This window comes from Leptosomus discolor, chromosome 17 (genome assembly GCF_034619465.1).
Source record: "Leptosomus discolor isolate bLepDis1 chromosome 17, bLepDis1.hap2, whole genome shotgun sequence".
NCBI classification, from domain to species: domain Eukaryota; kingdom Metazoa; phylum Chordata; class Aves; order Leptosomiformes; family Leptosomidae; genus Leptosomus; species Leptosomus discolor.
The window spans coordinates 11,870,930-11,942,489 of NC_141407.1; the positions used below are offsets into that span (position 1 = coordinate 11,870,930).

General features: G+C 44.1%; 1 protein-coding gene across 1 annotated transcript; it reads left to right on the plus strand.

Annotated features, from left to right (window-relative positions):
* The first annotated feature begins 12,314 nt into the window (after positions 1-12,314).
* Positions 12,315-20,997, plus strand: TFAP2C (transcription factor AP-2 gamma). Its single transcript, XM_086474757.1, has 7 exons — positions 12,315-12,362; positions 13,833-14,309; positions 14,637-14,688; positions 16,286-16,508; positions 17,199-17,317; positions 18,734-18,875; positions 20,712-20,997. The coding sequence occupies exons 1-7, from the start codon at positions 12,315-12,317 to the stop codon at positions 20,995-20,997; spliced, it is 1,347 nt and encodes a 448-aa protein (XP_086330883.1).
* Positions 20,998-71,560: the final 50,563 nt, after the last annotated feature.

Below are 71,560 nucleotides of genomic sequence, written 5' to 3' on the forward strand. Positions count from 1 at the left end.
CCGGGTGCAGGTAAGGCACAGGTACCTGCCCTTTCCCTGCTGCGTCGTGCGATGGAGGAGCGCTCGCCACCCCAGGAGCTGAGGGGTTTGCTGCTCTTGGCCTGCTCTTCTCTTCCTCCACGTTTTAATAACTCCTGCGTGACTGATACTGACCTCGAGGTCAGGAGCCTCCAGTTAACAGCCAGGAAATGCCCTTCCCATTGGTCATTATTGCCTAATTAACAACTCGAAACATTTCGCATCGATGTCAATGACCCCAGATGGCCATGCCAGGGGTGGGGGCTGCGGAGCACTTGGCAGCATTTGCACCTGAAAGCCCCCAGTGAGATGCAGCGGCCGGCGCCTGGCTGGGCTGGGGGCTCGGGGTGGGTGGTGCCGCCCGACTCCCTCACACCCAGAAGGACCTTGTCACCAACACAATGGCTCCAAATGGCTGGGTTTAAGGTCAGGTATTTCCAACCAATGCCACGGCGTCAGGAAGAGCTTATAAAATCTGGGAATGAGGAAAAGTGCTCAGGACGGTCTATTCCCTCCTGTTAACCGGTTCTGGCCTCAGACAATGAATCCTTGGCTTGAATCCACACCAGGCTGGGCTGAGACAAGGTGTCGTCTTGGCCTGGCAGGGGCTGTGAGAGAGCAGGAGCAATTCCCCGTCCGTCACCCACCCTCATCGGCCTCTCAGGGCAGTCTGCCACCAACCAAGTGTCCTATATATGTATAAAATTAATGAGGGACGTTCCGTATCCAAGGGGCGCTACAGTGTTTGTGGCATGTTGAAAGGTTTGTTAAAAAAGCTGAGTTTTAGAAACAGCCTCCCTCTCTACCTGACAAGGAAGGCAATGGAAGAGGGAAGGGCATTTTAACATCCTGTGTGGCTGACACGGAAAAGCAGTGCAGAAACTGTTGTGGAGTAAGAGGCCTTGAAGGCTGGAGCCAGCTGCTGGCTCCCTGCTCTCCATGGGCTACTTGAAGTCACTAATCTGGCAGAAAATTCATACAACAGAAGCGATGCATGGAGAGGGCCAACAAATGTCAGAAACTGGCTCCTGCTACTGGAAGCCCAAAAAAAAAGGAGAAAAAAGAGATGAAGGAGAAAGACACACATACACCCCGGCCCCCTTTTGGCACTGGTGAGCTGTACTGGTGCAGCTCCTGCAGCAGGGCAGCCTGAGGCCACATTCACTAGAAGCCAGCGTCCAGCATCACGCATCTGATGAGCATCAGGAGTGCAAGGCCTGCTGAGATGGAGCCTGTGACATAGCATGTACACCACCATGATGGTTTGTCCTGCTCTGGTGTGTGCTTCACCACTACCCCAGCCAATTCACCCCTTAAAAAAAATGATAAAGTTGAACCAACAGGGAGAATTTACTTCAGTGTGGACATGGAATTGCTCATCTGGCACACAGATGCCTTCAGACTGGATTTGGCATCTTCTGGCAGCACAGCCTTACACAGAGAATTAATACAGAGCAGCTAACTTTATACCCTTGTAATTTAACATCGGCTTCCATCTGCAGGCACTGAGTGTTGTGGTGAGGTATCAATAGCAGTATAAATGTGTTGCCTGTGCCTGTATAATGAACAGAGCTTACACAGCTGCTCCTGGTGAAGCTGTCGTGGAGGTACCAGAGCAGAGGAGCCTGGTCTGAGAGCTCCATAAGTGGCCTGTTCCTTTCAGGGCAGGATCATGAGATGTGTAAGTGTTCTCCCATGTTATACCACCGAACTAAAGGGGTAGAGCCAAACGTGAATACACCGAGAAAGCATTTATACTATAAATGATGCATAAAACTAATAGGGATGAAATACAGCTGAAACCTATTTTAATGTATTTTGCCATTTTAATTTGTTTTTTGGGGGGATAAGGGGGCTGCAGTTAAGATTTTCCTTTCACTAATCAGAGTCCTTTTATTTGTGTTAACAATGTACCTGCAATAAGAGAAAAAATAATAGAAATTAAAGTAGACTGTCACTGTAGTGTGGCTAAGGACAGGAAAAACAGTGAAAGTAACCAACGTTTTTCTGTTGAGAGTGGGCTTTTGAAGGGTCACAGAGCTGATCAGTGAGGAGCGTAACTCTGGCATCCTGACACCCCCTTTCCTGCTCTGTCCGTCACAGTGATACCTAAATCCTGAATAAATCCCTGGGTATTCCTGGATCATATTTGCTTTTTCTCAGACTAGTTTCCCAGCTAATGCTTTCAGAAACAGGTTTGAAATTAAAATTTCCATATTTATGTTTCTATTAACATAGATACATTAAAAAACTTAATGAGCTTATGTAACAAATTGCTGCATGACGTTGTTAACAATTCAAGAGAGGATCTGTACTTAGGTAGATAAGAATGGCATTTGCAATGGCACCAGCTCTGGTAAAATTACAAGGAGCATCAATTGCATGCTTCAGGTAGACTGTCCTGAGACTGGAGCCTAAAGGTCTCTGGCATGGTCCAGTCCTGACGGCAAGGTGTGTGCGCAGGAAGCCATGTGCCACAACCCGCTTGCAGAGCTTAAACAGGGTGATACAGCCCTCAGCCTCTGTCCAGGGACTTCCCATGTCCGAGGGACGAGATGAGATTGCGGTCTTCTGATGCAGAGCCAGCATCACCTCTTTGCCATCACAGCCTTCCTGTGTTGAGCAAGACCCTTTGGGCATGTCTGCAGAGACTGAAGCTTTCTCTGTGCCTGCTCTGAACTGGCTTGATGTGTCAGAGGGTTTGGGAGGCTGCCAGCCATTGCTCTGCTGGAGCCACTGTGCCTGCTCTGGTAGGGAATTGGTGTCTCAGGTGCTGTGAGGGCTTCTGGAGCTCCCAGATCACATCTGGCCAGCTTGGGGCAGGGGCAGGGCAAGCTGGAGGTGTTTGTACCTTGTAGATATGCTTTACATTTCCATGTTTCCTGCTTCCCACTATAAACAAGGAAATACTGAGTCCCCAAACTTCTGGGACAGGAAGACGGTGTGCTGTGTACGTGCATAGGTAGTGCAGAGCTGGTGAGGACCAGCAGAGCGTGGCAGACATTCAGCCAGTCTGAGACTGCTGAAGACGTAAATTCTCCCCTTCTTGCGTGCAGACATGGCCCTCGCTACTGATCAGGCTCGTGGGCACAACATACTCTCCAGAGAAGCTGAAGCATGGCTTTTAGGAAGGGAGGGTTCAGGACTTAAAAAAGCAAGTACCCGGACCCTTCCCCTCACCAGTTAGTGCTCACAGTTTATACAGACTAGTCAACTGACTGGGCTTTTTTGCAGCAGAAGTGTGAACACAGCCCTCCCTTCCATTCATTGCAAAGCCTCCCTGTGACTATTTACATTCCACCATTACTAAGCAGGGTCAGGTTTGGGCTCCAGAAGGCACTGTGGGCTTGATGAGGTTTGGCTGGAACAAGCCACAGGTCTAAGTGGCAACTGGTGCCTGGGGCATGGACAAGGAGCCTGGGCATGCCCAGGATGCTGGGGGTTCTGGAGGACCTTGGCCACATGGCCGTATTTCACTGGCCACCTTGGTGGCTGCAGTGGCTTTATATGCTGCCTAGGAAAGAGCAGACGATACCTGCCCCACCAGAGAACAACACCGTGACTTGGAAGCCTGGGAACAAACTTGAACTGGTGAAGAGATTTGTGGTGTTTGCAGTGATGTTGCTCTGAGCGGCTCCTGACCATGCTACAACAGATTTACAGTCTCGCTGAAACGCGAGCAAGGATTCCTTTGGCAAAACTACGCTGGGATAAGCTATGCTGACAGAAGAGCACTTTAGCTGGTGTATTCTGTGTTTACACAAGAGGAGTGCTTTATCGGGCTGGCTGTACTGGCAAATCTCCCCTCGGGCTAGTCAGCCTTCTCTGCAGCTTCCCTGTGTAGCTGTATGGGCAAAGTCTCCAAGGGGAGATGCATTTGGCACCGGGCGAGGGCACTTGGGAGAAAGCCTTGCCGCGCTTGCACAGGGCAGTTTGCCAGGCCCCCCCTGGGGCAAGATTGCCCGACAGCCTGGACCCAGGCTGGAGTTCAGGTCATTCTGGCAGCGCACCAGCACACACCCTCGGTGTGGACACGGTGCGCTCTGGGGTAACCCGTAATTTGCATGGGTGCAGCTTGACCTGGTTTGAGCCCATGTCTGCTGCTGGATTTGCATCTGTTCAGCTAAGCTGGTTTTGTTGTGCCGCTGTGATTGTTTTCAATTCTAATGCAGCCCAGCACAAGGAAGTGGTGGCCTCCTTCCTTTCCTCTCAGCATAAGGCTAGCTTTCAAAGGTGACCATCCATCTTGCACCAACATGACTCAATTGTAAAAACTGTCTTCCCTGCCCTCCAAATTCCCTTTCATTCCTCGACAGACCCTTGCCCTACAGCTCCCCAAAGCAAAACTTCACTCCCTCAAGCCCCAGAGGGAGGGAGCAGCTCTTCTCACATCCCCTCCTAGGCTGTCCGAGGCCGTGCTCCCAGGGTCATTAGTCTCAGTTCTCTGGACCACTAAGTCATCTAAACAGCATAAATTTAATCTGGATCAGGCATGGACCCACAGTTGCCTTTCTGCTGAGTTAGTCAAAGCACGTGGTTAGGGTCAGCTTTGGAGTCACTGGTTTTGTACATTTGTTTTGGTCATGGGATGACGGACCACGTCTGGCTGCAATGGTGTGGGCAAAAAGATATCTGACACAGCATAAAACTGCTGGTACTAAGTTAACGTCAGCCTCTTTTTCAATATATCTGTGATGGTAGAGTGAATTTATACCGTCTTAGTGCTTTCCAGTGACAGAGCTTTATAATAGTAGCAGTAGATTTAAAGCTGGATGAACTGTATTGCTCAGTGGTGTCTTAAATCCCACGGGACAGGAACTCTGGGCTCTCTCCTGAAACAGCTATGTCAGAGGTTGGAAATCCAGCAAATATCTTTGTTACACCACTTAAACTTCTCTGGACTGATACGTGCTGGGCACTTTCACTGCTCCAGCAGGTAGAAATGTAGCACAGGCAAAGAGAGAGTTGAGGATCAGGCACGGTGAGCCATAGCTGCCCCATCACAGCAGTGTTCCGGTGCAAAACTGTTAGTAACAGCAATGATGGGAAATCTGGGAGCGTGGGTGCCTGTGAGCAGGTAGAGGGGGAAAGGGATGACAGAGGATGAGTTGGAAACCTAAAAATGAAGATGCCTGAAAGGCTGCCTGAATTCAGATTGGAACTGAAGCACTCTGAATCCTATTACCTCCATTTTATTACTGAACAGCAAAGAGTGCAGGGGTTTTAGTACAAGAAAAATCATCTGGACATCCCAAGTCTGCATCTTTCTGCAATCGTACCTTCATGTAATTAGCTGAACATAGGTAAGAGGTTTCTAAGTAGCGTGACTTCTTACACCTCAGAGTATCTCCTTTGCGCCTTTGCATCAGCAGTGCTGCATGAAGTTTTGCGAATAACTTTGCATGGAAAAAAACAGAGCTATTAAAAAAAAAAAAAATCTGACCCTGCATATATTTGCTACAGTAGCCGTGCGACATCATCCTGGAATCTCGTCTCTGCAGATACACCTCCAAAATCAAGTCCTTGAGAATGCAGCTTGGAGCAGGTTTGGAAGAATTTGAAGGTATTTCCTGGCACCTGATATTTTATAATGCTGACAGCCCTTCACTGGTGCCTTATTAGTGTGATTATAAATGACAGAGTGCATTAGGTGTAGACTTTTGACTGATGTAATTTTTGTCAGCAGTTCATTTCCCGCCCCCCCCTCCCCACAGCTCTGCTTCATCTTGCCATGTAATCGTGTTGCAGCTCACCAATGTGCCAGCAGTGGAGAAACGTCACAAAGGAGAAAACGTGGTGCCACCAAACCCTCTGTGTTTTCCAACGCATCCCAATCAAGCAAACGCCGGTGGTAATCTATTAAAGGGGTCATGGAAGGGAAGAGTGTCCTTGCGCTCTTCTTTGCTGTGACGTGACAAAAAGGCCGAAGAGTTTGGGAGTTTTGTAGTTGCCTTTAAATTTTTGTCCCTCCAAGCTTTTCCCCCATACGTGACACATTTCAGACTTTGTCCAACTGAGCTTTGATGGAAGACTCTGGGCAAGACTGGCTATTTAGAGGCATTAGGTGTTTTCAAGAAACTGGACTATGGAAGTAAAAGAGTAACTGATTTTGTTTTCTTTACTTATTCTGATTGCCTGCAGGGAAAATCCTCAGCTTCAACTCACGTGACCCATTTCCCTGACACGGAGGTCAGTTTACTGATTTCATCACTCCTTTAAGAGGACTGAAGAGTGAAAGGTAACTAGAAATAAGGCATCTGACTGTTCTGTTAATTCCTTTCCTACTGTACAAGTACTGTCTGCATCTCTGCTGAACTCCTTTATATTGTGCTCAAAATCACCTATGAAAGTGTTTAGATTATTTATCTATTAGGATTTTATACTTGTGCATGTGTGTGTCTGTGTCTGTGTGTGTACACGGAGGAGTGGATATTTTAAAAAACACACAGCACACTCGATTGATTGAGCCTCTGAAGGTGCAGAGGCTGCAGGACCCCTCAAAGCTGGGGAAGAAAAAGACCTTTTGTACCTGGTGCCCATCTCTGTCAGTGGAGGAACCTTCCCCAAACCACCACCATTGTGCACCAGCAGCTGTTATCTCAAAACATGCTGCATAATTTAGGGTACCATGTGGGCTGCGCATACCCTGAAAGCAGAGGAAAGGATAAAGACAGCGACTCGTGGCAGATGTTTTTACAGTACAAGTAGAGCTCTGTGACAACGCCTGCTCCTTTTTCTGAAAGGGCAAAAGGAATGGGAGGCTCACATTGAAGAATTTGTATTAGCTACAGCCTCAGTTGGGCTGAGCAATGTTTTTTTAGCTCATATCTGTGTCTGTATTTGCAATACATACTTTTCTGCTGGTTTAGCCTATGGGATTCTTTCTTTTTGTGGTACTGGGGCTTTTTTTCCCTTATTGTAGTACAAGCAATTAGCTGTAGGAATGTATGATCCATGAAGGCTTTATTTTTTTAAGTATGAATTATGTATAATGTGCCAAGAGCCTGTTTATCTTTTTGCTTTCAGGAAAGAGCATAACTAAATACATGAATCCTGATTTCACATTTAGCATTGTGGTGTTTTGACTGTTTTTGGGTTTTGATCTTGTTTTTCTTGATGTGGAGTCTGCTTCCTGCACTAATGAACTGAGTTCAATTACACAGTCCAGCAAGGAGATCCTTTGGAGCAACACTCTGGCTGACAGCAGTGAAGTTCATGGCACTGCTGCTCCTAATGGACATAAAATGGAAGGAATTAGAAAAAATCAGAGCATCTCTCCAGAATGCAGTGATCACACCACTGCAGGCAGAATGCCAGAGCCCCGGGGAGGTACCTCAGGGTCACTGGACAGAGACGCAAGGGTCTTGGGGACCATGACTCCCACTTCTCCTTGATCGCACCTGATGGGAATCCAGCTCTCACCGGCACTGCGATTATTACCCTTGTTTTATGAATGAGGAGACTGAGGTAAATGCAGCTGCAGTCACATTTGTGGTCATCCCTTGCCTCAAGGACAGGGACAGGCTGGGAATTTGGGTCTTCCTTGCCCTGTCCCATGCTGTGGCTGCAGGCAGGCTCCTGTGAGCTCCCTCCTTCCCAGGTATCCGTCTCCTGTTGCAAACCATCCAGCTCAACAAAACTTCTTGTGTACAAAAGCCAGAGAAACTCCTTTGCAGGAGCCCGAGGCAGCTGCGCATCGCTGCTGAACCTCTGCCACATGCCATGCAGCATCTAACCCAGGGCCCGAAAGTGCCTGGTGTCAAAGTCTGTCACTTCTGCTCGTGAATTGCTAAACACATCCTCTCCGCTGCAGGCTCACGGCACGCTATGGCCAGGGGACTCTGCTCCTCCAGCTCCGTCGGGAAGAAGCAGGAAGAAATCATAGCTGGAATAGTTTTTATTAAGCAAATTAATAGGTTGGGAAAAAAAACAGCCGCGGTGTGGGCACGCTTTCTTCTCGCCTCCTGCAGAAGCAGGGGCTGGACGCTGAGGCAGGGAGCTGAGCATGTGATGAGTGCCCGACCGCGCATCCCCTCTCCGCTCCCCATCGCCTTCGCTTTCTCTGCTGGGGGGCAAGCTGCGGGGTGGGGGGCAAGGTCTGGGGCTGGCACACTTACAGCCCCCGATGAGCCTCCGGCTCCAGTGCAGCAGCTGAAACAGTGCTGTAATACTGGTGTGGGTGCCCAGAGCCCTGCCGGAGCCCGACGCTGCCAGCCCCCAGGGATGCGGGAGCCTCGGGGAGGGGCGGAGGCAGCCCGGACCGCCGCCGGGGCGATGCAATGGAGCCAGCGGCTCCCGAGCGGCCGCTGCCCTCCCGGTGGGGGGGGGGACGGGGGGCGAGGAAGAGGCTCCCGTCGGTCAGGGATGCTCCCGGTGCGAGCAGCCGCGGGGGAACACACCGCACACCCCTGCCTCCATCCCCCGGGGCGCCGTAAAGGGAGGAGAAACGGCGGAGCAGTGGCGAAAACCTCCTTAAAACGTCCCGGCTCTGCCGCGGCCCGGTGGGATCCCTCCAGCAGCGGGGATCGACCTTGCGGCGCGGCCACCGGGAATGAAGCCCGGCGGGGGGAACCGGGAGCGCTTCTCTGTCCCCCTGCGGGGGCTGGGGAGCCCGCGGGTCGGGGGGCTGCCGGGCCCAGGGTTTGGGAAGGGGGAGGACAGGCCGGGGCGAGGGCGCCGATGCGGTGCGCGGTCGCGCTGCTCCGCGCCCAGGTGTCCGCGGCCGCGGCAGGGAGGCAGCTGCCGGCGCCGCACGCCCCGTGGCTCCGCTGGGGAGGATCCACTGGCCAGTACGTACCTCTCTGCACTTGCCCCGGCCCCCCCTGGGGATCCCCTCTGGGCAGCCTGAGCAGGACACCCCCCGTCTCAGTCCTGCCGGGGGCGGGGGGGGCGGCTCTGCCACCCCCCCAGCTTTGGGCTGGGGTGTGTGCGGGGGTGTCCTGCCCCTCCGGGCTGCGGCAGCCCGGGCGGGGTCCGCTGCGTGGGGCGGGACACGCCGCTTTCCGCCCCTCCCCGCGGACTCGGGGTGGAAGTGACACGGAAAGTCCCCCGGCGCCGCGGGGCAGCAGCTCCCTTTGTGAAGCTCTGCAGGAGCCGAGGCGACAACCCGGACAGGTTGCTGCAGTCTCATTAGTGGTACAGATATGCGTGTGTTTAAATAATTTTTTGAGGAAGAGGGATGTAATTAGCATCCCCACGTTCCCTTTTAATTGCTGCCAAATAGGAAAGCTACTGAATGTGACAGAGGCTCAGCAGTGGGCTCTGGATCGCCTCCCGAGAGCGTCTTCACCCCCGGGGGTGCTTTATGGTCCCCCATGGGAAACTGCATCCTCGTAAAAAGAAGGGTGCGCGGAGGAAGTAAGCCCCCAACAAGCAAAAAGCCGCTTCTTGGAAATCTTAGCCCTATCAGGGGGATGTCACCAGAGTAAGGGCACTTTTTTTTTTTTTTTTTTAATAAGTAAATAAAGCTGTCACCTCTCAGGAGCCACCTCCCGGGCTGCTCCTCGGTTCCGGCACAGCTCTGCCCCTTGTCTCAAAAGGAGCGTCCCGGGAGGTGCCGTGTCCTTGCAGCAGCCCTGGCTGCCTCTGCCCGGGAGTTCCCTGGAAAGGGAGAGTTTCGCCGGGCGTGGGAGGGCACAGCCGGGCGGCGGACAGGCGCTGCCGCCCGCCTGCTTTGCCGGTGGCCCCCGGCCCGCCCGCCCGCAGCCCGCTGCTCGGCCGGTTTGCGCATAAGCGCAGAGGATTGCGGAAAGCCACGCTTCGGAGCGGGAGCAGCTCCAAAAGCGTTATCCCCCCTGCCCCCTGCCCCCTCCCCCGAAAAGGCCCGAGCCGCTGTGCTGCCCAGACGCCGGGCCGTTTATTTAATCGAAGCATCCCTGGGCAGGAGCAGCCGGGACAGGAGCCTCGCTCGGTCCCGGGGGCGGCATCACCTGCGCGGCGGCGGCGCGGGTGCGGAGGGAACCGCTGTCGGGCCGGACCTCGCCCGGGAGGCGGTGGGCAGTGCTCCCCCCTGCCCTGCTCGGCTCCCCGCGGAGCCCGGACCCCTGTGCCTGTCCCTGGCAGCTGCCGTTGCTGCGAGCAGAGATCGAGGAGCAAGTGGATGTACGAGAAAGTTTGAGACAAACTTCCCCGCATTTAGTCTCTTCTCTGCGTTCTTGGTTTGTTTTCGAGGAAGCCAAGCGCTTATTTTGGTCGCCTTGTTTAGGTAATTTCGTATAAATCCCTCATCCTCTTCCACGCCTTTATTTATAATATTAGTTAGACATACGCAACAAATAATAAGAAACTGAATCAATCTTTGTGATTTTGGCCACCAAAAGAAACAAAAGGAAGGTGTTCAGACCTTGACAATTCTCAAGAATGAGAAAATCGTCGTCGCCTCTCAGTGTGACGTTTCTGAGCAGAAAGAAAATCTGGTTTCTGAGGTTATGATAAAAATGACCAACGTTGCTACACTACAGGGTCTCTTTGGAAGGAAGAAGAGCTGATCCGAAACCTGGGAAGCTCGACGTCTCCCTTCCTCGTTTCTTTCTAAATCCATCTTGTCCCTTTAATACAAATGAACTTTAAGCTCCCCCTGTCTTTTATTATTTAGATTCCTAGTCTTAATGACGCCAGGAGCAGCGCAAGCACACTCGCTAATAATCGTCGCGAACTGCATTTCAAAGAAACATCCCTGGAAGAAAAACACCGTCGTTTAAAAAAAATAAATAGAGACTCCACCAAAAATGATAATGCGGAGTCCCTGATGATGATGGGCTCAATGCAACTGCTGCAGATCAGCACCTGCGTGCTAGATAAGGCAGATAACACCTCCAACAGTTACTTCCAGCACCCCTAGCCTCCTCGGGTTTATTTTTAGATCATTCTCTCAGTCGGATAGAGGGGGTTTTGTGGTTATGGGTTGCCTTTTTTTTTTTTTAATTATTCTTCTTGTTATTTTTCTACCCCGATCTTTAGGAAAAAAAAGCGAGGCAAGTGAGAACTGGTTTAAATCTTGAGACATGGGTCTATCTGCGGCCTTTAATAACAGCTCTCAGGCGGCTCGTCCCCGGGCACTGAGATAGCCGAGATCTCCGCAGCCAGCACTGTCCAGGGTCATCTTTTGTCCCTGCCACAATAAACAAACACTTGCTCCTCTCATGTAAATGAGCAGTGATCCGGATGCACCTTAAAAACACTGAGAGAAGTCGTTGCTTTTGAAAACGATGTTCATTTTGTCTGACACCCATAACTGCATAGATCAAATGGCTGCAGAAAGGTAGCAATTTGGCAGGGAAGTATTTTCTAAGCTTAGATGAAAGTGCGCTCACGGCGTCCGAAAATGCCTGTCTCACCTCCCACCTGCTTCCCCAGCCCCAAGTTTGCACGAAAAGACTAGACAGGCGGGATTTTCGTTAAAAAAAAAAAACAAAAAAAACCCAAAAAAACCCCAAAAAAACAATAATGATGCAAGGAACCGGTGGCATAATTCACACAGCCCCTAATCGGGGACGCTGAATCAGTGCTGCTTTACCTACCAGGGTTTCAGCACAACTGCAATAATCTTGTCGGATAATTAAGCAAATTATACCTTAAACATTGGTAGCTTACAAGTTGTTATCAGTAATTCAAACTCTTGACAATTATGCAAATTGAGCTCAGGCTGGCGCTCGGACTTTCTCGCTTTTGCAAAGAGAACTTTTTCCGAATTTATTCCGCCCAGAAGCCGCCGGACCCACCGAGCGCGGGGGCACCGGCGCTGCGCCTCCCCACGCCGATTTCAGCACGCGGGGGGGGGGACCCGACACTGCCAACCCCCCCCCCCCCCCAAAAAAAGCCAACACGTGGTGGGGCTTTTGGGGGCAGCCTCTTCGCAGGGGGAGTGGAGGGGATATCCACGCGTGACCCTTTCCCCGTGGGGCAGGACTGCCCTCCCCGCGTCCTGGACGCTGAGGAGGGGGGTCCAGCTCCGCGCTGCCTCCCCACCCCTCCGCGGGTGCGGAGCGTAGCGCGGAAGGAGTGGCTTGAGGCTGTGCGCTCCCTCCTGAGTGGCTGGCGGCCGCGGCTCCCAAGCCATCCCTGGGGAGGAGTTATGATAATCCTATTGCCATTAAGGGCGTCTGGGCAGGGAAAAAAATCCGAGTGACCATAAGCGCGGAGGTTTAGTCCGTCATCTGCCTTCATGCCTGCCAACTGAGCTCCGTCCGGGGGGCAGCTCCTCTTCCCCAGTGCCGACGTGGATTTACCGCCCGTGGGGGGGGGCTGAGCTCTCGTCTGTTTTCGGCACCACTCACCTGGTTTGGACGCTGGACGCCATGTTGTGGAAACTAGCAGATAATGTCAAGTACGAAGAGGACTGCGAGGTGAGAAGCGCGGGGAGGGGTCGGGAGTGGGGAAGGGGGGGTCCGGCGTGGGGCAGCGCGGAGCTCCGCCGCCCCCCCGAGCCGCGCTGCCCTCCCTCCCCGCTCGCTTCCACCCGCCGCCTGGCTCTCCTGCCTCCCCGCCGGGCGGGATTTAGCCCTTCCCGAAGAACCCCGGGTTGCTTTTTTTTTTTTTTTTTTTTTTCCTTTGGAGGTGCGAATTTTATTTTTTTTTCCCTCGAGTCTTTTCAACTCTTAAATAAGACGGAGTGAAAGCCGCGGCTGGGAGAAACGAGCTCGCATCCCGCGTCCGCCACCCTCCCGGTGGAGCAGCGCCTTACGGGAGCGGGGCAGGAGAAGCAAGAGCCGGGGCCGAAGGCAGAAGCGGGCAGCCCCCCGCCCGCCGGCGGAGCGCGGTGCCGGCTGCCCCAGCCTGTCGGACCGGTCCGGGCTGTGAGGCGCCGAGCGGCGCCGGCCCCGCTCCGGGTGGGAGAGGGCCGGGAGATGCGGCGGAGCCGGCCGGCCGCAGGTAGCAGCTGCTGCGGGGATGAGCCGGGCTCCCGCCCCGAATGGCCGTTCCCCCCCCCCCCCCGCCTCCGCGGGAGTGTCTCCCACCCCCCGTGCGGTGCTCCCGGGTTTTGATCTCTCCGAAAGAGGCTGTGTCCGTCCGCCCCCCCTGTTCCCCGGCTCCATTAGTCGCGGTCCGCCTGCTTGGCTCCTACAGATTAGCTGCAGTCCGCGCTTCACGCTCCATTGGGACCCCATTCACCTCTTATTAACTAGCCCTGTTATTTTAATGACCGTGAAGCCAGAAGCTGCTAAATCCCTGGATCAGCTCAATGTAGACATTTAAGCTTTGATTGCTGAGATTTGAAATCGGGGGAGAAGCAGAGATGGGACGGCTGGAGGGAGGAACGCCGTCCTTCCCTGCCGCGCCAGCAGTCGTCGGGCGACAGCGGTGCTTCCCGGAGGGTTCCCGGGGCCCCGGGGGGGTGGGAAGGATGGGGTCCCGGGGGCCTCCGGCCTCTTCTGCCCAGGGCCTTTCTCTCCAAGGGTAGGGGGTCTGCAGCCCCCTGCCTCGGAGTCTCCTCCCCCGCCGGGGCAGCGCGGCGGAAATCGGGCTGGGTCATTGAGTTGAACTTTTTTTTTTTTTCTTAATTGAATGATTCTTCCAAGGACCTACACAAGCCTGAGGGTTAGGCTGTTGTAGCGATGAGGAGAGCAGTGAGAACTGGTTTGTGGTCTCTTCCCGGGGAGCGGGGGTGCTTTCTCACGCGAAATGCCTTAAAAAGGGAAGACTCCCCGGGCAGGAGCAGGGCAGCTCTCCCTCTCCCTTCCCTCTTCCCCAGTGCCAGCCAGTGCCCGCAGCCCCGAGCGGCCGCCGCCCGGCGTGTCCCCCCGGGCTGCCGCCGCTGCCCTCCAGCCCCCCGATGACGGCCGCCTCCCTTCTCCCCCCTCCTCTGTGCTTTCCAGGACCGCCACGATGGGAGCAGCAACGGGAACCCGCGTCTCCCCCACCTCTCGGCGGTCAGCCAGCACCTGTACAGCCCGGCACCGCCGCTCTCCCACTCGGGCGCCTCCGACTTCCAGCCCCCCTACTTCCCTCCTCCGTACCAGCCGCTGCCTTACTCCCAGTCCAGCGACCCCTACTCTCACCTCGGGGACCCCTTCTCCATCAACCCCCTCCACCAGCCGCCGCCGCCACCCCCCAGCCAGCAGCAGAGCGCTTGGCCCAACCGGCAGAGCCAGGACCCGGCCGGGCTCGCCCCCCACGGCCGCCCCGGCCTCGTCCCCCACCTCTCGGCGCTGGAGAGCGGCTCGGCCGGCGGCCGCAGGGAAACGTACCGGCGTTCCGAGCTCCTCCTGCCCCACGGCCACGGGCTGGACGCCTCGGCGCTGGCCGATAACCTGGGCCTGCACGACATGGCCCACCAGATGGAGGAGGTGCAGGTAAAACCCCCGAACCCTCCGCCCCCCCCCCCCCCCCCCCCCTTCCACCCCGGGGTCGCCCCGCACATCGTGGGAGGCGGGCGGGACGGGCGCTCCGCGGCCGGCAGAGGTGCCCCAGCGCTCCGCTGTGGGGCCAGGCACCGTCCCCTTCGGCACATCCCAGCTTTACTTGCCCCATCCCCGTCCTTGGAGCGAAACCCGCCTTTTTTTCGCCTTTTGCCCTTAAGATGGGGGCGGGTGGGGAGGGGGGTGGGTTTCCCAAAAGCCCCCGTCTCCTTGCTTTTCAGCTTTTCAAGATGGGAAACTTTCTCCCCTTTCTCTTTCCAGAATGTGGAAGATCAACACTTATTAATGCATGACCAGACAGTCATTAGAAAAGGTCAGTAAAGTGGCACTGCAGTTTACTTTCCCTTGTCAATAGTTAAAGTTTAATGACGCACCGGTGAATTGACGCCTTATTATCTCTTTAAAAGACTGATCCTTTTGGATCGAGAGGGCGATGGGGCTTTTATTACGCTCTTTCCGCCGCTGGATTTTTCTAACGCCATCCGAGGGGAAAGCGGCGGCGGGGACAAACCCCCGGGGCTGCCCCGGTCCGGCGGCGGCGAGCCCGCGTGAGAGGAGCCTCCGGGGGACACTGGCCGTCCCCACACGGACGGGTCCCTGTTCTTGTGTGGCTTTAATCGAAACCAGGATCTTGGACCGAGTTTAATGCTGTCCTGGGATACGTGTATGTAAAGTGACAGGGGCTGTTTTTTTCGGTTTTGTGTTTGTTTGATTTGATTGGGTTTTTCTGTCTTTGAGTACTCGGAACAACAGTTTGGCTTTTTGTTTTGTGGTTTGGTTTTTGTTGTGTGGGGGTTTTTTTCTCTTTTTTTTTCTTTTTTTTTATTTCGTGCAACTTCTTAACAAGTTTTGAAGGAGTGAGTTCGCTGGCATAAGCCTGCTCGGCTTTATCTTAATCGAAATCGTTTTGTAGATGAGGTTTTAAGGAAGGAGAAAGACGTATTGACTCAATTTACAGTAATTTAGTTTTTTTTTTTCCCCTGCTTTTGTTTTTAAACAAATTTGTTAAAAAAAAAAAAATCAGTGGAAGTTTCCTCTGAAGACTTCAAACAAATACCTAACTGAGGAAAAGCAGAAGTGTTTGTCAGAGCGCTGATTGCTGCGTTTAGCTCATGGGAGAATAATTTCGCTGTCAGATGCACCACTGAAAAATCTTTCCCCCTCCGGGGAAGAGGGGTCGACCTCGGCTCTTTAACCCTTTCCGATCGGTGCTGTGAGCCAGCAGCACACCACTGGGGGTTAACTGGGTGGATTCGCAAGAGGATGGAAAAGCTGGATCTGTGGTTTTCTCCTCGCAAAGCCTTTGTTGTCCCTGTTCACCTAATGCTGAAGTCATTAACGAGCAACGTTTTACTTTCAGTTCTCTTCTGGGCTGCATCCCTCTCTCTGTTGTAGCGTCTGTTATGAATTTGTTAGGATTAACTTCCAAAGGTAGTTTCTTAAATCCGCGTGTGCGAGGTGGAAGATGTACCCCCAGCAGGAGCTGGGAGGCTTCCCCCTGCCCTGGCTTAGAAAGAGTTTTTGGCAGGAGCTGAAGGATGCTAATTGCGAGTCCATAGTTGTATCGGGCTTTTTATAAGCGTGGATTTGCTAACTTGCATCATGCTGCTTCAGAGATGTGGGGTCTGTGCGTTTTTAAAAGCTATTCTTAGTTGTGTTCGGCAGCTCCTTGGAATTGAGCGTGGCAAAATAGGGCTGTTCGGGAATAGTTGTGGGGAGCTTTCGGTCGCAGCCGCGCTCCGTGCTGCAGATAGATGCTGGGGATACGGGGGTCGAGGGTGTGAGCTGAGCGTTTAACACCAAACGAAATCCTGTCTCCTGGTCTCTTTTTGTAGAAAGAAAATTCACTTGCCACTTCCTACTTATTTTCCCTTTTTATGAAATACCTGCTTTCCCCCCTCCTCCCGCAGGTCCCATTTCCTTAACAAAAAACAGTGCTTTGAGTCTCCCCTGCCAAAAGGATGGACTAATTGGAGTGGTCATAAACCCCAACGAAGTATTCTGTTCGGTTCCGGGGAGACTTTCCCTCCTGAGCTCCACGTCGAAATACAAAGTGACAGTAGCAGAGGTGCAGAGAAGGCTCTCGCCCCCCGAGTGTCTCAATGCCTCTTTGCTAGGAGGAGTACTCAGAAGGTAGGCTGCGACTCCCCTCACAACCATCCCCGTCGTGTCTATTGTTTGTGAGTTTTCTCCCCCCCGCCTCCCGCCCCGTGTTTGTGTGTGTTTGAGCAGCCAGCTTGGCACAACGAGGAGCTAAGATAAGAATTAGCAGATTTCTGATTTTTAAGAAGACAAACAACACTGAATCCTAATAGGCTTTGGAAATAAAACTTCTTTGCACTTCTGCTACTTCTCGACAAGTGCTATTAACAGCTCTGACAGCAATTATTCTCTGTTTAAAGTTGGATTTTTGTCTCAAATACGGCTCATGGAGATTTCTTATTCCTATGGCAAACTGTTTCCCCATGGAATGATTTTTGGATTAAAGCTCGTGGTCTCGATTAATCATTACAAGGACACTTTACGTCCTTTTTTGCATACACTGAGTTCGGCTTGTGACCATTCTACAGCCGTTGGTTTCGATGGTGCAGTTTGAAACATTTTGATTTTGACCTCTGCTGTGTTTCATCCTGGCTGGTTTGTAGTAGAGCATTGAAAAAGTAGGTCACTTAAAAAGAGCCTGTTTTTTATCTTCCCCCTAGTAGAACCCTATTGAATGTCAGTAACTGGAATTTCTCATCTTTAAAAAGAAGTGTTCTCTGAAGATAAATAAGGCCTCTCTTTTTTTTTTTATTTTTTTTTTTAAATTTTCTCTAATTACAGAGCCAAATCTAAAAATGGTGGGAGATCATTAAGGGAAAAACTGGATAAAATTGGTTTGAATCTTCCTGCTGGTAGAAGGAAAGCTGCAAATGTGACACTATTGACATCTTTGGTGGAAGGTCAGTTTTGAATGTGTCTTAAAAATAAACTTTTCTCCCCTTGTGTACAGCTTTTATCCTCTAGGCAAAGCATGGAAAGGCTAGAAAGCCAAAGAACATAATAGTTTTTATTTATTTATAGTGAGCTTGATAGGGACATTGCAGCAACTAACAGCTGTGTTGTATTTGAGGGGTTCCTTTCGTCTTCTTTCAAATCTAGCCACTAAGCCCTTGGCCTCGGAGCCCTGCTCACATGAACCCAGCTAATACTCCTCTTCCTCACGGGCTGCATCTCAGGGATGCAGTAACTCCTCCATGCCAAGATGTTCAAAATATGTTTGTCCTGTCTCTGTTTCTTGAGGGGTGTGGGTTGTCTCGTTTTGTTACGGGTGTGTGCAGGGACAAGCAGAGAAGGCAAAAGGGGTGAAACTCATCACATTAGTGGGTTTGGTTCCTTATTGGGAAACTTTAAAAGTCTGAGGCAGCTGACTCCAATGCCTGGCCCTACCTCAGCGGTATCCTCAGAAGCTTTTCTAATAAACAAGCGTGTAAAGTGAGATTTATAGCTTTTGACTTCCTGATAGGAAACTGGAGCCCCTTTAATCGGTAACATGTTATGTGGTCCCTCTATCAGTTAAGCTGACTGGAAGGGGATGAGTGTGTGTGTGTGTGTATATATGTATGTGTATGGTGATGCTTTGTGTTTCTGTTTAAAGCAGCTCCTGGTAGAGGCACAATTTAATAGGAGTAGAAACAGCAATTGAAAAGTGAAAAATGATCCAACAGTACCTTACTGCTATTTCACTTCTACTTCAGCTCAAATAACACAGCCACTTCCATTAAAAACCTTTCTTTGGAAGTTGGATTTAAGAGCGCTTATGTGTGTGCACATGCACACATGTACGTTACAGGTAACACACTGATCATGCCAATCCATTTTTTTTAAGCCTGAACAAATTGCCTTAATGAAAAAAGTGGCCTAGTTATACACCTTGTGTTTTTATTTTCTATATGAAAATGCTTATTAGAAAGGTGAAAATACACTGAACTGGTAAACCTTATATTATGTGAGTAGAATTTGGTTGGCGGGTTTTTTAAATATCAATGGACAATTTGATCTAGACTGAATTCTAGTCTTTGCTGCACAGTTCATCTGGATAGAGACAGGAGTTTTTCTTTCTAGTATAAAGGCAAGAAAATTATTGTAGCAGTCACCATGTAGGTATTGTTGTTGGGTTTTTTTCTTGATGCAAACTCACAAAGAAACACTGATCTATTAGAAAATAGTAATCAAGGTATAGTGGTAACATAGCAGTGTCCCTTTCTAAAACAGGAATACACTTCAAAAATTCACAGCACTTTCCTTGATTTCCCTGATCTCTTTATAATAAATAGATGTTACTACATGTAATAAGCATTCCCTTCTACCCACACCAGGTGAAGCTGTACATCTTGCTCGTGACTTTGGTTATGTATGTGAGACAGAGTTTCCTTCCAAAGCAGTGGCCGAATATTTAACTAGACCGCACATGGGCCGCAATGAAATGGCCAACAGGAAGAACATGCTTCTTGCTGCAAAGTAAGTTTTGGGCTTGGATTTTTTTTTTTCTTCTCCTTTTTAAAGATCCTTTTGTCTGACCATGAATATCTGTCACTGGACAGTTTGGTATGTTTTCATGTGTAATTTTAATCAGGGAGATGAAACTTTTTTAAAATTTTATTTGGTTTTGGTTTGAATTCAACTATAGCAGCAGTTATTTTAGTCTGAACCAGTAGTGGTAACAGCCTTATACGATACCTCTAAAGCAGTTTGGACCAGTTCCGTTGTTTTAACCATAGTAAAAACTTCAGAAAAAATCCTATACTGGCACAGCTATATCTCTAAAAAAAGATGTCCCTAGGACTGACAGGGTTGAGGACCTGGAGGGCAGGTGTGGCCCAGGAATGTGAACCAGTGTCTGGACTGGGAGCAGGAGATGGTTCACCCACCTCTGTGTGGGTGCAGCCCAGAGGGGTATCTCCTAGGAGACTTACTGCTGGGGATGCTGGGTGCAAGGGAAGCTCAGCCACTATGTCTGTCCTCCTAACTGCTTTTGGCAATAGCAGCACACGTTTCCCCCACGGGACACTAGGAGTCAAGAACTGTGGATAGTCCCTTTTCACTATTACAGCTGAAGATTTTTATAGTTCAGTGAAAGCCAACCTTTGGTAGGTGTGAAAAGTCCCTGTACTTAACTAAATTCCCATTACAAACCTTGATGCACAGGAAAGGAAGGTTAAAAGAGAGAAGCTTTGTTACGGCTGTTCTGCAGACACTTGTACCTGTAAATAAACCACGTACTGAACGGGTCTGGGGTAGGAAATACCTGTGTTGAGTTATGCTTTCCTTAAACCAGTGGCTGGAGTCCTTGCTGTCACCTTACCCCTGCCCTGGCCTTCCCAGGCTGAGGTTTAACAAAGCCTTCTGTTCATGATCCATACTGGCCTGAGATGTTTTCTGGTTCGGGGTCGACGTAATTCCTTGCTTTTGAAAGCACCCTCACTCTGCAGGGGATCTGAGAAAACCCTGCTGAAACTGCTGAGAACAGTTGCCTTGACTTTGGGCTCAGATCAGGCAGGCAAAACACACCCTTGTTGCTGAATTAATCCTGAAAAAGACTTTATTTTACAAGAATGAATATCTTAGAATTTTAGACACATAGCGTCTCTCCTATAGCTCTAGAATTATGCTTTTTACTGAGCAGTACTCCTTCCGCTCCTCATTGTTGGTATTGTTATTTGTGCTAACAAGAGTCATCTTTTGGAAGACGTTTGTGATTCAGAAATTCTGATAAAGTGATATTCTGTTAAGATTGCTCAGCTCCTGTGAAATCCCATCATGGGGACAGATTTGCAAGCAACAAACAACATATGCTTGAGCATTATTAACCATTCACTTTTTGCCAGGCATATGTGTTAGTGTTTGCAGGATCAGGGCCTAGTGCTCCCTTAAAGAGGGCATATACATACAATAGCACAACTAAATTGAATCTTCTGTTCAGCTGCTTTAGTATTTCTAAGTAATTTAGCTGCAGCTGTAGAAGTTCTCATAGAAATTAGCCCTACATTTCCCCCACCCCCGCCTTAAAGTCTAGAGCAAATGATGTGCAGAGCCAGCCCAAATGTCAGAGGTGGAGAGATTTTCCAGAATGTGTATGTGGTTTTGTGACATAGATATTAACAGAAGGTTCATCAGAAAGTGGTGTTAAGAAATAGGCTTTAATTTTAGACACTGCTGCTGCTGGAGTAATGAATTTCTGAAAACTCTTAATTCCACATAACTGTCAAATATTTGATACAGACTCTTATTTTTATTTATTTGATTTTGCATAAATTCCCACCGTGGTGTAAAGTGTGATCACTTTCTGTCTTGCAGGCAGATTTGTAAGGAATTCACAGACCTCCTCACTCAGGACAGAACTCCTCTTGGAAACACGAGACCTAGTCCCATCTTGGACCCTGGCATCCAGGGCTGTTTGACTCATTTTAGCCTGATCACACATGGCTTTGGGAGTGCTGCCATCTGCGCTGCCATGACATCCGTCCAGAACTACCTAAATGAAGCATTAAAAATAGCAGACAAAACATACATGAACGCTGGCGACCAGAGCCCTGCAGAAACCAACAAAACCATTGATAAAATGGATAAGCACAGGAAGTAAAAGGAGAAAAAGGAGAGAAATCAGACTTTAAACTCGTCCTCCTAAACACAGACTGGGATTTTCTTGCCAGGGGGAACATAGAGATTTGGGTTCTTTACCCTTTTTTTTTTTTTTTTTTTTTTTTTTTTTTTTTTTAAGAAAGGAGGGGGAAAAAAGGAGGAAAAAAAAAATCACCTTATTGAGGATCTTCACTCCCTCTGGATCCATGAGACAAGTCTTTCTAAAAGCTGCAGTATCCCTTATCTGTGGAAGCAATTACCAGAAGATAAGTACTTGGTACAAGTGTATTGAAATCCTTTGCTGTAAAAGTGGTGCTATAAAGGGGTTTTGATGGAAATATACAAAGAGATATATTTAGATTTCTTTTCCACATCTAAGTATCTAGTGGTGACCAGCTTCATGTATAGTTTTTAAGATACAGGTTTTAGATGGAAACCTATTTGTTATCTGATACAATTTCAGGGTTTTATTCTCTCTAAATGCAACAGTAACAATAAAGCAGTATTAAACAATGGTATATAGATTTATGTACATTAAAATTTTTTATAAACACCTGAAAATAGTAAAATTATTCTGTGGTTTTGTTTTTTATTTTATTTTCAGATTACCATAGGAGAGTACTAAAATCCTGCTAGACTTAAAAGTTATCTGATGGCATTTGACATGCTTATTTTTATTGAAATATTCAGGCTTTTGAAAACTGCAGTAATGTTGGCTGCAGTGAATATAATCTTGATTATTTTTTTTAATAAGGAATAGTTCAAAATGAAAATGCTTTTAGAAAATTCACTTTCTGTGTCTAAGGATATTGCAGCTTTATTCACATATTTATATTGTGTTGTTTTTAAATTGGGGGGGAAACTTGAAAGAATAGGCACATAACTTTTTTTTTTTTTTTGCCTATTAAGGCCAAAAAATATTTCCAGGGAGGCTTTATGTGTATTAAGGGAAGCAGTGTGTTGAATGTAAATATTTATTTATGTGTAATTTAATCGGATTTGTAAATAATGGTGAACTTTTTAATACTTTTTTTTTTATAAATGGGTTTCAAATTTTAATTTTGGTAAGTATTTCAAAGGTAATGGGTAAGCTAAACATCTCTAGGTTTATGCACAGGTATGTTATACAGGGTATTTAAGACTTGGGGGTTTTTTTAAATATCTCGATTCTTGCCACTGAAGATTAAATCTAATCTGAGGTGTATGTTCACAAAGCAATAATTTTGTGCATCATTCACCTGGTAACTGACTAGACATGCAAAATGAGTGTGTGAGTTAGTGTGTATGTGAATAATGGAGGTTCTGAACTATCTTTACATATTTGTAAATGTTCCCGATATAATTCTGATGTATATGATAACCATATAATAAAAGTATTCTGGATAGAAGCATGGAATGTTTTGTTAACTGAAAACAGTTTTGTTTTCTTTCTATACTTTGGGAATGTGGGGTGAGTAGCACTAGAGGACATCATGTATTGAGTCATAATTGCAGCACTTTGTTCGGATTAACAGAACAGAAATATGAAGCTGTTTGCCAGTAAAACTAATGGTTTCAATTAAACACGTTATGTATATCCAAGAATCTCTTTTTTTCTTCCTAAGATGTCACTATCATGCTAGCTGCCTATTTAAATAGGCAGCTTAAACATGAACTGCAAGGCTTGTTCTAAATAAAAATCAATCCTACCAGCTTTGTCTTCTACTGAATCTGACTTTATTAGAATAATCTGTCTCTAACGACAAAGATTTGCAAAATCCTGGCACGTGAAATTTGATAGGTCTGCCATCTGGTTTCAGCCCAATTTTACTGATTTGGGGAAGCTTACAGCATTTTGCAGAAAGTCCCCAAAGTACTCTGTGTGGTAGCATGTTGAGGCAGGACCTGAGGCGTTCAGTGTCATTCAGTGTCTCAGATGCAAAATAGCCATACAAATCTTCCTAAAAAGGCACTTTTTTTTCAGTGCTATCTGGAAAAGGAACAGCATAACCCTGGGCTTTAGCCTGTCCTTGGTGTTTCAACTCCTGATCAATCCATCAGGTGTGTGGCTAGGGCAAACATGAATGGTGACACTGGGCATAACTGAGTAAAAATTTGGTTCACATTGTGGCAGCATTTCCTTCACAGATACAGAGAAGATGCAATACGTGTAGTTTCCAAATACTTTGTTTATAAATTCTTTTTGTTTTCTTTGCATTTACCCTTCAGAGGAAAAATAATCTACTGAAGGTGTGCAGGGAGAAGAAAGGAAAGGGAAGTTCGAATATCAGTGGTGAGCTGGGAGAAAGCTGTGTTTTGAGTTGCAGTCCAGTCCCTTTCTCTCCTAAAGAGGTGTGAAATTCCAGTCCTTGAATTTGTTAGACTCATTGCAGCATTTGAGAAATAAGCATTTTTGGACCATCTGTAGACACAGTGCAGGCAGGACATGTGATGACTAACACAATTTCTGAAATATACAAACAATATACTGTTCTGATAATACATTTTTATTGATTACATTTATATATACACATATACCTAGTCTGGTAAGAGCTTGTTTAGAGAATGTGATGTTAGAGTCCTGGGTTTTTCTTCTGTTTCTGCTGCTGGCCTGCTTATACAGCATATATAGTAAAATAGTTTAGTTACCAGACAGTGGAATCTTTTTATTACTGCACAAAACCAGGCTCTGAAATAATTGCCCCTTGGGATAGGAAATAAGGATGTTTCCATTTATTCCTGCGTGCACTCAAGCAAAGCCAGTGGATTGTCTAATGTACTGACTTGGGTTCTATTTATGTTTGGAACATTAGAAATGTTGAGTTTCCATTACCTTCATGCTTTTCCTCTACTGTATATTTTAGATAGTACATTATTTTGAGGCTCAACCACCTTGTAAGCTGTGCCAGTAATATAAAACATCAACAATATCTGTGCTCCATTCACTGAAGAGAACAGTTAAACTCAGACCTGAACTTCTCTGTCATCTGAAATCATTAATCTTGAGAAAAATGTGACAGGTTAATAACTTCTTGGTAAATCTAAAAAGCGCAGTTACCTGAACATGCAGGAAGGTATTTACTTTTTCCTGGTCAGCAAAGTTTCATGCTTTTTACTGCTTTTACATAGGCTATTCCCAGGTTGGCTAAAAGAAAAACAAGTTCTAATGTGAGATTCCTCTGAAGTTCTGCTTTTTCATTTCCTTTGAAAATGGAATATTCAACTGACTGTCCAATCTTGGCCCTTACCCTTCTTCCAGGAAAATAATGTGTTTGGTCTTTATAGAGGAGAAAATGACTTTAAACTATTAGGATTAAAAAGTAAAAATTCTGAAGTTTAAATCAACCATTTTAAGTATTGCCCTTCTGCAAAAATGTTATTTGATACATACCCACAAAATAGTTGAATTCATAGCCCTCAGTATAAAAATGGCTTGTGGAAAAAGAAAATATTTCAACCATCTCTCACTTGGACAGCAGCAGCAGCTGGGCATGAGGAGGTTGGGGTTTTCCCAGGCAGTGCTGGAGCTGTGGCAGACAGTGATGCTGCTTCCTTCCACCTGTGGTGGCTGAGGGCACGGCCTTTGCAACCCTATCACCTGGCAGACAACCTGATTGTCACAGATTATTGATTGCAAACCTGATGGTCATTCAAGACCCCAGCTCATGAAATCCTCTGACTTCATGGCGGTGTTGCTTTCAGTTTAAAAAGGATTTTTTTTCCTAGTGGTCACAGCTTCAGAGAGAAATAACGATGCAAAACTAGTAATATGTAAGAAAACAAGGAAAAAGAATGAACTTCTGTCTTAATTTAGTAACTAATTTCAGCTAACTTCAGTTTTGACTCGTTTTTTGCTTTACCCTTCACTTGCTTCACTGTTACTTACAAATAGTTCCTTTCACCCTCTCTCTCGACTACAGCCCTACTGCTATCTGTTCCTGGCTCCCTCAGACTTCAGCAATACGAATAAACCCAGCAATGCATCTTGAAATGGATCTAACTTGCTGTGATGGCCTGCTGTGTTTATTTATTGTAGCCCTTTCTTCTCTATTTTTTCCCGCATGTGATGTTTATGTACATCCTTGTAGTTACTTCGGCTTAATGGTATGCAGCCTTAGTCCCAGCAGTGGGCTTGGGCTGCCTTCTGGTACACAGTCTGAAATAAGAGCTTGATTCTTTTTTTTTAATTTATTTTTACAAAGAAAAAAAAAAAAACAGGGTGCTGTTAAGATTTTGTCCCCAGATCATTACTTTACTAAAAAACCATTATGAGGTTAGGGACGAAGATGCTTCCCTCTCACTAAAAGAAATCCACGAAGTCTAACGTGTTTCTGTTCGTTGATATTTGCAGGTTTTTGTATGGGGAACCTGGAGCCCGTTTTGCCAAGGACTCTGGGGTCCCACTGGGGTTGTGACCCAAGGCCTGGTGGTAAGCCACAGGAAATGCATATCAGACCATGCAAATGAGAATTTATCCCCAAACCCTGGCCACAGCCAGAGATACCGTGTCTTTGCAAAATCTGTGCGTTATCCAAACAAGTTGTGGTCTGTCATAACATTTCTATGGAGCCTGGCTATTGCTGCTGTCTCTTGCCTAACGTCACATTATCCATGTAGCCGCATGGATGGTCATCTCTGTAGAAACTAGTAATCATGGGGCCTATGCTGGAACCAAATTTTTAACAAATCATTAAATCCTGTTCTGTACCATTTGCTGCCTTCTCCCTCTTTCGTTTTCACTTTCATAGGGTTATATAAATAAGATTTCTCCCAGATTCAGATGCCATTTTGCATTCATTGGGCATTCTTGCATGTCTTACAAGGATGTTCCATCTGGTTTCCATGGGCCATTGTTGTGTAAGGGCTGGCCACAAATATTCCGTTTTTCCTCTCTTTTGCCTAACAGCCCTTTTTAACTGGTTCTTGTGAAGGCCTCATGCACAGGCTACTACTGTTCCATGACACATTCTCTGAATATTGCATTCCATCTATGGTTTTACCCATAATTTAGAATTAAAAATATGTAATCATATTTTTATGATTCATACTTGCTTTCTGTGCCATGAAACTAAAACATTCGTTTATTTAATATAGCAGCAAGTTGAGAGATCTACAATGAACATCATAACAGAAGTAATCCTTTACGTGAGATTTAGAGCTTGTATTTCCAGGTCAATCAGCATAAAACTGAGGGAAGATTATCAGTTTAAACTAAGAGGATCTGAAAGGTAGTGTTCTTCAGCTGATCACTGCAGTAAAAAAATTATTTCTGGTTAATTGAAAGAGTTTTTCAGTCACCACGGAAAGTTGTCTAAAACAATGCCAGCTCTCTTGTTATAGACAGGGATGCTAAAGCAGAGAGAAGGGAAAATGTTTCATCGCAGGCATCTGGCAGGACAGTGTCTATATGGGAGAGGAAACCACCTCTGCCATGCCCTCATCCTGTCCTTCCTTCTTTGCATCACATCAACCCCAAAGAGAAAGAAAAAAAACCCAAACCCAGACCACGAGAACAGTGCAAGTTTTGAGGCATAGTGAGTGAAATGCATTGTTTTGCCTTTATAGGGCAGTAATATGCCCTTTGTGTTGTGTCAGGCTGTTACATCTCTGCTTGTTGCTGGAAGACCACAGACCTGAAAAAGCCACAAGGGCTGAAGGAAAAGACCTGCAGCCATGAGCCCTGCTGCCAGGGCTGCAGGTGTGGGGTTGTTGTCTGCTGGAGGACAGAGGGACAGAGCTAGAGTGCAGCCCATGCCTTGGTGCAGCCCGGTGGCTGGATGATGCTGGAGCTGAGCTGGAGCAGCAGGGATGGAGGCACACGAGTTTTTGGCTGTGCAAGAGGAACAGTAATTAACCTCCAGCAGAAGGGTAGAGCAGGTCAGGTACCTGGGACCAGTAATTTTCTCCACCTCTTGCAGCAAAACTTACCTGAGCTCATTTGTCAAGCTTTGAATCCTTAAATCTATAACTCTAATTAATTAAGAATCTCTAATTACCCCCAAATGGTGCTCTATATTTAAGGCTAAGGTGTGGTGAAATCCAGAGAAAACATGAGAGAAGTTGGAGTATGTTCAGAGCTGGAGATGCCAGGAAATTGTGCGTTTTCAGAGATCAAGGTGCACCGTCGGTGCAAAGGAAGCCAAATGGCTCAATGTGTCAGTGAGACCTAGGGCAGGTCCTAAATTGCTGGAAGCCGCTGGCCGATATTTGGACACCTATCCTTGTGTGTCCTAAGAAAGCAATGACCACCAAACCTCTTAGCAGGGGGGGTTTACACTGGCGACTCAAAGCCAATTAACCCTTAGGATTTAAGCCCAAATCTGGGTATTTTCTATACCAGAAGTGTGCACTGGACGAGGCTCTTGTTCTTTACAACCTTGAACAAGAAACCCCAGTGGGGATAATATTAAAAACATCAGCACAGACGGGTTCTGGCCCTGCCCTCCTAAGAGGAAAAAGTCCTTTCACAGTTGAGGTCTTATTATATTAAGTTAAAAATTTATAGCTTTTAACTAGGCTGTAACCAGTTAACGTGACTCAGGCAAAGATGTAACATGGACGGAGGCATTACTTTGAGCTACCATTTTTGCCTCACTGCAGAGGTTACTGTTTTCCAGACCTCACACACAAATTCGTAGAAGCCCAGGCTAAAGCACGTTTAGGAATTAGGCTATGAGGTCATCTGGTTAAGTGAGGGGGATCAGCTGGGTTTTGGGCTGATGGGCTTCAGCAGTGCAGCAGACATGAACCTGAAATGTTTCTGAGCACTGTTGTGCTGAGTTTCTCTGGGACTTGCCACCACTGTTGCTTCAGCAAAGGTAAGGCTTCTCCTTTGTCTGCTGTGGGTGTCTGACAACAGTGTGTACAGTGGCTGTAGACAGGGTACATCTGCATGTGTATGAGGTCGTTGTGAAGACGTTAAAGGAGGAGAAAAATTATGCATGCTTCTATGTAAACCGTAGGGTCTTTCCTTCGGAGCCTCAAGTACTGTTTTCTAGCTCTAATAGTAGGAAATCTTTGTATTGTCTGGCAAATAAACGCCTGTGCTTAGTGGCTTTGTCTGGTGGAAGATAAAACTCGATAAGATCCTGGTAAGTCTGTTGTGAGGCACTGCTGTTAACTTCCCCGCAGAGAGCGTTTCCAGGCATTCACTCTAGAAAAACTGCTAGGCTGGAGGAAGAAATTCAAGTGACCAGTGATCTTTGTTAACGTTTGAAGTAAAAATGATCTTTGCCTGGTGTTTTTCAGGACTTGTGGGACTGTGGTGTTAAAAAAGCAACATAAGTAAGTGTGGCTAAAATCAACCTATTCCCCCCCCCCCCCCCAATATTTGCTGGCAAGGTATGGCGCAGCAAATTGCATCAGAAAGGTAAAGAGGAGGATGAGGGGTTGGGTGCTGGCTAAAAAGGTGAGAGAAACGTGCTAAATCAATTACGGGATTTCCTTCCCATTCGTTTTCCTCACGTAGCATGAGACGAGGGGGTGAGCACGATCAGCTGTTTGGATCGCTTCAAGCAGCACGGTTCGCCTGGGTCGGTCAGGGCACGGCAAACGTCGTCCCTTGCCGCTTTGGGGAAAACCTCGAGGTTTTCACCTCGGAAGCCCTTTGCCCTCCGAGCCGTGCGGGACGCAGGGCTGGTGCGGGACGCAGGGCTGGTGCGAAGCCTCCGTGCGTGGGCACCCAGGCTCGCCCTCGTCCCCCGCGCCCGCTGCTGCGGGTGGGTCGCGCTCGGGCGCCCCGTGGGTGCGGGCTGGCCCCGGCGGGGGCACCGGCTGCACCGCCGCCCGCTCCCCGCAGCACCTGGCTGGCTCCGGAGGTCTCGCAGCCAGCGCGGAGCAGGCCCCGGCCTGTTCGGGCTGGGAGATCTAACGAGATCACAGCCGGGGCCAGGGGTGATATGGCCCCGGGCCATCCTCTTACATAAATCCCGTACATTTGCATAATGTGTTTTACAAGATTAAAACTGAGGAAATTTTTTTTTTCTTTTTGCATAAAAGGGAAGAAAATAGGTGAAAGAGCTTTGCAACATGGGATATCAGAATCCTGTGGTTTCCAAAATGACAGTGTCAGTAATTGGGCTTGAAATAATTTCACAGGTGATGGGCTAATTTGGAAATTGTCACGGTATACTTGGGGGAAAACAGCAACCCAGAGGCAGGACCATAAACAGAAAGCAAATACTGGACTAGCGACGGAGAAACTCGTCCCTTTTGAAGGAGCTGTTTCTCCAAACCTGTTGGATGCCGCTGCATGTAGGAGAAAACCCTCCTTCCGCGTCAGGGCTGTGGCGTGGAGAGGGTTGCCAAAGCTTGCCAGGTCACAAAACCAAGGCGTTCTTACTTTGCTTAATTACAGTGGGTGACTCAGATGTTAATGCAGAGGTCAGCAAATGGCCTGTGATCTCCAGAAATGCACCTTGCTTGCACACTTGGCCACTGGGAGTGAGTGGATTTTGTGCAAAGGCCACCATGTGGATCAGTGTGATGGTTTGTTGCTCAGTTGTATGTGCCTCCTGCACTGGGCTTACTGCTTCTTGTAGGGGCTAATCCTGCACGAGTTCTTTACTGGAAAAACATGTGGAGGTGAGGACGAAAAACTCCAGGAAACTGCAAAGTTTGGATGTTGTCTCTGCTGTGATGCATTAAGAAATACTGGCTGGTGCTTATGAAAGCCTTATAAATATCCCAGGGTGTAGCTATGGCCATGGACCTCATTAGCTACAGCTGCTGCATCCAAGAAAAAGAGCAGAGAAATTTGTCACTTTGGGAGGGCAGAAGACAACAATTGTCCCTGCTGGCTGGATGTAAGTGTGGGCTTGGAAATTCAGTCACCTGCTCCCCCAAAATTGTGAAACTTGGAGGCACATGGGGCTCCTGGGCTGTGGTAGGGCAGGTGCCTAGCTCCCTCTCTGGGAACGGGGTGGCCAGACTGGGCAGCAGTGCTGGCTGGAAGTTATTTTCAGCTATTGCTTAAGGAACTGGCTATGATTTCAATAGCTTGTTTAACTGAACCAACCAAACTGCTTCCAGCACAGCCCTGTACTTGTAGGTGATGAAGAGACTTGAATGAGAGGCAGTGTTGGATTTCCTGAGAGGCTTTGTTTTAGCAGGGTTTGGTTTACTAATCCCTAGCTCAACCACTCCCTGCAGGACTCCCAAAGCTGTGGTCTTCAGCTTTTACCCAGGACTTGGCAATGGTGTCCACGGCTATGCCCATGTACATGGGTGTATTCATCTGTGCAGAGGGAAAGGCAGTGGCAGCTGCTTCCTCTGGATGCAGGAGATGTGAATTTGCGCCTTGTTACAGTGAGCTACATCTGAAGTATCCATGGGCAGACCAGGCATGTTTTTAGGGCCCCTAACTGTTGCTGAAATAAATAGTAATGAAATACTCAAGCACTTTGCAGATCAAGAAGACGTTTAAAAAGGCAAATAGCTGCTTGTCATAGGAGAATTGCGAGGGGTGTGAATGGGCCAGCACCGTGGTCCTGGGGTGAAAGTGTCATGGACAGGAAATCTATACTGCCAGCATGGCCAATATGAAGTGGTTGTACAAGTAACTCCACTTGTGTCAACAAAAATTTTAAAAAGTTAAAATTTTTCAATGTCTGTCCTCCTCCCCCTTCCTCTTTCACATCTCTTATGAAATAAGCCTCATAAAATTACTAGTTGGAGAGCAGGAAGTCTCCTGCCTTATACTAGGGTGCAAACTTAAAAATAGGAGAAAAAGGAAATAAACATGTTGAAAGAGAGGATTGTATGGAGTAGCTCCATGTCCGTGCTAATATGGCTCATTTAACTTGCCACACTGTATGATTTTCTGCTTCTTTCCTCCCATTCTTCCCTGGGGTTTAGATCCACGCTTTTTAAACTGTGTCCTTGTACAGATCCAGGATGGGCTGTGTGATTGTACTGCTGTTATCAGGATGACACAAGAAAAGCTGACTCTTCTCATGGTTCCTACACGCAGCTTACTAAACCCTAAATATGGCCTGGATCAGTGTGTGTTGAGGGGTGTCAACACACCTTCCACTCGGAAAGGTGGAAATAGTTATTACATGATGCGCTGCAGCTGGGATGTTGTGGAATATCCTTTCTTGGGAGTTTAATGAGCCGCATTACAATAACGAGTTGAGCAAACCAGTCTGGGCTGCTGCTGCTGCTGGGTGTGAGAGCTGATTCCTGGAGCTGGTGATTTGATGTCTGGCTGCTGAAAATCTTTTCAGTTGACTCTTGTGTCCTGTACTTATTTCTGAGTCTTGAAAGACTGTCGTATGCAGGCAGCTTTGGGACTGTCTCCCAAGTACTTCGTAGACAGTAAAAGTTGTGGTTCACAGCTTACCCAAAAGAGCAGTTTGAAAGAAAAAAGGTTCTTGTGTCTGAGGAAGCAACCTGAAAATTTACAAAGCCTGAACTGGGCAAATAATGGAAAGAACGAAACTTCTTTCTCTTTTTTTTTTTGTTTAATCACTGCTAAAAGAGTGTGTTCCCTCTGGCGTGTGTTAGCTGACCTTTACAATACAAGGGAAAGGTGTTAAAGAATGTACATCCTTCTCAAAAGTATGTACCTAAGAAAACCCCTGAGGCCCAGACTCTTTCTTCCATCAGGGTTAAAATCCAGAGCCACCAGGCAGGTAGGAAATTGCGTCCCTAGGGAGCGAAGAAGCTGAGGGTAAAATGCACAACCGCTCTTCTAGTCTGTGCCAACTGCAGCATCACTGCAGCAGGGCTGTTGCAGGACTGGCCGAGAGGAGACTTCCACAGTGGTTTTGAGCACAAGGAGCATGTGAGCATTTTTGGTGAGTCACTGCTGGGCTAAAACACTGCCTAGCTGCTGGGTTGAACCATTTTGTAAGCCTCTGTAGCACAGAGGTTATTCTTCCTGTTACTTCTCTTGGCAGCACTAACTTGTTGTGACAGTGATGTTGCTGGCTGCTGCTATTAATCCAGCCTTCTTGGAGATGCAAAAATCATGCTGTATCTGGGGCGAGATGCGCAGTCAGATTAATCCCTGCTCTGTAGTTAGCTGTTCTGAGTCATGTCAAAATACGATAGCCCTTGTGTGCAAGGGTTACAAACTGGTGAGGCATGTGACTGGGAGCCCCTTTTCCATTGCATTCCAGTGCTGGACCACATCACCTTATTATACAAGAGGGTCACTTGTCTCGGTACACCTCCGACTTTTCCATGCAGTCATGCATTTCTGATCCATGCTTCAACTTCCTGCCTCATCAATGCAGCCCTTATCCAACCCTTAGCATCTCTGCAGATTTACCCAGACAGAGTTTCTCATCCTCAGAGATGTGTGCTGAGTAAAATGCTGGCTTTCTTGGGGTGCTTTGTGTTAAGGGGTAGATGGAACCCAGCCGGAAACTCGTGCCTTGTTTTTGCTCCCCCAGTAATGGTGGAACTGGGGCACTGCGCTCTCTGAACCATGCTACTCTCTCCTCAGCTGAATTTCATTCCCTGCCTTTGTTGGGAGAAAGTGGCCATATGTGCAGCAGGCAGGTGTCCTGCCTCCTCCCCTCGAAGCACCGATGGAGTTTCTCATGTGCCACGACAGGGAGCTCATTAGCGATGGCCCCACATGAGGCGCGCGGATGAGGGGTGCGGGCTGCCTCGCACAGATTGCTCTGCATATGATTATTTCCACACGCTCCCCATCAAAATAGCTGCTCTTTCCGCATGAGCTCCTCTTCCAGCTCTCGGCACTGAGGGTGGTCAGGATGGGCACTGGGGGGACTCTCCTGTTGCAAACCTGCACACATATACAGCCACGTAGGTGCAGTCTGGCCCTCACAGAGCAGAGAGAGAGGAGGAAGTTTTGATAGGTTTCGGCTGTAATTTCCCTTCCAGTCTGAGAGATTCCCTCATTGGAGAGACCCAGGCTTCCTTTACGGCTTCTCAAAGTCTGTATTTCACTTGCTGTATGGTGTGTCTGTGCCCAGGCGCTGGTGGTGGGGCTGCAGGGACCTCTGAGGAGCAGCGAGGGGCTGACTCATGCCGGTTCTTCAACATCCCCGCTGTGGGCACAGCTGAGCCCGTCAGCAATGCTGGGGGTGCCCCTCTGAAAACAAGTGTAAGAAAGGGCAAAATGCTGCCTGGGAGTGAAGGGAAAAAGTGTGAGAAACAGCCCTGCCATCGCTGAGGAAGTCCTTGAGGTGCTGGAGCAGAGATCTCCTGTGGCCCATTGAGGACTTGGGCTGGAGCAGGGGAAAAGTGTGAGAGTGAAGGAGCTGCAGGGAGGAACCCCTGTTCCCCATACCCCCCCTGCCACTTGGAGCCGTGGGTGGGAGGTAGAGCAGTTGGAATTGAAGGAGTGAGGCTGAGCTTGGGACGAAGAGGGGAGTGAGGTGATGTTTTGTCTTTGTTTCTCACTATCCAAATCTATTTGAATTGGCAATACATTAAGTTAGTTTTCCCCAAATCAAGTCTGTTTTGCTTGTGACAGTAGTCGGTAAGGATCTCCCTTTTTTACCTTGACCCATGAGCTTTTTCATCTTATTTTCTCTCCTGTTGAGGAGGGGGGTGAGGGTGTGGCTGGGTGGGTGGCAGTCCAAGGTCAAGCCACCACACTTGCACAACACTGTTTTCAACCAGTGCTTATGCTACATCCTTGATTGTTGTTATCACAAACTCTCCTTCTTTCTCTGTTGTAAACCCAATCTGCACAGACCTCTAATTCAGCAGGAACCCATCAGATCAATTCCTTAGTCAGCTGGGAGTATTGCAGCTGAAATGGGCCAGGTTTCAGGCTCTGGATTCCTCTGGCTATGAGGGTTACAAAGGCTCATTGTAGTCTCCTACAGCCTAACTACAGATTTTCCTCAAAATTGTGAGGAATGTACTTAGAAATTTTAGCAATAGCTAAAATTCTGTGCTTAAAAATATTAACGTTATCTAGGACTTGCTTGGGTGCTTATGATGGCTCCATACGCAACTGCAAAAAAACTGTGTGCGCGATGAATGCATACTGCACTCCCAGCTCTGCATGCACAGGTCTGAATACTTGGATTCATTCTTAAGATGTGCATGAAACTCCTTCTCCTTCACTTGGTTTTACTGTAACTGACAAAGCTGCCTGACTCAAGCAGTTCTGAGAAGCATTTCAGAAATCTAATGCTTAAGATTTCACTGTGGATTTTTGGCTTCAAAGTGATTTTGTTATGTCCCCAGAGCCTGGTTAAATCCTTAGTTATAATGATTGCACACTGAAGGGTGCTGTTACATAGAAATGCTGTCCTATAATGGCTTCGTTGCTGTGGAAAATCCGATGTTATTTGGTCATTCGCTACGAGTTCCCTAAGCCATCAAGACATTTGCCTCAAGGCTACAAACACAAAGCTACAGGCAAAACCCTCTGGACATAATGAGTGGGCATTTATGCAGAACTAAAAACTGGAACAGCTGAGCAGTAGATCTATGAATAGCAAGCATGCCTCTAAGCACAAAAGACATCATTCTGGAATAAAGGGGTTTATAATGGTTCTGACATCTTGTATGTCAAGATCATGCTACGTCGTTGTAACTTTTTTTTTTATGTTTGTTTGTTTGAACCACATTCCTTAAGTAAGGTTTGAGTAATTAAAGGGTGTGAAGGAAACCCTATAGCTTTGGTAAGAAGAAAAATTGGGCAATTGACACTTTTGGCAAGATTCATCATTTTGATCGTGCTTGCTAGGGAACAAGCTTATTTCTTCTGTGCTGTCAGTATCCCCAGTTCCACCCCTCAGGATTTCTTAGGGGCTTCTCTTGTATCAGCAGCTCTAAAATGTTTGAATCTAATGTTAGCTGAGAAGTGTCTTCTGATGGAAACACGAAGGTTGGACTAACCATAAACTACAGGGTCAGGGAGTCAGGCAATACAAAGGAGGGTAATAAAATTCAGAGTGACTTGGATCAACAAGGAGCTGGAGGAGCTTAATGTTGAGAAATGTACTGCAGTGAGGTCGCAAGCCTTTACTAATCACCTATAGGCACTTCTGACTACATGGCAAGAACAAGATAGAAAGGGATGTGCAATTCTTACACCAGGAGCATAATGAAAACCCAAACAGAGTAGAAATTAGAGCTAGAGTTAGAATATAGAAATAGCTCAGAGGAAAAACGGCAGTGGAAAGGGAACGTAAGAATACACAAGGATGATAAAGTAATGTTCTGTGTGTCTGCATCCACACATATGGGATCAGTTTTTGAGACGCAGTTGATTTCCAAGATGGTGTGGGGTTTTGGGTTGGTTTGGGTTTTTTATTATTATTTATGCCAACCTGCTGTGGGACTGGGGGAGGGGCTGAGCAACTCTGTGACTGGGAAAATGTACAAGTTCAAACGCGTTTTGCAATCCTTGCAAAGTAGTTTGGGCCTTGCAAAACCATTGGTTGTAGAGGTGAGCAAAGCCCTGGTACTGTGAAGCCGCTACAGGATTAGGTGCTAATCTCTGACCTGAGAAGATGTGATGAATGTCTAAGATGCAGACTGTAATGCAGCACAGAGATACTTGAGATGGTTGTGACTAGCTTATTTGGCAGAATAACCTAGGTTTGTACTTTGGGGTATGGAAAACAAATTTCCCTTCCACCCATGCAGAGATCAACACTAGAGAGTCCAGAAAGTACCTTGGCAGAAAACTATAGCCTATGATACAGCTGTGCACCTCATTTCCTCATGTCCAAATGTCTTGCATGGCCACAAGCAAATTATTTCTCCTCTTGGCATGCACCCTTCTTATCACTGAAAACAAGCTATCATGCATATTTTTCATGCTAACCCTAAAAAGAGTTATACGCTGAACTGCAAGAAGCTCAGCTATGGAAGGATGTTGCTTAGAAAGGCAAAGGGATTAATTTCATTAGCCCTCCATCTTCTTCCTTACAGCTACTAGTGGCTATTCCTGCCTGGGAACACACTCCTCAGGCTCTGTTGGGAGAATGACAGCTCTGCCCTGCCAGTAAGTGACGGTTCTATAGCCACCCTTGAGAGCCTAACTGATAGAGCAGCATGGAAGAACAGGGATGGAACTGTTCCCTTTATAAAATGCTAAGTTAAAACTAAGGATTTCTACGTGGTCAGAGTGATATTGGCTGCAGTTGTATGAAGGCAAGACCGTGTTGGAAACGCGTCCCTGGTGTGTATTGCAGTGAATGGTCCTGCCACACCAAGTATGGCAGTCTGGTCATGGAGTCAGATTTTGCTTTGCTGTACGTGTGCCAGTTGTATTTCGGGAAAAGATTTTCATTTTTTCCCTGGAAAGCATTTTCTGCTGTTGCATGCTTTAGTAGCATCTCTTTCTCTCTGTCTCTCTCTCCATGACTGAGTGTTTGGCAGACAAGAGGTGATTTGGCAAAGAGGGATCTTGGCTGATGGGAGACTGAAATCTACTTTGGTTATGTAGATGTTCAGTCTTTTGTTTGTTTGACTGGAGATGTGTATTTTTGGCTGTTAAACATATATCCAGTTATAAAGTGAAAATAGAGTATTAAAATACCTGTATTTTTGCGTACGAGCAAGTGAATGCTAAAACATGCAATGCATAGTGATATCAAAAGTAGAAAGACTGAGACTTGTGCATGCTGGAGGTCCTTCTTCCTCCACCATCAGACTCCTAGCACGTACAAGAGAGACAGAGAGACTGGTAGTCATCTCGTGCTGTGGGTGTATGTTGTCCATCACTAGAGACCCCTCAAAAGCAACTGAAGAAAATGCATGAGTGAGAGTAAATCCCTTCAGGTTTGTGAAGGGAGAGACTGTAATCTGGTCTCTGATCCCACGTATATACCAGGTTTCTCTTGACTTCCTGAGACCTGACTGCTTTTACCCCTTCAAGACAGTTTATGTGTGAGTGCCTCTAGAAGCTGCCATCTCCATTGCTTGCAAGGGTACAGAGTCACTCCTTTCTCATGTAATGAATCTCTTCCAAGCAGTCAAAGAATTCTCCTGTTCGCAAAACATCTCCCTTATCAGCTCTCTGTGTACAAACTACGTAATAACAATGTAGCTTGAACAGCACTGCAAGCTTATTTGCTTTGTGATTTGTGGTCGGATCATTGCATTTCAGCGTTTACCGATGAAAGGAAATTACTAACAAGACACTGGTATTTACATTAATTGTGGCTTTGGGGAGATAGTCCAAAGAAAATTACGTTAAAGCCAGTCATTATGTGTCTCCTTAACAATTAGACTGAAACCCAAAGTTTATAAAACAAAAGTTGATCTCAAACAGATTTTAGCTGCTACTTGATATTTTCCCTTTCTAGAGGCTGTTGGGGGGGGGGGAGGTTTTCCTTTGTTTTTTTCTTTTTCTTTCCCCTTTCTTTCATCCACCTTCTAAAAACAGCCTAAAGAACATGGCTTGAAAGATAGTATATATGCTACTGCGAAACTCCTTATTTACACCGAGCAGGATCTCAGCTTCCAAGGAGGCCTAGTGGAGTGGGTTAGTTTTCACACATGACACATACTAAATGGCAGGGTTTCCTCAGTTAAAGCCATCAATTTTCATTGTTTTGTTTCACCTCAATGCAGTCTTGCATAGCTCTGAAGGTTAAACAGAGGTTTAAAAACTTCAAGGTACTCCAAGCAGCTTTCATGTATGTCCCACTAGATAGTCTTGTGAGTGTCCCAAGACCATACTTCTAACTATTTCTGGATACTAATTCAATGCTTTTTATAATGTTAGGTGGATGACTAAAAGTAATTTAAGGTTTCTTAGGATGACTCATTTGCCAGCATAGTAGATCCAAGAAACAAATACAGATGTGAGATTTAAATTCTCCTTTGGCATAAAGCGCTGCCAGGGCTTTTCATGCTATAAACCACAAACTATGCCCAATGGAGACTAGTAACACTATTCCTTTTTTAGCTTCAACTAATCAGGTAGCTTCTGACTTCGAGGGTGAGCAGGGATCCATGCACCTTGTTCTTTCACTAGATGTCGGTGCTGTTTGCACATCCCCACTAATGGTGGGATTTGTCTCATCAAACTCTAGATGTCCAGCCAGAGCTTTTTGAGGACGCTCCATTTCTAGTGAAGAAATACAGGCACTTCTGAAGTACGATTCATCTTACTTTCTGTCAGTGTCTTATCTTAGGGTCATGCCTAAAGTAAGGTGAAATTAACTCCTTTCCCAAAAATTCTTCAGTAAGAAGAGGGATTTTTGGATGCTGGGGGAAGCAGTCTGGGTTCCCTTTCCTTGGATGACCCTATTGCCAGACTTTACCCTTATGTCACTCCACAAGTCCTCAGCAGATCCAAGCAGAGGAATGTGTGTTCTGGCAAGGAATGTGTGTTCTGGCACACGCCTGCACGAGGCGGACACACAGACATGTTCGTGCTGACTTTGCTTTGGTGTTATTCTGCTCACCCCTCTGCTCATCACAGTCAAAGCGGACAGCACTATTTGATATGTGTCTGGCCACTAAAAGGCTGCAGACTAAAAGTGTAACTGGTTTTAATTATTAAGGCATAATTTAGGTCTTTGTGTTTATAGGATAATTGTTTCTTTTAAAATATAATTTAAACTTCGCAATACAAGAAACAGGCCTGAACCTGCAGATGGAGTGCTGGAAACTGTCTAAGAAGATTAAGGCCTTTTAATTGATTTCACTTAAACAGGTGTGACTGAATTCATCAGAAGAAGGTTAAGACTAAATGTATTCTGCTAATTATGCAAAAATTGCCACAGTGCGGCTCAGTTGAGCAATTGTCTTCCCTTTGCGAGTGGGATCACTCCGCAACTGTATGTCAAATGGGAAAATTGACATTTCCTAAGCAAACGAACCAACCTGTCACACACTGTTTTATTTAGAAAATTCTTTGCTTATAGTTATGTTGACAGTGGTGGATTTGGCAACAGGACATGGGAATGTTCCTTGTGTGCTGTACTATGACTGGCAGTGTGGGAGGACAGGTGTCAAAGCAGGGCTGTGTCATTTTCTAAACTTCAGGAATCTGCATTGATGAACATTCCTGTTTTGGAGAACTGAAGGAGTAACTCTGTTTAAAACGCTTGCTACTTGCTGTTAATGTTTGTTTATGTGACCTCTTAAACAAGAAAGAATTTGCTTAAACTTAACTCTGGGCTTTGGAGATGCATAGCATGGACAATGCAGCAGTACACAGGACACCCTTTGGTTTGGGTTTCAAAATAGTCAGTAAGTGGAGTATATAACTCCTCACGCAGCTGACAAACATGCTTGTTTGTTCTGCTTACTCTGCACTCTTTACCATCTGTCTTCCTAATCCTACAACTCAAGTGAACAAGAAGGAATTGATGATGTTGACCACAGCCATAGAAAGGACAAAAGTTCTGCTTTTGAGATGCCCATCTCAAAGACCACCTAGGTGTGACAGTAAATAGCGTGACAAGATACAAGTATCACAGCATAGCATCACGAAGGCCCCGCAATTACTCAGTGGTGCTCCTAACAATACCATTTGCTGATGAAATAGTTCTTTGAGTCTCCGAATTGAAGGATGACTAGTATTTAAGTTGTGCTTTCAGAGTCGAATTTGCACATAGATCGTGATCTAAAATCAGTTTTGTTGCTTAAATCGCTCTTTTGTAATAGCAAGGATATTGTTAGTAGTGTTGAAAAGCAGTCTAGAAAATCACATCCCACATGTATTATCATTTTTTTTAAGTTTAAGACCCAAATGCAGACTTAAAATCAGTGAGCAGTGACTGATGACTTAGTAGCACTCTGACCGTGTGTTTTACTCAAGTTAAAGTCAGCAGGTAGTAAGGAACAAAATTTTCTATATTTGAAACAAACCAACCCCCTTGATTGCATCTCTACAGAACACTTGGAAACCATCTTCTAAGTGCATTTGCACAGTTTTATGTTTATTAGTAAAGATATTCTGAAGTACAAATCTTATTCTTAGGGGATCCCAGCAGGAAAACCTTTCTGTGTCTGTGTTTTGAAAAAAGGATGCGGTGGCTGTACCTGCACCTGCTGAACATGAATTGACATTATGCTGTTACCGAAAGAAAAAGTTAAAACATTATATAAATGGACTAAACCCTGCAGAAGAGATCAGAGAGAATCTTCCACTCTTCTTGGTGCTGGTAAAGTGTTTGTAGGAAGAATATACCTGGATTTAGGCACTGCACTTTGGGAAAGATACAGACCAGATGAAGAGTGTCTAGAGAGGAAGGAAAAATAGAAGAAATTTGTGAAAAAGGGTTTTCAAAAAAAGATTGAAGTTGTGGTTGCTTTGCTTGCGGACAAGGCCAGGAAGGCATTACGAGCCTTCAAAACGAAGGAAGAGAATTTGTTCTCTGTATCCATTCATCCACAAGAAGCAATTCCTTGAATATAAAGCTAGACATCAGAGAAACATTTTTAGCAGTAAGAAGATATTTGTAATAGATTCTGAGTTTTAGCTGAGGAAAAAATTAAACATCAGTCTGGAATGAGAAAGTGAATTGCTGGAAAGTTGCTTGAGATCCCTTCCAGACCTGTTGTTCTGATTTTACGCTTACATATATTTTTTTAATAACTGCTGTAAGCACTCTTCCACCCTGAGTTACAATAAGTGATTTCAAAAGGTTGTAACTTCAGTTACTGAAAAATGATTCTTTATTCCAAGTCAGCCTGTCAGCTTAATCCTACCGTCTTGAATCGCAAGCTTTTCTTCTACAGAAGTGTCTTCCTTTAAATGAAATGTGATAAAGAAATTATTTGGCAGTTTCCTGCCAGCTTGTCCAGAAAATCACCTATTGGTGAAACAAAAACCATGTAACAGAATATACTGTCCTGAAGGAGAGAAGAAAAAAATTAAATCTTGAATTATGCTGATATAGAAAAGAATCCTATTGTCTGTCTTTCACTCAAACTTGACTTTATTTTGCAAATTGAAAACCTGTTTCTGGCTATTTCTGTTTCAAACATCACCCTCAGGCTGACTTTTGACTGTTCTTCATAGAAACTCTTTTTTTTTTTTTTTTTTTTTTTTTTTTTTTCCTGCACATCCAGGCTCCATTTGATTTCTGAAGGATATGAATGCCCCAATTCCTTTGCTTTTCTGAAAACCCAAGCTGTACATTAACCAAGGCAGCCAAGAGGTGTCTGAAAAGGTATTGGAATTGATAGGATTTAAGCATAAGCCTTAATATTTAGATAAATTAGGCACTTCATATTTATCTGCTGCCTAACATGAAACTCATTTCATCAAACCAAAATCATTTAGGCTCCCACCTCCCTGCTTTTTGTGCTGATAATTAATCAAACTCTAAAATTAGTAACTGCTACATGACAGTTCTAAGCAGGAGAGCAGCTGTATGAAGGCAGTTTGGAGTGGTAGGCACCTTTTGTCAAACTGAAGCATGCTGCTGCATGGTAGTGTATGCAAAAGGGATACATGCCTACTCATTTGAATGCAAACCGGTTGTAGGCAAAACATCTTCAGGGCATGGCTAGAAAGGGGGAAATGATTGATTGAAATAGGTTTCCAAGTGATTTATCTAATCCAAAGTTATTTTCCACATCCTCTTCAATTGATGGAAAAACAACACAATACGCTGAAACCATGCTGCTCTCCAAGGTGTGAGGTTGTACAGGAATTACTGGTACTTCTCGGTGGTTGGAAGCACTTAGCTCTTGGCCCCCTGCCTCATAATACAGCCCAGGCTGGTACAAGCAGTTCTGCAAAACACATAATTTTACTTCACTTGTTTAATGATCAGGAAACATATACTTTTAAGCTGATCTCTACTGTGCAATTACATGTGTTTTGATGGAAACACTTTTTTTTTTAATTAGTTTCATTCCTATAATGATACTAGCTAGACTGTTTTATTAGTAAGCAAAACCATTGCATTCTTTTGTCAGGCTGTTTGGCTTTCAAAATCCAATTTCGTTTCCATTAAGAAACTGATAGGAACTGATTATTTTAAAAAGAAAAAAGTTCCTCAACTTTGGAGAAATTAGATCTCTAACCAAGCTCTGTTTTCAGGTCAGTTGCAATTTTATTGATAAATATATACCAGCGTTTCTGTTTAAAACAAAAAGATGTCTGAATCCTCAGTCTGTAGCTTCCTATTTATTTTCTTGTGCTGGTGTGGTAAGAGTGAATGGAACAAAAATATCTTCATGTGTGTGGCAGGTAAGACTAGAAATAATAGGTTAAAATTGTAGGTGAGACAAGATATTCATGCTACTTAATAAAATTTGATTTATTTCAAGTAGCTTGTGAAAGAATAGGATAAATCAGGCTGGATTTTGAAACTTTAGGGTCATAAATATTATCACAGACTCTTTTGCTCTTTGTTGGAAGAAACATGAAAACTATTGAGGTTTTGGGGGGAGCTGGCGATAAAATTGCAGGAGTTTAGAGGTGGACTATATGTTAGTCGTTGCGTGGGAATGTCACTGGCTGTCTCTGGGACTGCAGATTGAGATATTATTGTGTCAATGAAACATCAGATATTCATTTTCCACATAGGAGATTCAGTAATTACTGCACTCACACAGCAGATGACAGCTGTTATCATTCTGATGAAAAGAGTCCTAAATTAAAACCCTGTTGCTTTGCATAGATCCCTGTCAGAAACAAATGTTAATTTTCTTCGTTGGTCAACCTCCTTCCTTGAGTCCTCTGACAGGTACAAATAAGGACCAGATCTTTGTTTCTCCTTTCTTTGGTGTTCCCTGGCATGCTGATAGTTTTGCAGCTGAGAGAATAAATCCATGATTAACTCTTACTATCTTTGTGCGTGTACCCGGCATTCATACTTCAGCTAATACCGGGGCATTTTGCATATGTGCAAAGACTGAAAACTACCTAGGTGTTTTTTGTTTTGTTTGCTCTGTAAAACGTGGTGCACTTCTGGGAAGAGAAAATGGTCAAGTGACCAGAATACGCTCTTAGCACAGATGTCTGCACAGACAGACAGAGCAGGGTCTGTCTGAGGAGCAGGCAACTTTGCCCCGCTTTCTGACTGCAGAGCGGAGTGGCTCACATGGATTAACTTGGCGACATCTGTTTGGGTAATACACGTTCAAGATGGGGAGGTGCTATTTGTACACCTCTGTTCTCTTTGGAAATCTCTCCCAATTATAGGAGGTTAAAGCCTTTAATATGTCATTATTTCAGGCTGGATGTCAACGGTCAAGCACCACCACACTCTTCAGATAACAAGTCAGAAAAAAAAAAAAACCAAAACTAGGAGGTCGTTGAAAAGGCATGTGTGGCACACAAAATAACTGCTGCCCATTGGCTCCTCATGCCAGGAGGGTTTTAAGATAAATGGGAAAGCCCTGACACGCGCCCATGCTGCAAAGGGACATGGGGGCTGAGTGAGCGGCAAAGATCAGGGCTTTTCTGTGCTGGTTTAAGCACCAATACGTAAACATCCCACTAGTGTCAGAGACGTCAAAATGCCACGTGACTTGTACAGTAAATACATCTAATGCTACCTAGCAGTCACTCTTGAGTTCTGCTACAGTTAATAACCCAGTGGTATGACTTGCATCAGAAGTCTGTCTCTGTTACATTTACTTGGAATGACCTCAGTTTTACAAGAATAAAAATCAGGGCTCCAAGAACACTATTCTGTGTCATTTATTTATTTGTTTTTTTTAAACACAGTTTATTGTAGTTGCCGCTGATTTTCTTCCAAAGGTGCAGGATAAAAAGAACTTGGATCAGGAAAGATAGATGCAGGGTAAAGCCCTGGATAACATGTGGGTTTTGAGGGCCCTTGTTCTGTGCAAATTAAGTAGGACACGGCTTGAAGGGCAGAAGAGAGACTTGAAATACTTGAAGGTCATGGGACTTCTTGGGGAAAGCTTAGATCCACTTTGTGTTCCTAACTCCATTTTCATACTGGAAATTGTCTCCATAAAGCAAATGAAAATCACTGAATTGTCCCCTAGGAACAAAGCAATCAATTAATTTAAGAATAATAACAAAGATTCTTTATTTTTTGAAGGCAATGGTAAATCATCTCTTTAGAAAAATACAGTACATATCCCAAAGCAGAACAGCAACAGTAAAAGCTCTCTTGAGCAAGTACCGCAAAGGGACCTTTGAATGCAGCCAAGCCCCTCTATCCGTTTAAGACAGTTGCTGCTAACGGTAACTTTTCTGCAATATTAGAGTGGCCCAGTAGTAAGTGAACCAGACTTCTGGTTTTCTGAGGCAGAGAAGTGTCTCCCTGGGATTTTAAAAATGAGAACGTTTTGGTACTTAACAGCACTATGATTTTTTTGTTTTGTTTTATTCCCCCTTCTCCTGTCTAAAGCTGCAAGAATAGTGTGAATGTTGCCTGTGGATGTCTTTATTTCAGTGCCTGTATCTTTTGCATGCACAAAGTCTTTGGAGTTTCTGTGTTTTATAGATTCTCCTTGATTACCTGGCCGAGAAAGGAAATGTGAGTTTAATAGCTTTTGTACTTTTAAAAGCTGGCTGGGCTGGAAATAGATGTGTTAGCTCTGAGGACTTGCAGCTTGTGAGAATCCCACACAACCCTCCTGAAAGGGAGACATGATGGCATGTTGGGACCTTTTAACTCAAATGCAGGTCTGAAGCTAACTTGGGTTTCTACAATTGAAAGTTGCCAGGAGCCTTTTTTTCCTCTTTTTTTTTTTTTTTTTTTTTCTCTCCTTTCTGTTCTCCTTTGGGTTTATGAAACAAGTTAGGGTTCTCTCCAAACAGACATGTGTGTAGCTTTCCTTAATCAGGCAGCTGTCTTTTATTTTATTTAGTTTCTCTCCATGGCTGAGTAGTTCGCATGCTTTTTGAGATGGGTGGTGGGAAGAGAGGAGAGTGGAGGCCTGTGCCTGCTCAAGGAATCACCCATTCTCATTGCTGGCCTGGCTGTGATGGGGAGATTACGTGAAACAGGACACACTGCGCTGCTGCTTCTCATTGCTGGGCTGTGCCTCAGGCTCTTGTGCAAGCAGTTACAATTTTGGTTTTTGTGAATATTCTAACTTCACAATTTCCTGAATAATACTTCTGCCATTTATTTATTCCTGCCTTTTATTTATATTAATAGAAGTGCGTGCAGACACAGAACTGAGGCTTAAAAAATGTTCAAGCCAATACTTGCAATTTTTTCTGAGATATTTTCACAGCTCTAATATTCAAACACTGCTTTTACTAATTAAGTTTTCTTAATTATATGATTTGCAAGATTAAAAGGCCACTGCCAATATAAACCACATATTGCCCCTAAACTGTTAGATTATTAAATTGAATTTTAAAATTAATTTTTACTTGCCATGATTTGTATTCTGTTTGTTATGTGCTATTTTAAGCTTGGATAATAAATATCATGTCAGTCTCATAGTCATTTGTGGACAATTCCAAGTTTTCGGTGCTACAGGGTAAGGGTTTGAAAGGCAACAGCGCAATTTTTTGTTTTGTTTTAAAGAATTGTTTTTTTTAATTCTATTAGTCTTACGCTTTACAGAAGACTTATTTTTAAACAAAACAGAAAACTGGGCTAAATATAAGTTGACAGCATCTCTTGAAATGATATTCTTGTTTATGACAGTGTAGAGGAGAGGCACAAAAAGTCAGAGGTCATTTTTTATATGCAGTAGATTCTCATATGCAAGAATGTCTGGATGTGTAAAATGTCTGTGTGAGACTGAGTCATCTCTTCTCTGATGGGACTTCTCAGGGCTATTGCTGTAAAAACTGCTTGTGATAAGAACATCTCCCTGGTAATGTGTTTTGCAACCCTGGCGTGTCCTATTTGAACCACCTAGCTCCCTGGCAATGGCCACAGCTCATCACAGCCTACAGGTGGGTGACTGGACATGGTGAACAGGATCATCGGCAAAAGCAGGTGTTAAGCTACCACCATGGGTTAGCAGGGGAGCTGTGTGCAAGCCAAGCTCACGCTGCTTAAGATGAAGATGGCAGAACTGTGCTAGCACAGGAATAGCACCTAAGTGGCTTAGCCTGCTGCTGGTGAGCTATTGTGCTGGGCAGGGAGTCGGGTGCTCAACGGCAGCCACACTTGGATGGAACCGGTGGGAGCAATGAAGTTGTAGCCGTGTCATGGGAGTCTGACAGAGCATAAGACAATTTGGTAGCTCTGGTTCATTGGGCTGGTCCTTCAGTCAGTTGTGCCCATTCCTACTGGAAATGAACCCCTTGTTCCAGTGAAAGAGTTTGAATATACGATTGTGCTTGGAGATCCATTTTTGGGGAGTAATCAGCTCTATAGGTGGCATGTCAGTGTGGTCTGAGAACGGCTGGGGATTTGGCCCTGAGTGCCCTTATCCCAGTAATGCAGCAAGCAGTCGTGCAGGCCTGGGGCACAGGCAGAGCTTGCTGGAAGTGTCACGGCTCAAACCTGGCTGTCTTTGCTCCGAATGTTAACGCACTCGGTTGGTGTGATGTGGAAGTGCAAGCCACAGAGAGACTCAGGGATAAAGTGAAGCGCTGTCTTCAGATGTACAGCAGTTTCACAGATGATACAAAATCCTTGCTGAAAGCAATGGTGATCAGTACAAGCTGCTCAGCCTTTAGGTCAAGAGCACAATGTATTAATTTTTATTAATATTAAAATATTAATCCATAATTTTGGTTTTGGCTCCTTCATGCTTGCTATCTCAGGCAAACTGAAAGAAGTGCACACTTCATAGTGAGCAGAAACTTGCATAGCAGCTAATTGTTAGTTTGTTGTGTAATGGATGAAGTGTGAAACTCCTTGGCAAAGGTGCTTATTATATTTTTTTTGCCTAAATTTCAAATACTGTAGGGCAACACTGTGAAGTCCTATAAAAGCTATAGCACATTATCAAGTGGTTAAATTGATATAATAAACTCTGCTCCTTTTACACTACAGAATTATTTTCCTGCCAGCAAAGGCAATAAGATAATATTGGTTGCATGATCTAATAAATAGCTTATGTGATTATTAATTGCATATACTTTTTTTGATCCATAAAATGTACACCTTGTTCTGCATCCAGGTTAGAACAGGCAGCCCTTAACACCCACTGACTTTGGTAGATACTCGTCCAGGTGCAAAGGACTACTTGCACGAGTAAATAGTAGGACTAAGGCCAATATACGCTCCTTGTTTGAAATGCAGATGCCTTTTGAGGAGAGAGGAGAGCTGAAATCTGTTTAAACAGCAACAGTAGTGCTGAAGAGGTAAAAATGTGAAACGGGGAAAGTAACTCCTAACACCAATTGGATTTTTTTTGGGGGGCGGGGGGGGGGAGGTGTTAGGCATGTGAGTTTCTTGAATTCAGGATTCATGGGGGAAAACTAAGATTCTGAAAATTTACTGTTGCAGATTTAAGAGAATACAAGGTTCTTGATTATTTGTCTCTTAAAGTAAAATAGTATTTCAAATAAAATGTGTTGAGCATACTCACATAGTCTTAGATATCGGGGAAGGAAGATGTTTCCTTGAAATAAAATGGTCGATATTTTTGGCATCTGACAGAAACAAGATGTTTTACAAAGCTTGAAATGGTGGGATTTGGGGGCATGGAGAGAGAAGCCTTTTTTCAGTTCATGACTTCCTGAAAAATATCATTGGAAATAAACCCCACACCATGTGCGAGCACATGCAGAGGGATGACAGTGCAGACATGCCATTGGCTTTAAGACACTGTCTTGATAAGGATCTTTCTCGGAGCCAAGACCCAGTCCCTTTCAGAAAGCTGCCTCTGTTACACTGCTGTCCCAGTTTATGACTTTTTTTTTCCACTGCAGAAGATCTTGGATTGAGGGATTGTCCTGATGATCTGTTCAGTGTTCCAAAGGGGCTGATTAATCTGAAAAACCCAACAAGACAGCCGAAACTGCTGCCAAAAACTGTCATCCGTTCTGCTTTCTCAACTGCCAGCTTTCTGTGTCTTTGCTGCAGAGACAGGTCCACTCTTAAAGATGCAGCTTGACATTTCCTAATACAGCAGCAACAGGGTAAATGATGGGGGAGTGATTTGGGAGTCTATGGGTTTTCCCTTTATTCTGTCTCTTCCAAGTAGTGATGTTTATCTCCTGAGGTAGCACAAAGCTCAGTACTGCTATTAATTCTTGTCTGTTGAATGCAATTAATCCAGTGGCAGAGGGGATACAAATCTTCTCGAGGGGAAGATAACCCTTGAAGGTCAACACAGTGGAGTTTGTATGGCTTGTTGTATATGTGTCTTGCAGCATCACTGGTTCACGGCAGTAAGAAAGGTGAATTACTCCTGGATTGGATTGCTTATAAGCTCACTTAAAGTAATTAATAATAATGCTTTGTTCCTGCTGTGCATGGGAGTGTGAATGCTGATGTTAAGCAAGAGAAAAGGAGGCTCCTTGGTCTTTGAAAGGAGAGATTTTGGAGCTCTGGAAGGAGGAGGGTGGCCTACCTATCCCTTGCCTGACCCACGTGCTCTGTTTATGTAAGGCAGGGTGAGCCTCTGTCCCCCTCTTGTGGCTAGTGTACACTGGGATTGAAGGCAGGAGAGCAAGATGGCAGGAGGCCTCCAGCCCCACAGGGGAGTTGTGACACCTCCACACCAAGGTCCTGGGTTTAGGGCTTTTCATATGCCAGACCTGTGTGCCTTGCTGTGACTCCCTACGGATAGTGGAAGCATAAGTAAAAAGGAAAAAAATAATTTAGAAGAAAACTGAATAACTGCAATCGAAAGCTTGAGGGAGTGTTTAATGGGGCCATTAATAAATGACTCAGGCAGCCAATGGGACATAGCCTTTGGTCTCATGCCTTGCAATACTCCAGAGGCACACTGCAATGAACCCATAAAACATGCCCCATCAAGCCTTAGCGCTTGAGCAAAAAACAGTCCTGAGTTTAATGTATGGTGGATGGCAAAGTGGTGCCTCTAGTAAACATCTAGGACAGCCAGTGCTGAGACAACCTTATTAGGGGATGGATATTTTTGGTAGGGAAATCTTCAACTACTTTCAGAATTTTTAAGAATACCAAAGTGTTCTGAGTAAAGGAGAGGAACAATCTTCTGAACTTTAACTTGTTGGCAAACCTCTATGTTAACCCCCACCATGTGTGCCAATGGTGAAAGATATAAAAGTCTCCAAGAACGTTTTGCTGTGTTAGCAATATGTTTTGATCCTGGATACAGCTACGGAAAACAGTGCATTGTAATAGCAATCATTACTGTTCTAGATCCTCAGATAGTATAGTGCAGGGTGCTACAGAAGCCCCTAACTAAAGATTAAATTTGATTAAATACACTCCCAGCAAACTGGCTCGGTTGTGCCAATTAACTTGGAAATGCGGCAGTGTTTTATTGCTTTAGGAACGAATGGTACTTATTGGCTTCTTATATAACAGTTTGACTTCCTCATCCAGTCAGAAAATTGAGCATCTGTCAGACCATCAACCCATAAATGTCTTCATTTGATCTGATAAACAGACTATGGCAAGCCAGAAAGTTGGAAGGTACCACCCTTCTGCCTGGGGGGCTGGACTCACTTAACAGGCTTAAAATGAGGGAGCTATGTAAAACAGGGAGAAACGCTCTGGGTGAGTGATACAGAAGAGCTACTCTGAGACGTGCCCAGGTGCAGCACTGAAATAACCTCTCTTAGGGCCATAAGGGACTCTTCCCCATCCCTGTTACCAAACAAACAAAACCTTGGCAAGTAACCGGTTCAGGAAGCTGTCCCCAGACAAATTGTTGGGTGTGATCCCAAAGCAGTTGGGCATGAGCCTACTGCCAGCTGAGATCCCTTTGGAAAGCACAGGTTGTCATTGATTTGAAGGAGCTCTGTGACCCAAGGACTGGGTTTTGCACCAGACTGAGTGATGCTCGCTGGAAGCTCTCTTGCTGAGCCCTACCGTATTCTGAGCCTCCAAGTATTCTGCTCCTGCTTTTGCGGTCCTGCACAAAGAGTCTGCACGATGAGGCAGGAGCATCACCCACAGGATCTTGCTTCTTCTGGCTAAGTTTTGAGATCACCAGAGCAGCCCTTACTTTGAGTGGTTGTACAGCCCTACCACCTGACCTCAGCACAATAAAGTCTGTGGCGTTGGCAGCACAGATGTTGATAATATTACAGTAGGAGATGGAAGATCTTAGTTCCACAGGGATGCGTGTGTGTTTTATTAACAAGAATGGAGAAGACACAGGCAGATGAGCTTTTAAATGCTATACCACTGAGTCCTCCTTCAGAGTGAGTTTGTTTTCCACAAACTCCTACCTTGCTCTGTGCTCTGATAAATCTTTCCCTTTAAATAAAGCTGCTGCTGTTGCACAACCTCGGGTCTTGCAAAATGCAAAGCCATCTGTTACAACCTCAATTATAGGTTAGAGGAGACAGAAACTTACTTGATGGACTGCAATGGCAGGATTTACCTTCACTGTATGTCTGAGTGAAAAGAGCCAACCTTTATGACAGAGGCCAGGTCAAGAACGAAGGGTTTTGTCTATCAAAGTAAATTGAAGAGTGGGAAAACGCTAAAAGACAGGGTTTTTTTTTAGTTCATACCTAACTTCTGAATAAAGTCAGATCTGATACTTATAGCTAGATGTCTCTATGTGTACAGTGGTATGTACAAGCCTTTTCTTCATCTACAAAGTCTGAAAATATTACTGAAGTGCTGCTCTGCATTTTGAGAATCCATAACCTTGTGAAGAAACTCAAAGCAGTGGTAGCCACTTGAATTACTACATATACGTTGCTATTGAAAAAAAAAATATAGTTTAGGTTCATTCTTTGGAAACTTAACCTAAGCAAAATAAACTTGGTGCCATATAAGGTAACAGCAGTAGCCTGTCATCTTGTTTGATTTTTACTGGGAGATTGATATTTTGTAGGTTTAATCTTTGTAAAGCTGTGATCACGTGATTATCTAAAACCATTTTTACTTCAAAAGACTTTATAAATGTTGTAATTGCAGGGAAAAAAAATCAAACTAAGTGTATAGAAAAAGCCTATAAGAAACCCCCAAATGTTTAAAAATATCCTCTTTGTTTTCATTTCCCTGTAGGTAATTCATGGGATCCTCGGAATGCACAACCGAGATTTATTTTTGATGCTCAGGGTTGTCGCTAATGAAGCACTCACCCTGCCAGTTAAACCAAAGCTGTTTAACAGCTGATTTCCCCCCCGCCCCATCCCTTACCCCTTGCAGTTCCCTTGGGAATAGGAAGCTCAGGTGCCTGTACTGGCTGTTCCTTGGGCTGGTACTTGGCTCCAAGGCCCTTTGCTCAGAGAGAGCACGTTGGCTAGACTCACCTGGGAAACCTTAGACAGTATGGCCTAACCAGAGTAACACAGCCACGGTTGGGATTCTCTCTGTCTTCAAAGTGAGATGAAAACCCAAGCCCCCAGATCGTCAGTAAAGTTTCCCTTCCCCCATCCTGTCCAGCAGACACATACATGTTTGGTTTATCTCTGACCAAGTCTGGTAGAGCAGGGGGAGGTCATTGCTTTGTATGGGGAAAGAATCTGTGACAAACCTGAATGTGCTCAGTTTAAAAAAAAAAAGAAAAGAAAAGAAAGAAAACTAGGTGAAAGCAGTAAATATGCTAACTATGCCAGTCTTTCCTGGTCTGCTTTTCTGTTACATTCTTGTTGTACAATAGTAAGAGCTATTGCAATGAGCACTGTTGAAAGATGGGGGATTTAAGAGAGAGCTGTGATGGTTGTGTTGGACTGCTGCCTATATTTGGACTGTATTTATTATTCTACTTCTATTAAGGTGCTTAAGTTCTTCAGAGTTGGGTTTAGACAAGAAATAAATATCTGAGCAGCTGTGACTACATGTCTGTTAGTGATTAGTCATCACTACAACTCTTAAGAGTTGGATTTACCAGCAAATTGTTAAAACTCACACAAATGGAAGACAGCATAGTGAAAAAAAGTTGAATTTTATTGTGTTGCGTTTGACTGGAAATTTAACCTGAAGTTATCCAACAGGCCAAGAGAAGAGAGATCCTGACCTGGCGTATAAGAATGAGTTACTTAGGCTTTTCTTTCCTTGCAGATGCTATTTCTTGTAGCTCACCTGTCAGGATCCAGGGGAAAATGTACACATAGCAGGAACAGATACATCAGTGGTACTTGCTAGTGAGAGCACAGAGAATTGCTGAAGTCTTGGGAAGGGGGAGCCTGATTCCACCTGCACTGCAGTAACCAGAGTCTCTAAGTGTTCAGCACATGGTGGGTTTGGCTGTCTATTTTTGAGAGGCTGGGAAGGATTGAACACCGTCTGATTTCAACCTCAGGTACTGCAAGGGAGACTTCTGCACGTACTGATTTATTTTTCTGAAAATATTAAGAGAAAGGATCTCAGTATATATTCTGTGTTTCTGACTCATGCAATACATCACAGTGCAACTGCAACTTCTGTAATTCTCCTGGGTTTTGTTTTTAAAAGCATAAACCACCACTGTTTTCTCCCTCTTCTAAAACTGAAGGAAGGATGCACACAGTCAGGGTAGAAAAAATGCTAGCTTTTTTTGTCCAAAAAATAGACGTTTCAGTGGAAAGCAAAAAGACAACTCTTAACATCTCTCCTAACTGTTGCTGAAAGAGGGAAGAGGATTCTTTTCCTGCTCAAACAAATCCTGCAGCAAGGTTTTGCTTTAGTTCAGGACAGCACTGAGGTGGGGGATGAAGGAAGAGAACAGCAGTGAACTGTGGTTCTTGAAATCCATCCCTGCTCAGCCAGTAAAAGCATTCCCTGCAAACAGTTTTGTGAGGGAAGGCACATCCAGCAAGGAAGATGCTTAACTGGGGGCATGGGGAAATTGGGATTTGGTTTCCTGCCCTGCCCCACACAAGCTGGGTAACCTGGGGCATTTTGCTTGCGGGATGGGCTATTCATGTCATGTCCCTTGGGTATCTAGGTTAAGTGCTAAAATTATGTTCCTGGGGAGCCACTCTCTGCACCAACTCTTGCTCTGATGCCTGGAGCTGTTGATGGGAATAGCTTTCCCCCTTGCCCTTTCTCTTCCTAAGCCTTGCTCGTGCAGGGTGTTTAAATGCATCACATATACAACACCAACAGGGATGAAGAAGTCCTTGAAACTGTGGACCACATACAGATGTTTGTGGACTGGTATTTGCCCAATTAGCAGAATGCTTATTTCAGAGAACCTGTCCTTATTAGAAATGCAGGTCCTTTAGCCCAGAGGATTAGCAATTGGGGCTGCAGCTACCAGATGTTGGGAATGGTAAATTCTCAGCTGGTGGGGAAATAAAGCTTTGACTCAATCATGTTGTCTGCTGTCACTAATGAACCAGGTAGATGAAAACTCTGATTACCTTTTGCATGGTTCTGGGTATCATGAAAGTCATCGGGATACTATTTTTCAGTGCCCAGAATGCTGCAGCTAGGTGGGGTGAAGGGGTGCTAAGTTTTGTGTCGTTGACTAGTACAACCTAATTTGATCCTGAAATGGGTAAACTCGTCATCTCGTGAGGTGCGGAAGGGTCCTATGGGGAAGTTTGCATAACTGCTGTTGATGTCTTTGTAATTTTTAGATGGAGTGGTGGTACCAAATAATTTAGACTATTTAATGTTAAGAATAATTTTGACTGCTAAGTTTCATTTCACCCACCAGAACTTGCCAAATGAATGTAGTGTGAAAGGTTACTGGTAAAGCCCTGCAATTTTCTGTGTCAGATCAGTGCAAATGAGAAATCACTTCTTTTATTAATAGATAAATTCGTGACACCTGGTTTGTCTACTAGGGAGATATGTTTGTAAGATGTATGTTTCTTGGTTCAGTTATTCTGCTGTTTCTGATGACACTGCGTGAAGGTTGAGAAACAATTTCTGGCCAAAAATTCCATGTTTTGTAATTTTGGCAGGCTTGAGCCATTGGGATGAATTTCCCATACCAAGTATCTGCATCTCTTGTTTGTCCCAGAAGTATGTGTTTCTGACTGCCTCATTTGAGGTCTTGACTTCTCATTTGTGTATTATTGTACAGGCATGGCTCTGAGTGAGGCCTGGGGAATTACACATTGGATATATTATATGCCATAAAAATACTGAAGGTTCTTTTAAGTAAATTAGGTTTTGGGCATTTCCAGCAGGGCATCCAGAAGTAGATAATCCTTGAAAATTTTAGTCTTTTTCATTGTATTCCAGCTACTATAGGAAAAACAAAACAAAACACTAAAAAGACCCTAGAACAAAAAACCCACCCCAACAGACCCAAAAATCAGATCATCTTATCAACGTGTAGTAAAGATAAATATGTTGAAGTCTGTTTTTCCATTTTTTTTTTAAATTTATTTTTTTTTAATGACAGGTGGTAAATAAGGCTTGGGGCATCCCAGGTATGGAGAGGATTCCTGTTCCACAAACACAATCTGCCCCATGTGCTGAGCAGTGAGGTCCCATGGGGACAAAACCCCAGTATTTAAGTGGTGGTGGACTGAATTTCTTCATTCAAGCTTCTCAGAATTCAAAAATGTGTTAATTCAAGCATCTCCAGGCTTCTGGAGTCCTGATTATGCAACCATAGAACTTTTTTTTTTTTTTTTTTTTTTTCCTCTTTCAGTAAATAACTGAATATTTGCACTGTGGTAGTACTGAGGAGGCACAAGCTGCGTTCCAAACGCAAAGCAAGGAGTAGTTCCTGCCCTGACTTGCAGGTGCTTTTCTGATGAAATCCTTTGCTAATGATAAGACTTCTGCATTCACTTAGTTATTTTTGTTCTTCTGATCCCTCTTAATAGAACTACTATAATTAAAAAAAGAAAGTATATGTGAACCTTCGCAGCAGAGTGTTTCAGTGGGCCAGGGAAAGGAAATCCCAGGTTTTGCCTGTACCCTCTGAGTGGTACCAGGCAGAGATGCAGCTAAACTAACTGGACCCAGCAGCAGTCCAGCCTGGCCTTTCTGCAGGAAAAAATGTCAACTGTATTTGAACAGTTTATACTCGCCTGAACTGGTTTGTCAGTATGTAGTAATGCGCTAATATGTCTCAAGTGATTGACTTCTCCAAAGGCAGAAAACACTATTCAAGTTTGAAATATCATCTGCTAAATACCCTGTGATTCTGTAGGAATTGCTTCATCAGTCAAAACACACTCTTTCAACCTGTATAATGTGGTGTCCCAGGTTTGTTTGTTTTTCTTCACTGCCACACTGGAAGCTAGATGGGTGCAGTTGTGAATGGGGTGTGGATAAATGCCACGGCCCTGTGACATCACTCGCAGTTTAGCAGATACTGGCAAGGCAATATCACACGCAGTTTACCCTGTGTCTTGATGAGTTCTCCCAAACTAAGCAACGTAGCACCTTAAACTTGTGCGATCCTTCTCCTAATCCATGCATGAAGACACCCTTCGTGTTTACATAGCATTTACTGTGCAGCAAGCACGGAACAGGCATGGGTCAGCTCATGCTGTCATACAGAGGAGTCACCTTCGAGTGACAGCTTGCTAGATACGCATTTTGATTCCAGCGGAGAAAACTCAATACAGGAGATCTCCATCGCTGATTGCCTCTCTGAGGCTCTGTTTTCCTTCTTCTACCGCAACCTAAACTTAATTTCATAGGGAAAACCAGCAAAGGGCATTTTGGGTACGAAATATTCTTCTTCCAGCTTTGAAGACCTGAGAACAAGTTGAGGATTCAGCTGACTCTTCTTAACTGTCAGCCTTTCTATTGACCCTTGCAGGGAGATGAAATGAGGTCTGATCATTCTTATGTTGCTTTGATTCTTGTTTTCCCTTCTGGTCAAAGTTCATAGTATTTGCAGCTTCCTATGAAGTCTGTGGGTAAATAAAGGGGTTACAGGAGTCTAAAGGTGACTGCTTCTTGAAGCTAAAATTCTAATCTTTCTTTTACTAAAGTATCCAGGATCATTTCGTAACTAATAGAAAATAATACAAAAGGGGGTCTGTGTGTGTTGGTGCTGTTGGATTTATTTTCTCTTGATTTCTCTTTATGTAAAATTAATAATAACTAAACAAATACTAAAAGTTACAATGAAATTGATTGGGTTACCATGGGTTTAAATACAGCCTGGAGCAGCTTTTGGAATCGTAATATGAAAAAAAAAAAGCACAGAGCTTTCAAGTGCACAGCATTTAAGGCCTATCTTCTTTCATCTATTTTGGTAGAAAAAGATCTTTCTCACTTCTCTGAAGAAAGGTTTGCTCTTCACTATGACATGATGGCTGGGAAAAGGCTTAGAAATTCAACACCTATCAAATCCTTGAAACTGAACCCTCCATGACGACAGGGAGGTGCATCCCAGCACAATGGGCCTGAATGGGAACAGTAAACATACAGGTAGTCCAAGGAAGGAACTGAATTTCCATGGAACTGTCTTTACTCTTTTACTACTGTACTTGGCTTATTGATTTTTCTAGTAAGGATATGGTGGTTTTTTAGTTGTTCTACATTTTAACGCCTGAACAGATTCTCAGAATTGAAGTAAGAGCCCCATTCCATGTTTTCATGGAACTAAATAAACCTCTGGATAAAACTGTCTTGCTTAAAACTGTCAAAATAGTTTCCTGACAACGTGGTACAAAAATTAAGGAGCAGGAAAGTGTTGATTGACAAGATGTTCCAACACACGTGTGTCATTTTTGTCTTTGTTAGTTTCTGGTTTGTATCATTTTATGATGATGTGGCACACAAAATTAGCCAGTTCATCAGTGATTTGGGTACCTAGAAGTTTCTGGCTCTGCAGATATTTACTACTGGAAATAACCTTTGGATTTGCGTTACTGAGTTCACAAGACTGTTGAAGCCAGCAGTGAAGGCAGGAGCTGGCTCTGCTAAATGCACATGAAATAAATCTTGTAAGACCGTAAAGAACTTTTTTGCAAGCCAGTGGATTGCCAATGTGCTTTAATCCTTACCTCTGTGGTGGTCCTCTGAATAATGTAAGCATTTAAATTTGTTACATTAAAGATGAACCAAAGAAAGGGAACCTCCTCCTAACAAAACAGCTGGTTTTGTGGAAAGATGTAAATCTTTCTGCTCCAAAGCAAAAGTAAAACTTTCCTTAACTGATGAGAGTGATTTTTTTTTTTTTTTTTTTTTTTTTTTGTTATGGAGAAGTGATTCTGTAGCTAAGTACTGTAAGGTGTCTTTATGTGTGTAGCCAGAGTTGCGCTGCATGGGTGTCAGGATACAGGAGTGTTGTGATTGTCAGGTCAACTGGTCTGGCAGTTCTTGTATTGGCTAAACTTTGAGGTGAATTTGCTGAACGTTGCAAAGGCAGAATTCCAAATCTTATTTAAAAAGAAAAAAAAAAAAAAAGTAATACTCCCCCTCCCTCTGGGCTGCAGAGTTTGGTAGTACATGAGCAGATTTTACCCCAGATCTTTTTTTTTTTTTTTTTTTTAATTTAAAAAAAAACCCCTTGATTTAAGAGAACCTCCTCTCTTACAAGTGTAGCAAGCAAAAATGTTTTTACAGCATCCTCTACAAAGCAAATGAACTTTCACAAGACTGCATGACTTTAGGCTATGCAGAAGGTATATGTACAACCCTGAGAAAGGAATTTGTGAATGTTGTTGCGAGCAGATGAAAAGCCTGGTAGACATTGGGCATCACGTAGGATTGTGGCAAAGCAATGGCAGGGTGGTTGGGTTTGACAACTAACAACATTGTAAAGCTTTGACAGAATAAGAACTTACATGTGCTGTCAATCATCCTCCGCATGCCACTTCCAATTTGTCTTGCTGTAAGAGGACATCCGTCCCCATTGGCATCTGAAATACAGCTGTCAATGTCACTGCACCAAGGACAGAGAGCACGGAGGGAGCGGAGCATGGGGTGGTGCACGCAGCTGTTTTGGTGTTGCCTATGAAAAGTGCAAGGCTGAAATGGGGGAGAGTTGGCTCTGAGATGGGTCCTCTACTCTGAAATTCAATCTTCAGAAAAGTGGGCTAAGGGGAGAGCAGTAGGTGGGAGAGTGGCTGAAGCCGTGGCTTGGTCTTCAAAACGAGTGAAGAACAAGAGTTTGTTTGCAGCACTACGGTTAGGATGTTTGGAATGGGCTTGAGTTCATATTAGTGTTGCATGGCTGCTGATTGGGCTTAACTTTAAGAGGATAAATATTTCCTCCTCTTAATTTTAATTAAATTTTCACTGTCCTAAGAGGATAAATACTTTTACTATTTTTTTTTTTTTTTTTAAGCTGTAGAGGGTGCAGCATGAAGGCTCAGTATTTTGCTTTGATCTTCCTGTGTTTTTCTGTATACCAGTCCTGGAGCCAGGCAGAAACTTTGGTTTTGTTTTTTTTAAAAACAAGTACCTCAATGACACTAATAAAGCTTGGCTCCACAGGGGTCCTGTGGCTGATGAGCTTTGGTGTTGGAGAAAGTGAAAAGTCTAGCTGATGCTCTCCTGGCTGAATGTTTATCAGGTGTCCCTCTCCCTGTTGATTTGCTGGCACCATTTAAAGTGTGAGATCGCACATTGTTTTTCTCTCTGAGTTAGTTTAACTTGGTCGGTAGACTCAAATGATGTTGAAGCAGCAAGGAGAGCTCACGTGTACACCCCATCTATTCACAAACCTGGTTTCTATGTGAAATCAGACTAAAAGCAAGCCCCACACACCATTCAGAAGTGGGCTGGCTGAGGCACTCTTCTCCCATCCTGCCCTCACCCACATAGACATGGGAAAGAAAGGTCTTGATGAGGAACAATGTTTTCAGTATTTCACTGGACAAAATTTTCAGTGTTAAAAACATAGAGAACAAATGTGAGTACTATTGTTTTTGAAGTTACAAGGCAAATTCCCCCTTCAGTTTGTTTTTTAAGCTGCTTATGCCATTTTCTGTCACTAGAAGGCTTAATTTTTAAAAGTTTTCCACACATTTTCCTTTTAATTTATTTTTAGTTTAGTTTCTTGTCTCCTTTTCTTAAAAGAAACAAAGCAAGCAGGAGGAATCTTTTTTCCTTTAAAAATAAACTATTCCAAAAGAAAACTTCTTTGAAAATACCAAGTTAGGAAGTTAAAGAGCACCACTTAACACTTTGACCAAAACTGAAGTATGTATGATTTGTCAAGCAACCATGCTATTCCTGCATGCTTGAAATGAGGAAAACTTTAAGCAGAAAGATGCTGGGAGATATGTAAAAAAAGGAGTGAATTTGCTTGAACAAATTTTTATCTTCTGAATGTGCTACTTAAGTCTGGGAGAGCTTCTTTCACCAGCTGACCATGCTGTAGCACAAATGCACTCCTGCTGCAATCTGTTCCTCAGAGAAAAATGACAATATCTTGGTTGGGTTCCTTCCCACATTGGAAAGTTACAGGTTTCTCTTTTCTTTCTGCAAGTGTTTATTAAATGAAATTTTAGATCAAAGCAAACTTTGAAAAAGGATTAAGGACACATATTGAAGCAGAAATTGTTTGAAAGGTGATGGGAAGACCAAAACTCTTGGCTGACACATCTTCACAACAGCTGATAAACTCCAAGGGAGTTTTTAGAGTACTGGGGTCCCTGATATTTTTTTTTTTTTTGACTCATACTAGACTAATTAACAAATTGGGAGCAAGTTGGTAGCTTGGAGTACATCACACAGAGACTGTGAGAGAGTTTTGTTGGGCTGCTCAGGCACCCGCAGTGCCACTGACAAAGGGAGAGAGCAGTGTTGCCAAACCCGCTTGAGACGCCAGCAAAACTAAAGAGCTAAACTCCTCGGTTTGAGGCCTCTGTGACTGTGTCCCCTCCAGCTGCAGTGACTCCGTGCCTTCAATTATTCGCCCAACTGTCTTTGGTGCATGCAATGGTAGCTTCAGTAACGGAGTTTGTGAGTTGGGTGCCTATGCTGTCTGCATGCATATGCTCCTAGCAGCGTTTTGATTAAAATGTTGCACGTGGTAGGGAAGGAAGGCTGTTTTTGCATGTTTGCCTATGGTATGGTTGTACTTAAACTGTTTGAATCTTCCAAGAAGCGTATATACCAATATCTGAATGCCAGTCCAGACTAGTTCTCCATCCTCTTGCTCCACCCACTGTTGTGGGTGTTGTGTTTATCATATTTGTATTGAGGGGAACACAAGATGTTCTGTGTCTGCTCTGGCTGCATCTGTTAGAAGTAAAATAGTTATACTGTGCCCTGGGGCAGTGTCTGAGTGTATGTGGTGGTGACAACTGTTAGTGGAAAGAATGACTCTGCATGTGCAATATGGGGCCAGCATGCCACGATGCAGGAGGCCGTGCTTCTGCAGGACTCTTACAAATGCAGCAAGTGATTAGAGCAATGAGGGAGGATGTTACAGGTCCGAATAGTAAATCAATTCCATATAGTTTTGGATTGCTGTGAGAAAGAAGCCTTGACATCCACTGGTGCTCTTCCCCCTCTTTTAGAATGTTCTATTACAAATTTACTGATTATTTATGATCCTGTTCTGGTGAGTGAAATAAATATAAGGCCATCTAGGGTTGCCACCACATATAAAACTGTAACTTGATCTTAATGTACTTGAGAGGAAGGTGGGTGTAACAGAGTGAGAGTACTCCAAAATGCATCTCCAGTGCATCCTCGTAGCTGCCTACTTGTCACTTTGCCCTTCATTAGGCGAACTGCAGCAGTAAAAACATGTGCAAGCTGTGCCATCTTCATGTGTGGATGAACACAACTGTAAATTCATAGCCGTGAACATTTGCTATTTTGATTATTTTTGGTTTGTTTTGAATACTTAGTGATGCAACCAGAACCCTGTTGTTGCGCAGGCAAAGCTCCAAAGAACGATCAGCTCAACTCCTATTTTTATTTGAAGTTTTACAAACTGTAACAGAAGAGTGCCCAGATAATGCTTTGGGCACTGTGGATGATCTTATTTTTAAAAAATACACTTGTAAACAAATGGCTTCATCAACTACCTCAGATCAGATGAAATAAAACTTGCTGTATTTATGCTGTTACTAAGTTAAGAGTCATCTGTTGCTATCTATTAACAGACTATTTACATATATACAGATCAAAAATAGTCTAGTAACAGGTATTATCTTTTCTGTCAGAGTCCCACGTTGTTTAGCAGCTCTGTCTACCTCCCAGATCCTAATAGTGAAAGGTGAAAAGAGGCTCTGTGGTGAGCTAGGACTAAACCCCTGGTTTGCATTGACTCGGTGGGCAGATATTCCAGAGGTTGGGAGCTCTAAGGCAGTTTGTTATGAAAATGTGGTTACCACAGAGAGAACCTTGTTCTGGGCTGGAATAGACTGTTAAATCACTGAATCTAACACATTGCTTTTTTGTCTTGTTTATGGAACAATAGAGAGAAAATAAGTATGAGTTCTAGTAAGAATAGGCAGAAGAGCTATACTTATTCTTCTAAGATTGCTGAAGAAACTAAGGCTGCCTAAGAAACCGTGTTCAACCAAAATGTTTAAACCAATCATCCAGAAACACAAAAAAACCCCTAATGTACAGGGCATGCTTCTGACTTTTGCTCTTCTCTGGTATTCCCTGCTGTTGGTAGGTATGTTGTCTCATGTCTGGGATCTGCATCTTACACAGAGAATTTCTGAAAGGGTTTTTATTTTATTCTAGCATTTCTTAGGCAGAAAAAATTAAAGAGAAGTCACAAGTGACATGCAGTCCATGTCTGTTATGTGCGCTGCTAACAACTGTCAGATGTCTCTTTTACAGTGGTTTAGTAACACTGGAAAAACTTAATATACTCAGTTTCAGACTAAAATCAAGAATCAAAAGCCACATCTGTGGAACGATCATATACAAAAGTTTTCTCCAGATATGGTAAATTGAGGGTAAGGGTGATCTGCCTTTTGATCTGGTCCCTTTTATATCATTCACTCCTAAATAGCTAATTTAATATTTCATTCAGGTGATGAGATTCTGGAGATCCAAGCTTCAGTATAAAAAATGACAGCCTATTTTAAAGGAAACAATAACAATAAATAGGCTCTTAAAGTGAGCTCTGGAAGTGAGTATGGAGACTTCCAAGGAATAGGTGTGCCTGCCACAGAGTGCGTGGCTACCTTTGGACAAAGATTTCTCAGTAAGTTGCTGAAGAACTCCTGGGACTGTCTGGCCAGGAAGATCCCTGCAGCCTTTTGCTCACACAGGAAAAGCCCGCTGTTGGAAACTCAGCGAATGCCGTTTCCATTCTCAACGGTGACGTTGCCCTCGCAGGTCTTCCCTTGCCCTGGTGGGTGCTGGGGTGCAGAGCTGGGCCCCCCTCTGCCCAGGCAGTGTGCCCTGACGCTCCTGCGGTGCTGTGGGCTGCAGCGTTGGCCCGGGGCCAGGGAGAGCCGCAAGCGGTGTGCAACGTGCTGGCCTCCCTGCCGCCGACTGCTAGTTGGGGCAGAGTCCCTCTGCCTGGCGGAGAGCTAGTCTGCACACGCACGTGTGCGCCAGCAGAGCAGAAGCTGTGAACGAGAACCAACGGAGTCAGCTTAGCTTAAGTTTTCATAAGGGGGGGTTCGTCATGGAGTCAGCATGGTTGAAATCGCTTTCAGCTAAGCACAGGAACTGCTTTGGGTGACCAAGGAAATCTCACCTGGCCCCAGCGGAAGGGGACGCTGGGGGAAGCGGTTTAGGGTGCACAGAGACAATCACACAGACACATAGGCCCCTGGCAGGTGCCATGGGGCCAGGAGTTCCTTAAGCTGCTCAGCAGCCTAAGGGTTTCAGTAGCTGTCATTGTTTTACTTTTTCTTTTTTTCTAAAGTGTTTGCAAAATGTAGAAAAATGCAGCAGGTCCAGAAAAACTGGAACTGTTTGGTGCAATTATTCAGAGCAACTGCTTAGCATAGACAAACCTACCAAATTAAACCTCTGTCTAGAAAGTGCTGCAAATGCAACAATTGAATAGTAAGAAAAAATGATTTTTTTAAATAACTGTAATCCTCCTTTAAGAGAAACTAGAGCTCAAATATAAGCCTGATTAAGGTAAGCATGGTATGCATTTTCTTTATGAAAACTGCAGAGACACATAAAGAACCCCGTTCCATTGAATGCAGGGAAAGCAGAAGAGATGAGCTAAGCGAGGTGCTCCTCCATGTTCATAAATGTTGTCTGGAAAATTCATAATCGTGCCCTGTACAGCAGAGTTAGGTGTTTGCGTTATTATAGCACGTTGCATGGCAATGTAGCACAAGTGTGTGGAAACAGCTATAGGAACACCAACAGTGCAATGCTACTAGTCTGAAATTTCCTAAAACTTGAATAACAGTTTCCAGCTGTCACTTTAGAATTAGTGACTCTTCTGCGTGCTTTCTATCCCTAAAGTATCAGGCCTGATATTCAAAAGACTGGGCAGGCAATGGCACAGGCACCAAAAATGCACCGAGTTACTATTGCTTTTGTGTAAGAGAGCCCTTAGACCACAGGAAAATCTGATATTTGCATGTGTAGATGGTCAGTTGGTGCCTCCTGCATTTGAGGGGTGACCAGTTGGCAGTGCAGCACGACACTTGGAAGACACTTTGACTTCCTGCAAACTCAAGATTTCTTCTCTCCTCCACAACAGGACGCAAACTACATCCTGTATCTTTCTCACATCAACCCCATGTGAAGTATTGAGGGAACTAGTTATAATCTGCCAGTTTATTGTAGAAAATTTTGTGCATGTGTGTACTTACTCTATTAACAATCATCATAACTTCTTTCAAGGTTCTTCTTAGCAAGGGCAACTGCCGCTGGCATTTTGGCTCTCCTTCAAACCAGTCTTGTCAGCAAGAAAAACCATATGAACTTGGAGATTGAAATCAGTTGCCCCAGGGTACCAGGTCCGGTTTCATTTTAACAATAAAAGAATCTGATGCCTTTTAGCAGGCAGGTAGTTATTGCCTAGATGAAGGAAGAGTTGTAATAGTAAATCTAGAATTGCATTCATATGTGACATCAGCTGATATATAAATACTGTATGTCTTGCCATATCCACCCACTCTTTCTACATGCAGGGAAATCTGAACCAAGGGAAAAGTCAAATGTTGGGCTGGCTCCCCCAACTCCACAATTATGTGCTAGTAATCCTCAACTTCCTCTATGTTTGCAGGTAGCTAGAGGGGCCTGAATCCTAATGCTGTGCTCAGTTTCATACACTGTTTACATTAATCTACAAAAGCTTGAGTGTGTCTGTGTTTCCAGACACAGATGACTTGAGGACAAAATAGATGTTTGAAAGTTCCTGGGAAGTTACTGTCATGGAAAGGCTCTTATTTGTAGACTGCATTGTAGTTCTTATGCCCTGATTTCCCATGGTCAGGGTGTTCACTGGAGCTAAACATTCAGTTGACTGATCCTTACTAAAATGGGAGGTGGGAGGCTTAAATAAGGTATTGATCAATGGGTGCACGTTACCTCTTGCTATGACACATGCAGAATAAGCCCACTTTGCTCAGCAAAGGAATGAATCAAGGTTTATTTAGCATCTGACTGTCTTATCGTTGTCTCAGGTATACCGTAACAGGTGTAATGATTTCTAGAGTTTTATTCAGACAGTTCCACTGCTAATCACTAGCAAACTACCAGTCGGGACACATGAAGGCAAAGGTGGTATCCTTGTCCTTAAAGAAAGATTCCCACGCAATTCTTTGCAAAGTACACTACTGTTTTGCCTTGCTGTAACCTGTCTTTGTGACTCTGAAAATTAACCTGTCCAGTGTCTTTTTCTGAGTCTGGTCATGGCTTGTTGATCTGGAAGAGAGCTGCTAGCAGTATGTTAATGGCAATCTGAGAGCCGTGTTTCAGAGCCCCAGCAGGATGGTGGCTTCTCAATGCTGCGGGAGCAGCTGTTGGCAGTGGCTTTAATTGCTGCCCTGTACTCTTGATAGGGGGGGAAAGCCCTGCTGGGCTACAGCTTAACAGCTCCCCTTATGAATAATGTTCCCGAAGGTGCCGCTCATTCTTCTAGTCCAGCACAGTGGAATTATTCTCACCCATGCAGCTTAATCAGCAAGAGGTGTATTTGGCATGTTGCTGGGAAGGAAACTGCTCTCTGCCATTGAGCACTAGCTGGTGCATAGCTGCCAAGATAAATAAACAGTTAGATTTGTAGATCTAGACATCTCCTTGGGTTGATGCCTGTATCCAGAATTTAGTATCAGAAAGAATTGGAATTTTTACTTTTCAGTTGGTCCCACCTCCAAAATGTAATGAGTTTCATTTTTCAGCCAAGTAAGCTGAAAACTCAAGGCACAGATGCAGTTGCTGAGACTGTGGCCCCCAACCTGCGGGAAAGCTTTCTTTAGAGGTGCATGTTGCTCTCTTCCACGGGCACAGAGGTAAAATAGCAATGCTCGTGCCTGCCCACAGTGTCTGTGCATTACTGCACTGTGGAAGACTGTGGAGGACAGTTAAATCAGGTGGTGGTTCTGTTTGGTGTGGGGTTGTTTTCTTTTGGGGGGGCGGGGGGGGAAAGTGGAAAATGTGAAATGTTATTAGTTAAAAACAAAAACCCTGAAAGCAGTTATTTTGACATGGTTAAAATACTTTAAAATATAATTTCAACTTCAACTGTTTCAATTAAAAAAGCTTTGCAAAGAAAATACATTACAAAAAGAAAAAGCTGTAAAAGTTTAGGCCTGGAAATTAGAAATGGCACACTTCATTGTGGAAATATTTTCACTGGGGAAATATTTTCACTGGGGAAAAATAAAGTCCTCTAAATTCACTAAGACATTTAATTTTATGAAGTAGTTTTATCAACATGTCTTGAAACGTTTCACCATCTGTCTCTGAGGGTTAATTTTTCTTGATGAAATTGCTTTGTCTGTCTTGTGTCTTCAAATTGATAGCAAGCTGATACTTTACTCAACCTACTCCCTTTTGATCTGATGCTACATTTGTCTCAGTCATAGAAAATGTTGCTCAACAGGATATCAGTCCCTTTGACCTTTTCATGGGATACATAGTCCCATGCAAGGCAGTACCACACGTGCCTTAAAGTAGGAGCTTGCAATCTTGCAGATTGAGCAAGGTAGAACTGGGGTGCTTTAATCTTTGTACAGCTTTAAGCAATCCAGAGATGACATTACTGCAGTACTGGGTTGCATGTGTTTGCTTCACTATGGTTGGTAGGATCTATTAAAAAATAGATCCTATGTGTATTTCCACAATGTATTCAGTGGAAAATCTTCAAAAGGAAAAATAAATTAAAAAAACCCTCAAACAGTGTTTTCTCTGATGGCATAAGAAACATCACTTTGCATCCCATTCAGTCATCTGGCATCTTTCAATAGAAAAATAGGTAGAAGCAGGTGGAGGGGAGGACAATTCTATTATTTTGTTTACCCTTCTGTTTTGACTGCTTACATAGCTAATTTTCTTTGCCTTTGGGAGCTCTCTAAAAAAGAGGACATAAAAACTTTGTTCTGTTTGCTTGAGGAATCAGGAAAATACACAGCCAGGTTTGCTGAGGGATGGACCCACCAAATCTTCCTGGTATTTTTGTTGGGCCCATGGAAAGAAACAGTTTGTGCACCTCTCAGCTTGCCAGTAGTTTCATGTGACCAAAATTTTTAATTTCTGTGATCATCAAGCATTCAGCAATGGATATTATATTTCCACCTTTATCATGTTTTTTAAGTAAAATTATTGTCTCCTCAATTGATGTTAAACTGCTTTGATAAAAAAGATCTTCCCCTGTGACCAATAATGTACTTAAGTCTGGATTCAAAATGTATTATATCCAGCAGATGACACTAGCCTCAGCGGTTTTGAAGGCATTTTTTCAGAGGCACTTCAAATTTCCCCCTTTTGGTACCATTTCAGTTGGCTGCAGGAAGCAATTTAGTATAAGATAAGTAAAAGTGCAGGCTGAGAATGCAATTTAATATACCTGACAGCTTTTCTTTTTTACTTATTTATCAACCTAAAAGTTAAAGCAAATAAGAATGCAACCTGTAAAGTTGTTGAATAATTTTAGTGAGCTTAACCACATGTTTAGCCTGAGGAAGAAAGAATAGTTAATTTTATATCTAAATTTTTGTTTTCATCCAAAGCAAAGGACCCTCCTTTTTCCTAAAGGCAATTTCAAGCTGTTATCCAAGAATGAAAATTGGTAATTGTTATAGCTGTACTCAGTTGATCTTAATTTTAGTGAAGCTCCAGGCTAGCAAATATGAAAATATCATCTTCCTGGCTGATAAACTGGTTAAATACATTGGTGCAGGATTTTGATGAAGTAGCAGTAGTTAATATTTGTTGCTTAGCAGAGAGCAGTTATAATCATGGCTTTGGACCTAATCCAAATAGATAGGGAGAAAAAAAAGTCATTCAGCAGCAGCATGAAGTGTTTTTATATATGCAGACACACACAAACATTGTTAGACAGCATAAAATAATCTCGTAGCAAATTGTTTGCTCTCCCTGCTGATGAGATGAACACAGGGAGGTTCTGATGCCTGTGCCAATACTTTGTCCAATTTAAGCACTGGATAACAGGCTTTCCCACCAAATAATTTTTCACCCCACATCAATATAATACTTAGAAAAATTTGTGTAGAAAATACCTTTATCTCACCTGTACTAAGGGCAGGAAGCTGTATGAAAAAGCTCCCAAAGGTGGGTGAGCTGCCCTATGCTTGAAACAGAAACAGGGAACCAGGGCCTTGAGGTCTGTGCCTAGCTCCAGTGCAGGTCATGAAAAAAGGCTTCAATCTATAAACCAGGGATCATGACGGCTACCTGCACACCAGGGTTTTACAAATCACTGTTAATGCTTGTAAAAGAGAGTATATTATTTTCACTGGATATAGTTATGAAAATGCAGAGTTGTGGTACCAGTTTGGACAGCTCTGAGTCCTCTCGGTCTGTGTATTAAAACCTAATTTGTAATTGTTGGTGTCTCGTCTTCAGAAAGGTATTTCTCTCTTGCTTTCTCCCTGTCATACTTTCTATGGCCAGAACTGTGTTTTCTGGGATACCTCAGGATCATTTGGTTTAGATCGTCTGAAGGCAGTTTTGATAAGCAGTTGAGCTTTAGGCATCAAAAAGGCGCGCTCCTGCATTTCATTAATTGTCATTTCTGGTACTTACTGCCATCTGTGCTCCACTACTCACCATAAATAGAGCAAGGAGTTAGATATTACTGGAAAGTCAGAGACTGGCGTAGGAGGTTTAGTTCAGGTGAAGAAAGAGAATTTGGCTACATATTTGTATCTCTGATAATAGAGTTCTTTAGCTCTAATCTGTATTTTCCCGTGGTGTCAGGACTTGCTGTGTTTAAAGTTAGAGCAATTAGTTACAAGACAGTATCTATTTTGCCAGATCTGCCCATTGGACATGAGGGGCATCGTGGATAGTGTTCAGTCCTCTGATCCTGAAGGTACAGCACCATGTGGATTTTCCCTAGAAAATGTAATTTTGAAATGAAATAGGACTTTTTTTTTTCCCCTCCAAATGACCCTTCAATACTCCCATCAGAGACACTGCAAAGATACTAGAAATTCTGCTTCATCGTAGGTTTAGGAGTATTGGCCAAATGGATGCTGAGAAGTTAGAGCAATACCTCCTGGAATTCAATCAAGCAGAGTACTGGATCCTTTGCAGGAATACTTAACCTTAAAAGTGATTTCTCCAGTATATCTGCTCGGGAGGCAAAATAGCTTTCCAACTGTGTACACAATGCTAATTCACAGAGATAGTGTCTTTCATTAAAATGGAAATCTTTGTAATGTCATTTGCATTGGGATTTTAGATCATCTTAAAGTAGACTGGTTGACGTCTATAGTCTTCTCCCATTCCACAGGCAACTTTTTCTGATGTGTACAAGAATTTGTGTTTTTTATAAGATGGGAGAAAAAAAGTGAGCAACTGTGCCTACTTCAGCAACTTGAATACTGATGTGATGAAAGAAATCGATCATATGTATTCATTCTAGGGTATGAAAATATTTATGAATATGAGTTTACTAAAGGGCTTAAGTACTTAAAACATCTGCTGTGCATCTTACAGCTATACATGTAAGCTTTAGTTGAATATAACACTATTGCTAACAAAGATTACAATCATAAATGAACTTCGAAATGCAGCATGATGTTCTCTAGAATAACAATATTCAGATAGTAAGTGGAGGGATATTCATTTAAAACACACACAGTCCACAGTCCCAACTCAGCCTGCAGGAGGTAAAAGCAGAAAATTAGTGACATGTTGAGATAATATAGTGATAACTGGGTAGAAAGGCAAAGGTGCCAGTTCAGCAGTGTTGATTGTTATTATGCAGGATTATGCAAGCTCATGAGACTAGAAATACTCATAGAAGAGGAGCAGGTGAGAAGATAAAATAAGGCCCTTAGAGGCAAAGCAATATATGCTTCTTTCGATGACTCTGCGATAAAGGAGCAATGTCAAATGCTAGGAGCAAGAGCTGAAACTTCATTCATTAAATGTCAATCCCATCATTCCATTCTCTACTTTTCTTTCTTCTAAACTGTAACCCAAAGATGCTTTTACTAAACTCAGTGCTGGTCTCTAACTTGTACATGCTCATAACTTTATCTGTGAGTTTTCCTTAAAAACGTTACAGAAACAGAAAAGATAAGTGACTTGCCAAAGGCCAAACAAAGCACCTGAGGTGGAGTCAGGCACAGAACCCAGTTATCCAGGCTCGTTTGTTTAACTGGTTTTCCTGTTTTCCACCTCTTTTCTGTTCCCTGTCAGTCCCTCTATTCTTGTTTGAAGTATAAGCAACTTTATAACCCTGTACTTCTTACCAGTGTTTGAAAGCTCTACAAGAGTGCAATACTCCTGATTGTTTTTGTTCAACGATGGGGGCGTTCCTAGACATGTCACATCTGAAAAGTGAATGACTTTTGGCATATAGTCCTTAGTTTTCAGACACAAGGGACACATGCAAGGAATATCAAATACATGGCTGAAGCCAGACTGCACGTCTCTAAGCATACAATGTTTTACTCTATACTGAAGGCCTGAAATGGGAATTTTCTCTGCCTATCTAGACAGGGGAGCCTCCTTTTAGGTATTATCTGCTATACAAATATTGGCCTACTCCTTAAAGCTAGTTTCATAGAAAGTTGAAGGCAGTCTAAGGAGGAGAACATATCCTTTTATATGTGTTGGATAAGGTAAATGATATAAAATAAAATGAAGGATTAAAGCATGCTTGAGCTTGAAGTAATAGATATAAAAAGGACAGGAATTATTGTTTACTTACATTTTTCAGCTGGGTGTGTGCAATCAGTTCTGCTGTGGATTTATGTATCACATCAGTTAACTTGCAGCGTGTGCCAACTCTCGTGGTGTGCAGCACACCAGCAGCCTCTGTTGTGAACCATCCAGCAGCCATGTGCACTTGTCCAGGCCCCTGCCCACTCTGTGCCGCCTGCCTTCTTTACACTTTTCTCTTTGCACGTCTCCTCTTCCCCTGGCGCACCCTTTCCTTTTCTCACCATTTCCCCTGATTACTCAACCTGCAGCAAGGAAAGACCCTCGGAGAAGGTCAGCTTTCTGTTGCCCAAAAAGCTGCAAAGCATACCCCAAAGTCCAGGTGAATCTGGACATGAATCACCACTGGCTTTGTAGTTAGGATCTACCTGGAGATGTTTTCTTCTTCTTTTTCCTCTCTTCTTCTTTTCCCTTTTAGCTTTTTCCTTGAGTCCATGCCTGTTTCTATACAGAGGGTAAGAGTCAGACAACTTATGCACTAATGCAATCTTCTGCCTGTCCTGAAGTACGGATCTTGCTATGGATTTCTGATTTTAAAAGGTATATGATGTTTAACTAAGATGCTATTTCCCAAGGTATGTTGTCCATTTCAAAAATGTTTGGCAAGTGTATTTAGGTGCCACCTGTAGCAATCTTTGTCTGAAGCACATTTCACTAAAACTGAGGTACTCTTAAAAAGCACAAAACAAAAAGAAAAAAAAAAGCTTCCTGAATATTTTTGCCATGGCTACTACTTTGTGAAATTGAAATCTAAGCTGTTTAATGAGGGTGGTCCTTCACACTAAGGAAAGGTAATGACTGAACACCTCGCTTTACTTTTTTTTTTTTTTTTTTAAAAAAAAAAAGAAGATTTGATGAGATTTAGAAGGCTTGTTTTCTGCTTATCACAGTGTTTCAAAGCATTATAGTGCTAAGATCTGTCCTAGAAATAGCGTAGAAAGAGCTGGGCCTTGCAACTTTAACGAAGACTAAAATATATATTGCAGTGATTTATGATCCACGCAACACATTTTATAGTCCATGTTGCTTATGAGCACTGTGACAGGGTCAAAACCAGTCTTAGTAACATAACAGTAAAATAAATGAAACAAAAAATTCTGAGAGGTCTTGAGACAAATTAATGTATTTATATTTATGTAAAAAGGTTAAAAATCGTGCATAAGCATCACCCAAAACATTAGAAGAGCAATGGAAGAGATAGTAACACAGTTGGAAATGCTTATGTATTTACAAGTGTTTAACCACAACTATTTGAAACTATGTAAGGGTTTCTATAAAGAGTTTAAACAAACAGAAAAGATTTCAGTATATACACGTGCTACAAAGTAAGTTGGCTCAACTATCGAATTGTTCACCTGCAATAAATCAAACCCTTACAAAGTAATTAATGTACACAACTTTATTTCTAATGGCCAATAAGTAGGAATAACTGTACTGAATAAAATTTCTCTCTATTTCATCAATGAAACTGGTAGTTGGATTTGGCTCTTTGAGTGTTTTGTATGTGGTAGTTCAAAACTTTAGGTAAGTTGCTGGTGTAAC

What these genes read in the sequence shown, in the direction of transcription:
- TFAP2C (XM_086474757.1), top strand. Translation starts at nt 12,315, where the DNA reads ATGTTGTGGAAACTAGCAGATAATGTCAAGTACGAAGAGGACTGCGAG. An exon ending in ATTGACATCTTTGGTGGAAG is followed by an intron (nt 17,318 to 18,733) that starts GTCAGTTTTGAA and finishes TACCCACACCAG; the next exon opens with GTGAAGCTGTACATCTTGCT. An exon ending in AACATGCTTCTTGCTGCAAA is followed by an intron (nt 18,876 to 20,711) that starts GTAAGTTTTGGG and finishes TCTGTCTTGCAG; the next exon opens with GCAGATTTGTAAGGAATTCA.